Source organism: Eretmochelys imbricata, chromosome 13 (genome assembly GCF_965152235.1).
Source record: "Eretmochelys imbricata isolate rEreImb1 chromosome 13, rEreImb1.hap1, whole genome shotgun sequence".
NCBI lineage: Eukaryota > Metazoa > Chordata > Testudines > Cheloniidae > Eretmochelys > Eretmochelys imbricata.
In genome coordinates, this window is record NC_135584.1 from 20,776,596 (window position 1) to 20,848,034 (window position 71,439).

At 45.4% G+C, this 71,439-nt stretch overlaps 2 protein-coding genes across 5 annotated transcripts; one reads left to right on the forward strand and one right to left on the reverse strand.

Annotated features, from left to right (window-relative positions):
* The first annotated feature begins 217 nt into the window (after positions 1 to 217).
* Positions 218 to 7,887, forward strand: GHRH (growth hormone releasing hormone). The gene is made up of 5 exons (XM_077832463.1): positions 218 to 297; positions 3,798 to 3,935; positions 6,395 to 6,499; positions 7,274 to 7,408; positions 7,818 to 7,887. Exons 1-5 carry the CDS (start codon positions 218 to 220, stop codon positions 7,885 to 7,887), a joined length of 528 nt encoding a protein of 175 aa, XP_077688589.1.
* Positions 7,888 to 11,318: 3,431 nt separating this feature from the next.
* RPN2 (ribophorin II) lies at positions 11,319 to 43,734 on the reverse strand. Of its 4 annotated transcripts, XM_077832048.1 has the most exons (17): positions 43,618 to 43,734; positions 42,029 to 42,222; positions 39,236 to 39,331; positions 37,666 to 37,841; positions 35,836 to 35,911; positions 32,878 to 33,012; positions 28,816 to 28,992; positions 28,201 to 28,319; positions 27,109 to 27,214; positions 24,034 to 24,125; positions 22,862 to 22,976; positions 21,901 to 22,095; positions 21,218 to 21,304; positions 20,474 to 20,569; positions 18,598 to 18,673; positions 17,671 to 17,800; positions 11,529 to 11,671 (listed from the first exon to the last, which is right to left on the reverse strand). In XM_077832048.1, the coding sequence occupies exons 1-17, from the start codon at positions 43,628 to 43,630 to the stop codon at positions 11,662 to 11,664; spliced, it is 1,893 nt and encodes a 630-aa protein (XP_077688174.1). In that variant the 5' UTR covers positions 43,631 to 43,734; the 3' UTR covers positions 11,529 to 11,661. The 4 variants fall into 4 exon arrangements, with proteins under 4 accessions (XP_077688171.1, XP_077688173.1, XP_077688172.1 ...); XM_077832045.1 differs by lacking the exon at positions 17,671 to 17,800 and having other exon boundaries at positions 11,319 to 11,671; XM_077832047.1 differs by lacking the exons at positions 17,671 to 17,800; positions 43,618 to 43,734 and adding an exon at positions 43,486 to 43,576 and having other exon boundaries at positions 11,319 to 11,671.
* Positions 43,735 to 71,439: the final 27,705 nt, after the last annotated feature.

Here is a 71,439-nt window from a genome sequence, read left to right on the forward strand (position 1 = left end):
GATGCCGATGACACAGGGATGCAACAATTTGAGTCTAACTGAGAAAATGGAGATGTAGCTGAGAGCTCCCATGCACATTCAAGAAGCTTTCTCCCAACTCACTGGCAGTGGTGTGCTCAGAGCCCCCAAATGCTGTGTGCGAGGTCAGGAGACACTGGCTGTTACCATCACTGATTTGGATTTCTCTTGATTTCAGGTCACTCCAGAAGGGTGAAGGATGCTGCACAGGGCCATCTTCCTCCTGTTCCTCCATTTAGTCATGTGCTCCATCTCTTCTCCTCTCTATCCAGCTCTCAGGTAGGCTCAAGCCCCTTAACTTCCTGCCTGCCCAAAGATTTCCCCCCATCCCTCTGACTTCACTCCTATTCTCTGGCCTGGGCATTTTGTGGATTTTTGTACCAGGCTCATGACACTGCAGGCAGGATTTTCCAAGTCCCCCCTCCCCCAGCTCTGACAGCAAATTCCATACTGTCCGGCAAAGCTCTCTGCTTTTTCAGTCTCCCCACCACCACAAGCTGTGGCAGTTCTTAATCCTGACTAGCAACATCCTCTGCTATTTCAGTCCAGGGCTCCAGGGCCCCCAGGCAACTCTGTCAGCTCACCTCACTCCTGACCTGCGGCACCCAGTGCTATTTCTGTCCTGATCTCTGCCCCTTGCCTGTAGCCCTGTCAGCTCACCTCAGTCCTGACCCACACCTCCTCCTGCTGTTTCCATCTGGAGTGCCTCCCACACATGGCTCTGGCAGTTCAAGTCAGTCGTGACCTGCAGCCCCCCCTGCTATACCGGGGCTGAACGTCTTCTGTGCCAACCCTGCAGGTTGTGCCAAGTTGTCTTGTTTAAACATTACTTTATGCTTCAGTGAGAACAAGCTTTTCCTCCTCCGCATTCCTCTGGCTGGGACGAGAAAGCGGAGCCTGCAATGTCTCCATGAGCAGCTGTTTACATGGCTATTATGGGACCCACAGCTTTCTGATTCATCTGGGTCCTTGGCTCACTGAAGACGCATGGCACAATGTAGAGTCCAGTATTCACACCCTGCCCACGCTTTGTTGATGGGCGTGCAGTCAGGAGGTGGTATAATGGACCATACTGGTTTGCTGTCATTGTTAACATACCTTGTGTCTGACAACATGAAGTGTAAACATAAGGCTTTTGAGGAGAAAACTGGATGCAGTCAAAACAAGGGACAGCCAGGGTCAAACGCCCCAAACAGTTTTAAAGCTAAGTATGTAAGTTCAGGGCTGGTGATAGCAGCCAGGGAAGTAGCCCTGGAGCCTAAGTCCTCTGTTTACTCACAGAACAAGTACACGAACAACAGCACAAGCAGCTTACCCACTCACTGCCACAGCAACAGACCCCAGGTCGACCTAGAGTTCAGAGTTCAGGCTCCACTGAGATGGCCAACTGGGGAACCAATGGGGTAGCAATAGACACTTGCTTGTACGGTGCTCCGATACCACAGGGCTGGGTGCAGGATAAAAATCCAGATAGAGCCAGTGGACAATGCCTAGAATCACAAGCTCCTACATATGAGCCAAACTGTCATCAGATAGTAATTGTTTTTTGTTGCTACCAAGCCATGCTGGATTTGAACTGGTGACCTAGAGTGGACTATCTCTATAGTTCATTAGCAGTTCCCCAAGTCATCAGGCAACATCTCTCTCTCACTCCTCTGACATTATTAAGGTTGTGAAGTCAAGCACTCAAAAGTTAGGGTTGCCAGTGTAGCTTTAACTTGGCCCCACTGTGCGTATTCATTAAGTGCTCACAAACTATTTTTTCCATGTTAGCTTCCTCCTATGGGCTTGCTGTCCAAGTCTCGATTGCTGTTCCCCCTACTCCCAACCTCTTCCACTCCTCCCACCCGGTCCCTTTGCCCAGCCAGTCCAAGTTCTCCCCCACACCAAACTTCTTGTCAGGGCCATCTCTCCTACCCCTGTTGAGCCCCTACGCCGGTTCCTAGTCCCAGTCCAAAGCCAGTGCCAGACTTCATCCATCTAGTCTCAGTCCCTGCCCCCATGTCCTCCACTGGTTCCCAGTCTCAATCTCCTTGCCCAGCTAGTTCATTTGTCTCCCCTACTCTCTTGCCCCAATCTACTCCTTCCCCCACCCCCAGTCTGGCTTTTGTCCCTTCTGCATTTGAATTGGACAGCTTCTTCCTCTGTGCTGGCTGGATGCCAGCAGGGGGATCACTGAAAACACACGAGAGATGGACTCCCTGCTCTCAGTCCCAGTGCCTGGCTGCACCCCAGCACCTGGGAGCAGCCATTACAGGAAAGGGAAAGTCCTTCTGAGCCCCGCATAGCCCTGGGCTGAAACAGGCTCAGCGCTCGCCAACACTTAAAATGCTACAGGGCACAGTTGCGCCATTGCAGCTGATCTGCTGCAGTGCTTCAGTGTAGACACTTCCTACAGCGATGGGAGGGATTCTCCCATTGGCGCAGGCAACTCTTCTCCCTGTGAGGTGGTAGCTGGGTGGATGGAAGAATTCTTCCATCGACCTAGCACTGCCTACACAGGGACTTAGCTCAGCTTAACTATCCACTCAGGAGTGTGGATTTTTCACACCTCTGACTGATGTAGTTAAACCAACCTAATTTTCTAGTGTAGACCAGGCCTCAGTCACTCTGTGGGGATGGCACATGGGCAGTCTGGTCATACACAGGAGCAGCGAGGGGCTGGAGCGTGCTTAGCGAGGACAATCTTTGGTGATTTTAGTTGCTTAAATCAAAGAGGTCTCTGATCATTTCCAAACCCCTGTTTTTCAAATGCTTATAACTTGGCCAACTTTGAGTGGATTTTTATGGGAAGGCAAAAGACACATCCCTGACACAAAGGCCACCCCCTTGCCAAATTTTGAGTCCCTGTTCCAAAGTACAGGGGTGCTAGGACACTTTAAAGGAAAGGTCTCACAAATTTTTTTACACAGGAAAACCACATTTTGCCCTAGCCTCTTCCTTGGAAATAGCTGAATTATTCTGGTTAAATTTTTCAAAACAATTCAGCCTGGCAAGGAAAATTTCAGCCTAAATGGTTGAAGTTTGGCAAAATTATAAAAAATTGAAAACTGGGTCTTATAATGGGCGGTGTTGAGCAACCATAATAATATAGATGGCACAGCCAGACTTTCCTTTAATTAAAAAGTTGTAAGTAAGGTTAACTGTCTTTGCTTCTTCTGTATTATTGTCCACTTGCATTGAAGTGAGAGGTATAGGAGCTTTGGTATTATATGGATTGAAGGGATGTACTAAGGCCTCCCTGTAATTCATTTAAGTATCTCTCTGCCACCTGTTGAAATTATCTTATTTTTGTAAGTTCACAAATCAGTATATCTATGAAACTGAGTGCAGTTGGACTCCGGAGCAAACATTCACATTTTCCCCATGGAAAATGCTTTAGGCTTTGCTTTCAAAAACTGGCACAGGGAGAACCCAATTGGCTATGTTTTGCCTGGTTATGTTGGCATTTTGGAGAGGGGGAACTGTCTGCTGCTTTGTGCCTGGGACTTCTATGTTTCTAATCTCGAAAGGTGCCTAGCATATTGGTATAAGTAGCATCTAGGCAGCTTCCAGATCTGGAGGACAGTAATAGAAAGACAACCTGTGCCGTCTCCCTGAGACAGGGAAGGGAAGAAAAGAGAGAATACAAGCCATACCGAGGTGAACCCAGCAAGTGCTACTTAAGGACTGCTGGTGGTTGGCCCAGTGGAGAAGGCTATGGTGATGGGGGTGGGGGTGGGGGAGATGGTGAGGATTGCAGTTTGGCTGTGCTCAGTGCGGCTGGCTCATTCTTACAGGTACAATCCACTGCCCATCTCTAGCAAGGCAGTGAGCTTTCAGCTACAGGATGGCAGTCCTGTGCAGAGCAACAATCTCTCTGTGGAGGAGCAGCAGCAAGAGGAGGAGGGTTTTCTAGCCAACCCCGCTGAAAAGAGGTAGGTGCCTCATTCTACAATCCCAACACACAAAGGGAGCCTCAGTTAACTTCTTCCTACACTGCAGCCCATGAGGGAAACAGCAAGAGGATTTGAGGGCACTTGAGGGTATTTTGCAGAAATTACCAGTGAGGATTGGGTTCTAGGTCTGATAGAAGTTTCTCCAGCCAAATTGTTTTTTGATGGAAAATTGGGTTTTTGATTAAAGTAAGTTTTTTGCAAAAATTGTCTGCTTTCTGTAGGAGATATTAAAAACCCAAACATTTGAAAATTGAAAAGCTTTCACCTGAAAATGGAAAAGTTTCATAGATTCACAGATATTAAGGTCAGAAGGGACCATTATGATCATCTAGTCTGACCTCCTGCACAATGCAGGCCACAGAATCTCACCCACCCACTCCTGCAATAAACCTCTCACCTATGTCTGAGCTATTGAAATCCTCAAATCATGGTTTAAAGACTTCAAGGTGCAGAGAATCCTCCAGCAAGTGACCCATGCCCCATGCTATAGCGGAAGGCAAAAAAACCCCAGGGCCCCTTCCAATATCCCCTGGAGGAAAATTCCTTCCCGACCCCAAATATGGCGATCAGCTGAACTTTGAGCATGTGAGCAAAATTCACCAGCCAGATACCCAGGAAAGAATTCTCTGTAGTAACTCAGATCCCACCCTATCTAACATCCCATCACAGGCCATTAGGCCTATTTACCATGAATAGTTAAAGATCAATTAATTGCCAAAATCATGTTATTCCATTCAATTTGGAAAGGCAGCTAAGGTGCCTCCTGGGAGTTGTAGTAGGGCTGCCTCTTGGTCTCACTCTCTACTGGACAACATACATCTCCCATGATGCACTGTGGTGACTCAGCAAGAAAGGAGATCATGGTGCATTATGGGAGATTTAGCTCAGCCACCAAGACCTGCCCACAGAAAAGAAAGGGGGCATAACGCACCTAAACGACAACTCCCACGAGACACTGCAGCACCATTTCCATAGAAATGTCCAGTCACCTCCTTTTTTTTTTTTTTTTTGGCAGGGAGGGGGCGGTTTTGGCCAAGGTTTTTCAGGTTTTAATATTTTGCCAAAAAGTCTAACCATTTTCCAGCCACCTTCATTGATTTCTCTAGCGGTTTAAACACACAGGAATCAAACTGAAAACAGCCATGCTCTGTGGCTCCCTGGACGGTGGCAACTTAGGTCAGGAACAGAATAATTTTAAGTCCAATTGAGGGAAGGGTAGGTAGGAAGCGTGTAATCATGCACACAGGAATTTGATCAAGATGCTTGGAATTATCACCCCAACTCTTGCCAGAAGTCCTACAGCATTTTTACTGAGCTGATGTGAGCAACAGCACAGTTGCACATTCCTGCTGATAGACATCACCAGCGGCACAGAGCTTGCTCCCAGCACACTGCCTCACTGGTCCAGCGCTAATGCAGGCAGATCTGAAAGTGCCGGTATCTTCCTTAAAAGGTCTCCCCCGCCTGGTGCTGACTCAACAAAACCTTGCTGTAGTGGATGAAGTCTGTGCTCATAGCCAGACAATGTGTAGTCAGCGGGCTGTGTTTTCTCTCCACTCTTTTAAGGCTGTCTCCCTACACCTGAGTCAATCACCTGGGGAAGGGGTTAACTCTTCCAACCTTTCCAAAGAGACAGTTATTGACCGATAGCAAAATGAGGCAAGATCAATACTCCTTTCCTGCCCTATTTCATGCAAGCAGCAATTCTGCAGAGCTCCAGGCATCTCTGGGAATTGTAGCAGCATCTGTTCACCTCCAAAACATTCACAAATTTATCCTCACAGCACCCCCATCAGGCACGGAAGTATAGTTAGTCCTGTTTAAGCAAGTGGGGGAACTGAGGCAGACAAGAGCCATGGGGTTGGGTTGGTGGATTCATCCCTGTCCTGGTGCAGAGCCAGGATGTGGGGACTGAGGGGGAGGCTTGCACCTCCCCTCTCCTGAGACTTCCGGGACCCAGATCCCAGTGAACATTAGAGCACCTCTGAGGGCTTCTCTGAAACTCATGTCCCAGCTGCATTCACTCCTAACGGTCCCATGGCATTGCTGGGGAATAGCCAGGGCATAAGAACATCCTAGCCACCCCCCACTTCCCCAGCCCAGCCTCCTCCCTGCCCCTCCCCCCACAAACTTTTAGGCCCTTTACAACATTTTTTATTTAAATGTGAAGCCACTTTTCCCCAGCAGTTCCTGATTGGTTGGTAGATTTTTCCTGCTGTTTCCATGTCAGGACTTTTTAAAAAACAATTGCTTTACTGCTGGAGAAAAAAAAAAAGTCAGATACTGGGATTCTGGGATGGTTGTTTGGCCCTTAATCAGCTCCCCTCTCAGCACTATCAGATGTGAATTTTTTTTGGTATTTTTGAAGTTGATTTCTTACCAAAAGGGTGGATTATCCAGGGTGTTTTATGCATCCAGCATCTGTCTCTCATCTTTAGGATGCAGCGCCATGCTGATGCCATATTCACTGACCACTACCGAAAGGTCCTGGGGCAGATCTCTGCCCGGAAGATCTTACAAACCATTATAGGCAAACGGCTGGGGTAAGACCACTTTTCCTGTTTGTCTATTGTTACCGAGTTGGGACTTTGTGTGTCACACCAGGCAATTTCTTCCATGCACACGGCTCAAGTAGAAACCTTTCCATCCAGTCTGATGGAATCATCATCTCTCCTAGTCACATTAATTTCTCACTGTTTCACCAGTACAAGAACAAGCCTCTTCCCCTTTGGTCTAAGAGAGCCCTGCATCCCCATATTTTGTAATGATCCCCACAATCACAGTTTTCTTTGGGCATTGTATTTAATCCTTTCCTTCCCAACCTATTAGCTTCAGGGTTATTCTTAACCTCCACCGCCTTAGGAACCAGCTAGAACCTTTGTGTGAAACATTAACTGCTATTGCTCACTGAAAGAAAAACTTGGCTTCACCCTGCCCCAAAGCAGGGAGGTGCGGGAAATCAAAATCCACATTGCTGCTCCCCCAGCTTTGACCACATACACTAGTGTTGCTAAACAAGACAGGAGACCCTTGTCAACTGCAGCTCATCATTGGTCTCCCACTCGACCAACCCCATTCCTACTCAAGAGACTGAGCAATGAGCTCAGTTATTTCATCTTAGCAATGGATGGGCAAATGATTTGCAAATCAGAAGTAAGATGCTGCAACAACCTGATCCATCAGGCAATAGCTAAGCCATCCCTGCAAGTGCAGCAGGTTCCCCATCCTTCCAGCAAGAGATGGAGAAACTGTTTGTAAAAAACCTGTCTGCAGAGAGCCATTCTAGCAGCCCATTCTTGTTCTTTGCATAACCGAAGCAGCGAACGCAGCCCAGGAGAAGGGGAGCATGAATTTTTGACCAGACGTCAGTCTGAGAGCATCTTGATGGACAGCCGCTACCACCAGCAGATGGTATTAAGGAATTTCTTGGGAGCCATATTGCATAATCAAAGGTAGGTAGAAAGCTTTACCTTGAAATGTAGGGCCCTATAATCCTAACCCCATTTCAGTCAACAGGAGTTTTGCTGTACACTTCAATGGGAGTGGGAATAGGTCCTTATTCCTATCTGACTTATGCGGGTGAAAAGATGGCAGTAGGTAATATTCCTCCAGTATATTCCTGGTCAGAATAAAGCTTCTACTGTGCATCAAAGCCTGCATCTTTCTTTCCAAAAAGCATAGCACAGCTGCACTGGGGGAAACTTGGATGGAGCCTCCCCTCTACAGCATGGCTGATACTAGTCCCGTACCTCATCAACTTGTCTCTTCTCCCAACTCTATTTTCTGAGAGCAATCACAATAGTGAGTTGCTTTCCACACAGAATTATGTCAGAACCTACCCAGCTCTCTCCTCTTATTCAGGCCTCAGGATGTCAACAGTGAGCATGTAGAGGACTTTACCAACACCCTGGCCAAGCTCATGAAACTGTAAATCTCTCTCCTTTCTCCCCACTGTGCTCTGGTGAGTACCAATCCCTAGCTGCTGAGCTCTGTGCAACATCCTGCTTTTGCAGTGCTCTGTAGTGGAAAAAGAAAGGCTTAAGACAAGCGTTACTGTGCAGATAGATGATTAAGCTTCCATCTCACCATGGACAGTGCCCACTGAAGGCAATGAGTGGTGAGTTCTTGTGTACGAAAAACATGGATTTAGAGCCTAACTTTAGTTTGAAAATGATGGCCATGAAGACTGGTACTGTTTAGAAGAACTGTTTCAAAATCAACTGCTTCCATGAATGGAGGGCTATAGCAAACTTGGGCACCCTCCTTACCCACCTCGCTTCCCTTCAATTCTTTCGCCTGACTTACTTACGTCTGACTCTTGCAGCCAAGTGATGACAGCTCTGGCGAGCCTGTGGTTGACGTCTCACACATTTGTTATGTCTTTACTCACAAACAGCTGCCTCATAATTTTCTTTTTTTCCCTTCCGCACAGGAGTCATTCAGAGATCATGGACCCAGCTGTAGAGTAAACAACCAACAGCAGCAAAGAGAAGATCCTGGACATGAACAGCTGTAATTCATGCATATTCTTCTTGGAACCTAGAGACTTTTCCTAAAGGAATAAGATTGTTTTAAAAGTTACTATGCCCAGGTTAATTTCAATCAGTCCTTAAATTAATTTCTCCCTACTTCCCTTCAGGTGTACTTGACCAAACAGATCTCTCACTGTTGTCTGCTACTGGTCTGTACCCTGGATAGGGCTACTCAATCCTGTGCACACCTCGCCCAGGGTAGAGATTTGATTATCTACAATCGCAACATAAAATTTTTGAATCAAATGCTATCGAAAAATCTGCTGAGTTACCGCTCTGTCTGAAAGTTTGTTCACTCAATAAACATGCAGGCTACTAAAAACTACTTTCTGGTATCCACATAGATTTAGTCTATACATTGATTTGACTCTTCCCCCTTATGGATACACGTCCAATGGAGATCAGACCAAGCATTACATGACTGCACACTAATGAACAATTTATTTTTTCTTAAGAAAACATACACATACACAATGTACTGGAAACAGCACTGGCCTCAAACATGGCTATTTTGTCCTGTCCAGAACTCTTGCAGCAGGGTTGAACTTACCAGCAAGTCCAGCCTGGGGTTGGTTTGGTATAAATGAGACTCCTGTGCATCATCAGAGGGGAATTTCAGATTGTACTGGTCAATATATTTTAACTTTCATGATGGAGCATTATTAATTCTACTCCTAACTCCATTGCAACATTATTTCCCACATTTAGGGTGATGTCTGTAGTACTCCTCACTGCCCTTTAGAAGGGGAAATATTTTAGTATGTTCCCCAGTGCCACAAAACCCCTCTCTACAGTGTCCGAGAGGCAGAACAAGAACATTATTCTGCTTCCTACTCTGGCATCATGACACTCCTACTACTACTGAAGTTATGCCTTCAGATGATATGTAAATAATTCCGGGTGGGTTTCGCTTTTCCATCATCACAGCAGAAATAAAAGTTGTTCTGAATAAAGCTGTCCAACAGCAAGTCAAGATTTCTCCTTGTCTCTTGAGATGTGCCTGTTTCTTGGTCATGAGCTACATTTTCTGTCCAATGCCCATTAAGGACCAGTGTTTGCCAACTGGTTTTGCAGAGGCTAATTCTAACAGCTGTGCTAGACTGTTAAAAGAGCACATGGTGGTATCTGCACTTGCCAACTCTAGGCACAGGTATAATTTTGTACATACGAGTGGAGATGAGGTCTTTGTAGAGGTCTCATTATATTAGACCTTTACCGAGGTCAAATTTGGGTTGGAGAATCTTTTCTCTGCTTTTCTTCATGGCCCTCTGCTCAGCACAGTTCATGAGGTGACATATGAAAATGGGGTCCAGCCTACATGCCTGAAAGCGAATGTTTATATCACACATGGACACGAAGAGCTAAATATCTAAAACTGGCTTCAACTCGGCCTCTAGTTTTGTGGGAACAATTTTTCCCTTCCAACTAATAGCAGCCACATTCCACTGCGGGCATTAATGGCAGACAGCTAAATTATCACCCACATGTGCAATCAAGGAGGTAGGAAGCTAAAGCCTATCAATCATCTGTTCCCAGTTATGGATGTAACTGATGGTGGATGCAAGTTTACATGTCCCATCTATAAATGTAGACGAGGACCACCCTGATCCTTGGTGTAGTTCCATGTAAGTCAGTTGAGGTACTACGGAGTGTTTCCTTGAGCCACCCTGCCCTCTGGTAGCTGAGTGTCTCCTGGACCCTTGGTCCTACAGCTGCAGCAATAGGCGACAGCTGCAAGAAGGGAAACTGAAGAGTTCAGGCAGAGTACTAACATTAAACAAACCATATATATTTTCAAAACAGAAAAGGTGTCTCTAAAAAAAAAAATAAATAAAAAAAAGCAGGGTTCAATTTATTCCTATGCTAGGAGTTGTCGATTGAAGAGGAAGGATGGAGGTAAAACTCCACCCAAACCTGTTTTCCAATTCCATGTTCTCACAAAAAGGTGAAGATAATGGAGCTAAAAGATCAGTGTGATAAGTCACGATGGGGGTGTGGATTGCTACGGCACCACTCAGTTATTTAAAAGCTTCTAACCTTTGGCCTTCCAGTGCACTCAGACTGGGCTCCAATGGCCCAGGAATATATAGCCAGAGTGGCTTAGTGTTTAACCAGTCCTTCAGACTTCAAAACAAATCCATCAGACATCGCTGTGTAACAGCCAGCGAGCCCACTGCAGACTCCTGATATTCATTTAATTTATCAGAAAAACACTCTCTCTCTCTCTCTCTCACTCACACACACACAGAGAAATTAACCTACTATAAAAAGACACAAAACAAAGAAATGACCCTTGAAGTGGCAAGGTCTGTACCCAGTATTGGAATGGAAACAGAGCTAGGCTAACAAAACTGCTGATGGCAGAGCTTTAGGCTGAACATCCCTCCCTGGAGTTTCATTGATGCTGCATGGGACCCATTAAAAATAATAATTGAGAGTAAAAGGGAGGCTGCACTTTAGTCTTCATGTTTCAGCACCATGGACAGTTTCTTCCCCAGTTTAGGCACAGAACTGGCTCTTGACTCTTGGTTCTAGGATCAGGGAATCTAACATTAATACAAACAAACAGAGGCTCTGTCTACACAGCCTTCCAGTGCAAGCAGCAGGACACTGGAATAGAATGGGGCGAGGCCAAGGAAGGACCTGAAAGCAAGTGCCAGGCAAACTGCAGGAGCAGCATCATGAAAAGATGCTTCACACAACAGTATGCCTTGCCTAGAATAAAGACATTATGGGCTAAGCAAAGCTAGTGAAAACGTGTTTCACTCTCAAACGGAACCCAATGTTACATCACAGCCTCTGAAGCAGCTGGGAATAAAACACTGAACCCTTCTTTCCTCTCATCATCCTCTTTATTCCACAAGGGGGGAAAATGTCAGAATTACAAAATTTGCATTGTCAGAATTTAAACACTTGGATTGGGGATGGGGGTGGGAGAGGGAGGGAAGAAAAGACATGGGCTTTGCTGGTTTAATTCCAAAATTGCTCAAAACAGCCACTAAAAACAAATGAGGGTAAACATTAAAAAAAGAAAAAAGTATAACCACAATTCTCTTGACTTCATAAAAAAAATTCTTTTCTGCCTTCCAACTTCTGGCCTTTGGACTGTTTCTTGGCCACTTTTCTGTATAGATTTGAGTTTTTTCCCTCCTATTTCATCCATTCTTCCAGTACTAATGTGTCCTGAAAGGAAAGAGAAATCCGAACAAAATTAACATTTTCAATGCAAGGTTGAAATTCCTTGCTCATTAAGTTTCCCATGCTCTTTTGAAGGAAGATACGGGATTTCTTTTTACATGGCAAAGATGTAATAAACCGTATCATAACATAGCAAGGCGGGGACAAACAGAAGGAACAATGAAATGTCCAGAAAACGCAAAGGTGGATTACTGGCAAATGGCAGAGGTGACCAACCTTGCAAAACAAAAACTGAATTAAAAAATGGTGGCTGAGTGCAAAGCTTTCAACAGGCTTTGCCCAATTCTTAAACTTACCAAGAAACTGCTGGTTTATGCAATTAGAATGAGTGGGTTTGGCTCTTAAAAGGAAGAATTAAAATGTCTTCTCCAAATTAACACCCACCTCCATGTGAACTGAAGAGTAAAGCCTTAGCCAAGAGAAATCTAACACATACATGACAAACCCATGTCCTGGGAAGGGACAAGACCCAAGGTGCTGCACACCTGCAGGATTCACTGACTTCAATTAGAGCTTTGGGTGCTCAGCACTTTTGCACGTACACCGAACTCTGTTACAGGAAAGTGCAAACTGATGCATTCTTGGAGTATCAGAGCAACCCTGGCTGTGGTTTTTGAGGGGCTGCATTTAGCTCTGGCTAAGGGAGAAGTGTTCAAAGGGGACACAGTGCCATTCCTTGCCTACTACACACTGGGGCACCAAGAATTTAATGTTACGAACATTCACCAGCCAGACAAACTGACACTAAGCTCACATATGGTCATCAAGCCAATACCTCTCTAGTTATATCAGCTTTTTTGTATGTGCAGTCCAAGGTTCAAAAGCACCCACGAGGGAGTGGAGAGGTTGTGATTGGGGTGTCTTGAAAGGGTCTGAAAAGGGACATGAGGCCAAATCTTCAATGTTGTGGACACTAAATGTACTCACGCACATATAACTGCCCTCACAAAGCACACTTGATACAGATCGGGCAATTACAAACGTAAACAGGAATTTGTACTCACAAGTAACAGTGCTTTGGTTTAAGGATACAGTTACCTGTGCCCATACTTTTGCACATAAAATTTAGTCCCCTCTTTGAAAATTTGAATCCTGGGTCCTAGTTATGTGTGCCTAGAGCACTGGGTAGGTACAACTGTATATACTTCAAAACAATCAAATAGAAGCTTGAGAACAGTGTATTCAACTTTCAACAGTGTATTCTGCAAGGGTTTCAATTCTATCAGATAAATGGTATCACAGTCTGATTCTCTCTCTTTTCTCACTCTCAGCCAGGAAAGAATGCACAGTGTAGGAGAAATGAAGGATATCACACAGGCACAGAAACAAGAGACACGCAGAAAGACCGGCAGCATGCTGGGCAGTCTGACCCCCACAGGACTATTGCATGGTAAATCCAACATGGACATGGTAAATGAGAACCTTCCCCACTCCAAATTAACAGCAGAAATGAAGGGCTTTATACTGGGAAAGTGATGTGGGGGAGATCTGAAAATGATTTCATATACGGAAGGGACTGACCTCTGATGCAGAAAGCCAGGAAGGGATTTTCATAGTTTTCTGGGAGTTTTGTTTTTTAATTGTATCTCCTTCCTCAAGGATGGCCATAGCTGAAGGGGGGACAGCGGACATGGGGGCCAGGGCTCTGAGGTGGCATGGAACATTCTCTCTTGCAGGTGCCTGGCTGGCTGGCTTTGGCTCACATGCTCCAGGTCTAACTGCTCGCCATGTGGGGTCAGGAAGGAATTTGGGTTTTTTCCCCACCTTCCTCTGCAGTGTGGAGGGCAAGTCACTTGGAGGATTATCTGGCTGTATCTTATTTATTTTCCTACCATTACATAGGCCATGAGCACTGGTGCACCTTGGTCCTGCCTGTGGCACATAACAGTCTAGTCTCCTGTGGGCTGTAATGCTTTGGCCTAATTTGGGTTGTTGGGTTTAGTGTGTGGGTGCTGGGAGGTGTTGGTGGTTTGTGATATACAGGCAGTCAACTAGATGTAGCAGTCCCTTCTGGCCATAAACTCTATGATGCCACAGTGGGAGCCATCAAATCTAGTCTGATTTGATACTTGTATAAATCACGGCTTGGGTCACAAGTCAAAAGAGGTGGGTGGTTTGGCCTTGCTGCTACTGGATATCTGATTACCCACTCCTCAAAGCCACACCCAGTTCAGCCTGACTGGCAGTCTCTGGTAAAGATGCCCAGGAATGAAATAGCAGAAACAGTGCAGGTCAGGACCAGGGAAATGACAGATGTGTGAGAGAAGTTTGTACAGCGAACACTTTCACTACACTCACCTCTAGACGACATTCTCCATTCACTTAGAGGCATGATAACCCCGCCACGCCCCTCCCGCCCCCCCGGTTTCCATGGTTAATTTAGCTTTTGTTTCATTGTTGTATAGAATCCTTAGGCCCACAATAAAAAATGCACGTGTGTTTGTATATGTATGTGTCACATAAACTTGGGAGAATGAAGGCTTCACACAGAAGTCATTTTCTCTTAATGCACGTAGATAACAGAACATTTAAAGACAGCTGTAATACACCCCCACCCCAGATTCAAAGCCGTACGTGACAGGTTGGAAAGCGGCTTCAGCTAAGATTTCTTTTGGCTGAGGAGCAAGCGAGCGATGAGAATGAAATGAAGCAGCCAGAATGCCTGGGAAAGGCAAATTCCAGAAGAGCCCTTACTTCTAGGAAGAGCAACCCCCTTTTACCGCAGTGTTCTATACTTTGCCAACCTACTGCTCTGTTCTGCAGCAATCCTGCCGAAAGGAGAGAGGGAAAAGATTCAGAGGACAGTGAGGAGGAGAGCAGCCCGGCTCCAGGAACTGGAGCAGATGAAAGAAAATGCAAAAAGTAAAACCAGGGCTTCCAATACCTTCAATAAAGACACAGGGGTGGGCCAAACATTACTGTTGCTACCTCTCCTGCGCGGCCCACACCAGGAGAGTGGCTTTGACTCAAAGTCTGTGTCAGATAGCCTATGTCAGATACTCAGAGCAATGGCTAACAACAAGGGTTACACTGGGGTGGTAGTAAGCCAACAAAAGATGCATTTTAGCAGCTTATTCTCATATGAGAACCTGAAGAGAGGCCACCTCCACCGTTAGGTGGAAGTACTATTTTAAAGTTGGCATTTTGGTAAAAGCTCTTATTTGTCATAACCAATGAAACTATATGGCTCAACATGGAGAGGCTGTTGAGAGGGGTAGGGAGTAAGCCATCCCCCATTTATCTGCTAACAGAAGCCCTGGTAGAGCTGAAACAGTCAGATAAGCTTCAATGAATCTCCTTTCCCTGATTCTCAAGATTTCTTAATATAGACACCAACAATTTCTGGTTTTACTTTTACCATTTATATTTATCGTCTTAGCAAGATGCAAACTTCAGACTAACAACTGAAATACAGGAATGACAAAATACAGCTCCATCAGAAAAGAACTCTTGCTAGAGAACTCTATGCAAAGAAGGAGAGGGGAAATACCATATTGAGCATCCCGAGCATGGCTGGAAAATGCTGCTTTGAGAAGGGACTGAGCTCTGTTAATCTAGCTGATTATCTTTGCCCAGCTGCAGTATCTGAATACTGCTTATTTTTAAAGGCAATAAATCAGTATAAAGTTACTGAAAATACTCTTTTTCTCTCAGGTTTTATGGTTCAGATTGCTTTGTAAAAAATGTGTGAACATGCATGTGCAAACTCCTTCCAGGGGACTATCAAGGGCAAGGTAAGAAAAAGAGAACAAGTTTGACTAAAAACATGTCAAGGGGTAAGCCCAGCAGCCAGGCATTGCACTAGCAAGACAGGGATCAAAGCCTGACTCTTTAAATTAGACTCAAAGTGACAGCACTTGAGTCTGGCAATTGAGGGGACCTGAGGCTCTGAGAAAGAAAATGGCTGAGATTCAGTCTGTAGTGATGCTGGGGTCAGGGAGCAACAACCTGAAGGCAGCCTAAGTGCATGTGTGTTTGCAAGATGACTTTGCAGTAGTGAGGTATGTATGAGAAGGATCTACGGATACTCTGATTAGAGGGCCAAGGATACATCTACGGGGTCAGGACAACTAACTAAGCTTTAGATTTATGTTCTTATAAAGGTTTGCTTCCACTAGGAAGATTTGTGCAGATGGGTAAGCCACAGGGAAGAATGAAAGCAATTGTGCAGGCTAGGGACGGTCTTGCATAGGACATCAGGAATGTAGCTGGTTACATGCTCACATTCCCAACTTTCCTGGGAACTGTGGTCTTTATAATAGTGGGGAAGGGAGGGAAATTCCACATGCACAGCAAGTTAGAACAGTGGTCTCATGGCTGATGACTTTTAAAGGCCAATCCAACAGGAGTCTTTCCAGTGGCTTTAATGGGAATTGAATCAACCCTACACCAGTACAGGAAGTCAAAGCAACATCCCCTTCACCACAAAAGCATTTACCCAGTAAGTGGAGCTGTGGAAGGTTGAAACTTCAGAGTACCCTTACAATGAAAGTTACTGTAAATGTTTGATGTAAAGCATCCACAGAGTTTAATACACCATGGAGTGAACACTCTTCAGAGCATGTGCTTTGTTGTAAGTACAGTTTTTCCAAGGAAAGCGTTATGGCCGAGACTTTCAAACCTGGATACCTCAGATCTCTAGGCTCCCAACTCTGCATTTAGGCATCTAAATGAGCGGGCTGGCTCTCACAAGTGCTAAGCCACCAACAGCTTCAGTGAAATCCTTAGAATCATAGATGTATGGTGCCTAAAACAGTTCTCCAGCTGAGGTCTCACCAATGCTGAATAGAGCCATACAAATACCTCCCGTGTCTTACATACGACTCTCCTGTTAATACAATCCAGAAAGATATTAGCCTTTTTTGCAACTGCATTACACTGTTGGCTCACATTCAATGTCATCCACTATAACCCCCAAATCCTTTTCTGCAGTACTACCGCCTAGCCAGTTATTCCTCATTTTGTAGTTGTACATTTGATTTTTCCTTCCTAAATGAAGTATTCTGCACTTGTTTTACTGAATTTCATCTCGTTGATTTCACACCAATTCTCTAATTTGTCAAGGTCATTTTGAATTCTAATCCTGTCCTCCTAAGTGCTTGTGGCTTGGTGTCATTCACAAAATTTTCTACACATACTGTCCACTCCATTATCCAAGTGATTAATGAAAATATTGAATAGTACCAGACACGAGAGAGACCCACCATGTGGGGCCGCACTAGACGCGGCCTCCCAGTTTGACAGCGAACCTTTGATCACTACTCTTTGAGTAGTCTCTCAATTAGTTTTGCACCCACCTTATATTTCATCTACACCACACTTCCCTAGTTTGTGTATGAGAATGTCATGTGGGATTGTGTCAAAAGCAATACTAAAAATCAAGATATATCGCGTCTACTGCTCCCCCCATCCACCAGGCCGGTAACCCTGTCCAAGAAGGAAATTAGGTTGGTTTGGCATGATTTGTTCCAGACAAATCCATGCCGGCTATTCCTTATAACCCTACTATCCGCCATGCTTACTGCTGGCTGTTCTGCACTTCTGAGAAACAGCCCATTCATTTAGGTGCCTTAATTTAGGCCCCAAGTTGAAAAGTCTTGGCCTATGAGGAAAACCCATGTTCTGTCAATGCCAAAGGAAAAGCACAAACTCCGTCTCAAAATTCAAAGTATTTGATCAATTCATTGAGCTGCTTTATAATCCACTCTCCTCAAAACCCTACAGCTGGTAATTCTCCAGTGACAGCTACCCCCACTGCAAGCAGCTAGACTACTTGCTATTTAGCACTCCATCAGGTGTTTGTGCTGAAAATGGCCAGTGGAACATGGCAGAGCTGCCTGCTTCTAAATATGACAGGAACTGGAAACTAGTAACTTGGTGCTCAGCACTAGATCATCTGCTGATGTCCAACATGGCCATCTTCCTTCCCCTGGCTTTTTGGAAACCAGACCCTACACAGTTACAGCCACCTCCCTTCCTCTTACCTCTTTACTGCTTTCTGGGCCAACATTCTGTTGCCTGCCAGGAATGTGACACTGCCCAAGATGGCCAGGTACTTCAGAGTCTGGAACATGTTAAGTTGAGTCCAATAGACATACATGAGCCCCAACATGGCTATGAAGAGATAAGACAGGAAGTCTCATTTTAAAGCAAGACCCTAGTTAAAACTGCTCATGGCACTAGACTAGACAAATAACACACTGTGCTGCCACCCCTAAGCCTTGGATTCCAGTCTCTCCCTGGCACCTTGGCCCAGGAGAACCAGAGAGCCTCTGCAGTCAGTTCCATGGGAACAAGGGCCTTGTGCCATTGTGGGTGATGAAAGAGTAGCACTGGTGAGTTATGTCTAATTCTCTTCAAATGGAAGACTGGTGGATGCAATAAGAACATCTGAGTGTGTTAGAGGAGGAGGATCTTCCAGGGTTCTGTGAGGGACCAAAAAACAAATGAGAACTCGGAGCTCTCAGAGAAAACTAGGTCCCATCCATTCCTGACCAGGACAAGTTGGTCTACAGTGTGTGCGTGTGTGTATAAATAGACTCAGGAAGGAGTACAGGGAGATCCCATAGGCCTTCGTCCCCACTCCACTGCCACAAAAAAATTCCCCATCTACCAAAGGGTGAATACACAACAAAAATAGTGACCTCTGATATGAAGAGTGCTATTAAGTGTAGGTAAGTGGTGTGCAAGAGGAGCCCAGTATAATGACAGCTGTTATAAGCAGATGGACAAAACAAGTTTATCACCATATTAACAATTCTGAAAGGCAGAAAGAGGAAAACGAGAGAGAAATGTTATGCTATTAAGTCATTACAGTTAATAGGTTGTGAGTCCATTTATCATCAGAGTACTCATCTGTAAAGTCCATGTGGGAAGGAGGTCATACAAAGCAGAGAGCATCTGACACTTACCAGCATGTCCCAGGTGAAAGATAATGGTGCTGGGAGCAAAGCTGAAATTGGAGATGTTGGCACCAATCTTTATCCACTGAAAGAAAAAAATAAAACCCCAATCACAATGGCTTTATTAGACACTAGCTTTTATTTGTCATCAGTTAACCACAAAGTTCTTCAATATACCTTTTAAACTTGAGTTACTTCAAATGCATCAATTAAAATGGCCAAGACTGCAAAACCAACGTGTTTGTTACTGCTTGTCCACAGGAGGAAACAGCCTGGAGTAGTTGCTGTGGGAGAGCGACTGCAGAACCACTATTCCACAATAGCTCCCCACACCGCACTAACAGTGTCTTTGTGTGGTGTAGCTTTAATTCACACCTGAGTTTATTTCACAACAGCTTCCTCGTGTAGACAAGCCCTTAAACAGTGGTCAACCCAAGATACCATCTCGCTTCTGCCAAGCTGTTAAGGCAGAAGACACTGCTCCTAGTTGTAATAACGAATCTGTTTCTGATTTCATGAAAGCAACCAGTCAGTTAGTGTTTCTTTAAGAGTTAGATACCAGCTATCTTGGAGTCTGCAGGATCTCACAAGTATTTTGCTAAACAAAGCCTCCAAACCCATCCTTCTCTCAGAAAAATCTGATGTGCCTTGAATTCATATGAATAAAACTGGTAAAAGTGAACATGATGTTCTGTTACTGAACCCAGGATGAAACTAGCTACAGTTCTAGAAGAAATAAAAGGTTATGAATGACCATGTAATAATGTCAGTTTGAAGGGAGTAGAAGAGACGATGAAAAGGAGAATCATCGCTGAGGGGGCGTTGGGTAAGTCGTCAACAAGTGCACCATGGATTCTGAAGGTAACTGGACACGGCTCTATCTGATTGCCCCCCAGCCTTCAGAAGAGGAGAGGTTGCATTTGGAATACACTATGAGGTAAGGGTGAGGGTTCAAAGAGGAGCCATATGTTTTTCCCACCAAATCAGGTATAATTTAACTTGATGAGCAGAGAGATTGTAAAGTATACTAAGCAAGTTCTAAAGTGGTGTTTAATTGATGACAGGTGCTTGGCTGATGCTGTACATTTCAGCTCCAGCAATAGGGACTCAAATGCTGATTAGGTCCACAAGTGGGAATCAATCTGGTGGTCTCTCAGCCTCTTTTAGCATGTCCACATCACAAAAAATCGCCATGCAGTTTGGTATGACTGTCTTTGTTCTAGAAGAATCTAAACCTGGAACAGCAGGGGCAACTGAGGTCAGAACTGAGAATGTCAGCAGAGCCATGTGGGAGAAGCTTAAACTGCACAATGCCTCATCCTAATCAGTGCTATTAGTTTTCTAACTGGAGCATAAACAATTTAGGGACAGGGAGTTAGAAATGACAAGCTAGTCCAACCCTTTGCACATAGATTGGGACCAGAGTAGCTCCATTAATTTGCTTGTAACATCCCATTTCCATAATGCCCTGCCTTGTTAACATCAGGCTCCTCCTAAGGACTGGAGAGAAGCTATATCAGTCAACAAGTAATGCTAGTGAGTGAGGCAAGAATTCCTCTAGTCACCTGATAGCCTCTCACTTGATGCCTGGGAATCAAAACTGCACTTCTACCAAGGCCAAGGGACTTTATTACATTTTCTTTAACCTGTTCAGTGCCTTAAGATGATTTGCTGGGAGACCAGCATAGAATGAAACAGAACCAGAGAGTTATCTGAGTTAGAAGGGACCGCTAGAAAGACATTGTTCTTCCCTCTGTATCACAGCAAGACTGGCTTAATTACTCCTAACCAGAGAATAGGTAAGAGGTGTGGCTGAAGTTGTTTACTGTGCTAGTTTTGGGTTGTGGGCAGAAGAGAAATTCTATATGGAATCTATTCAACTTACCAGAATTAAGAGCAAAAACAGCGGGGAGAGGATCAAGGCTGTGAATGTGTTGGATACCACTGTAGGAGGCCTCTTTTCAGGTTCCCTGAACAGGTGCTGTAGAGAGAAGTCCTTTTAGAAGCACTTCACAAGAATAGCTTTCACCTCAACAGTTTCTGTCCTGCTCAAAGGTCCCACACACTAATTTTGAGTGGGGTGGCCCCTTTAAGTATCAAAGGCCCTCTCCATGTCTTTCTTGTGAAAGTGTCTCCCTCCTCCAAAACGTAATCCCTTGCTTTCTTGCGGTGTCAATTTTCCCTTGTAGTCTGTAAAACAGGGAATCTCCTTCTACTCAGCATGCATCATGGATGCTACTCCATGAGCTGACCTGAAGGGAGAGTGTGAGAGAGAGAGAGAGATCGATCTTTAGGAGCTGGAAGCTTTTGTTGGTCTCCATTTGATGAAGCATAGAAAGTGTGATCTCTAACAAAACTATGTGTTCCCATTGCTCAGATCTGGATCTCCTCAATGATGGCACAATATTTTGTTGCCACATCACTGGGACACAGAGCTTATTTCTGCCTACTGATAAGTAATGCAAGCCCCTATCCACCAAGAAGTTATTTTTGTTTTCCTCCAATGGGCATCACTAACATGGTGACGATGCTCTCATATGGAAGGCTACGTTTTAAGACTGTCACTGATAAGGGTAAAAGTGAAACTGGGTATCAAAAATAGAATTCATTCCCATCTTTTGAGCTGTACCTGGATTTCTGGCTTGGGAATGAAAAGCTTCTTTGATTGGACTGTGGATGGAGTCTCTTCCTCTGGGAATTTGATAACAACATCAGCCTGAAATGGAATTGAACAAACTTACAAAACCATGACCCTGGTGTATGATCTATAAAGGCTATTACACCCCCACTTCACACACACCCCCGAGACAGATTTCCCAACATAATGAAAGCATTAAAGACGACTAAGAAATTCAGCCACACTACAACGAACAACTTACCACACAGACCTACTGAATTGCATTTTAAACTGACATTTCCTTTTCTGAACAGGGAAGGGAATGCCCTTCATTTAGCACTATACAGCTGGATATGTTCAAATCCCAGCTGGTACACACAAGTTACTTCCAGGAAGGCTTGCCTCTGAGCCTATGCCCAGTCAGTACAAGACTGATCTCAGAGAGCCTGTTCCATGGCTGCTCAACCATGATACACAGAGCTGAAAAGTCATTCTAGTCTTGCTTTTGCACTGATTCAGTATGTATATATATTATATTTTTTAAAACCAAGAGTCTACATATGCCATCAAAGGACGCAAGATCAGCCACACAGAACTACAGCGTTTGTCTCTTTATTCTTCTAGGCATCTATTATTGCGTCTCGCTACACTGTCAGTGATCCCACAACCATGTCACTGCACAGTCGGCAACATACCACATTCCACAGGATTGGATTTTCCAGAGTGGCATCTCCAATTATCAAGTAAAGGGTGTAGGTACCAGAGGCAGAATCAAACTCTGTCTTTCTCTCAGCAGTGTCCAGTTCAAACTTGTACACATTCTTGCTGTCTGGTTCTGCGACAAACACCACCTCCTGCCCAGTCTTTGGGTTGTGAAGACGGACAAATGTCTGAGAAGGAAAGTGATAATGGCTTAATACTTAGAGAGAGATTTTCATCACAGGAAGAAATCTTGGTTTTGACACAAATGAGGCAGGCAAGTATTCATATTTTACAGATGGGGAAACTGAGGCACATGGTAGCAAGTGATTTGCCTAAAGTTAGTGACTCAGTGGCAGAGCTAGAAATAGAATTCAGGAGTCCTGACTACTGGGCACCTTACTGAATCGCTTCAGCACAATCCTTCCCAATGTAGCCACACTCTAATACAGGAACCAGAGCAGTCCACAAAGTCTCTTGGGTGCCAGGCATTTCCTGCTGTGGCTGCAATTAGCTCTACGTGCAATGTTTTACGATCGACACATGCCTGGTCTATGGACCACGAGGTTGCTACATCGAATGCAACCCTTAGGCATCAGAGTTTCAGGGAACATTCTGTGTCCAAGGTAGAAATGCACTTTTACAGCACAGGATGAAGCTTCCTCCTCTCTGTATTTGTTTCTCTAAATAAGCCATGAAGTAAAGCTTAGCAGAGGCTTATTTAAAATGAAACAAAATAAGAGAACTAGATTCACTCTGTTCAGATCCAATCTTATTTCCCTCCCTTTTGGGTGCACAAAGTATTTATCTACAATTTTCCCATCACAATTTGTTTCAAACACAGACAACAGGATGGTTTTCAAAGCCTAAGAAAGCTTTTCAAAGAGCAACTGCTGCCTAAGATGCCTCAAGAGGCAGCATCCAGATGACAGGATAACTACATAAATTCATTCTGACCTGGTGAGGGATGAGCTCAGCTCCACTGTTCACATCCACCAGCTGGAAGGACAAGGCAAAATTCTGATGGCTGTCAGCTGTGAATGATCCTTTGGCTTTGGCTGGATAAGCTACCCTAGGGAGGAGGCGGCGGAATAAAAAAAATGATTACAGATGGTTTTCCAACAGAGTGTTTGGAGTGACTGACATGCAAGTCTGGCTAACAGTGTCATGATTTACTCATGGGGGACTTACTGCAGATTACTTGATAAAACAGACCATCAGTTCAGAGAATTAAAATGGATCTCTGTTCCATCACTACCCTCCCACAAAACTGAGGGGGAAAAAGTAATGATTTAGCATGATTTATTTCTGCAAGCTATTTGTATAGCGTGTATTTTAAGGGGAAAAATATTGGATTTAAAGAAACCCCACAAAAAATGATTTACAGTTAGAGCTGTGCAAATAATGGATTTCTTGGTTTGCTGGCAGTTCAAAAAAACCAACAACCCTGAAAACTAAATTTCCAGAAAAGCGAAAAGTAAAAAAAAAATTTGGTTTGGGTCGAACGAAACTATTTGTTTGACCAGAAACAAAATGTTTTGTTTGCATTTTAAAAATATAAAATTGAAGAAAAATTCAAAATGAAAATTTACCACCCCCAACTCAATGTTTTGGAAATGACAAAACAAGAGGTTTTAACTTTCAGAATTTTTTGGCTGAAACAATTTGGCAAAACATTTCAGAGTCGCCGAATCTGCATTTTTCCCTGAAAATAAAGTTTCAGCTGACAAGTTTCACCCAGCTCTATTTGCAGTAGCATGACCCTACACCACACATTCGTCTCAGAGGTTCCTCTAGATGAAATCTGCCAATACCACGAGCACCTAAGCCATTATTTTAACTAGTTATATCTGCTAACTTGAGCATTGTCAATATGAAATAGCTGCATAGAAATAACTGAGGGCTTGTCTAGCTTCTGTCACCACTTTCTTCAGTTAAAAAAAGCCACTTCCCCCCAGTGAGCTCTCAAGGATTTGTGAGTTGAAAGGAGAAGGCACAGATACACTTCTGATGATGTTTAGAAACAAAAGACTACTTGAGCTTCCATAGCAGAAGATTAGGAGGTACTGAGCAGTGGCCTCGGCTCAATATTGTCATCTACCAGTGCATCTCACACACTATTGCCTTACCTTGTGGTTTTTGGTGCAATGCTTTGATCCTTATCCACAGTAGAAAGATCCACATTTGTAATGCCAACTTCTGTGGAGACCTTTACTTTCAACTGCAGCCAAGCATAATAGGGAAATTAACAGTACACGTACACAGACAGTTCATGCCAGCGTTTTCCTTTATAAGTCTAGAAATCCCCCTTACTCCCAGATGCCTAAGAGGTAATCAAAAACAGGTTTGAAATACCTCCTTTGCCAGAATTTTGGGGTGGGGTAGAGAGGAAAGAAGGGCAGAAACAAATCTGACCAGGACTGATCATTCATTAAGAATATACTCCCATACCAACCCCTGCACTCATGCGCCAACAATCCAGACCTCACACTGAGATCAGTAAATTACAGCTTGTCTGTTATGGTCAGGTGGTTACTTGACCCTTTTTAGATAACAGTACCCCTCTTCAAAGGGCAGGATAGGAAGATAGTTCAAGCAACTAGATCCCACTATAAGTTTTTTAAAATTAATGGAAACTATGCATGTTACTCTGCTCGCAGTTTTTAAAATACATTTCTACCTTTCTCAGTTCCTATTAATATCTAGCCAACAAGTCTGACAGTAACCTGCTATACTTTTCTTGCCTTAGACCTCTGGTAGGTCTTTCTGCACAATCTCTTACCACCAGGCAAAGCCAAAGGACTCAGAAATGCAACTGGCCTCTACTTCGATTTAGCAAATTCTCCTTTATGATTAAAGTCAAGTTATTATTTGTACTGCCGTGGTCCCAAGGAGCCCCAGTCACAGACCAGGACCCTGCTGTGCTAGGTGCTGTACAAATAGAACAGCCCCTGCCTCAAGAGTTGACAATCCAAGTAATCAAACAAATCAAGTGGGATTTACATCCAGCTTCCTTCCAATCATAAATAGTCGCTACAGAGTAGAGCTTTTAATTAGCACATTTGTTCTCCTCACATAAGAATGGCCACACTGGGTCAGAGCTCTGGTCCATCTAGCCCAGTATCCTGTCTTCCAACAGTGGCCAATACAAAGTGCTTCAGAAGGAATGATCAGAACAGGCAGTCATTGAGTGATCCATCCCCTGTCGTCCAGTCCTAGCTCCTGGCAGTCACAGGCTAGGGACACTCAGAGTGTGGAGTTGCATCCCTGATCACATTGGCTAATAGCCATTGATGGACCTATCCTCCAGGAACTTCTAGAATTCTTTTTTGAACCCTGTTATAATTTTGGCCTTCACATCATCTTATAAAAGCATTCCTTGGAGAGTTAAAAATCTGTTCATTGCCAAGATGATTTCCCATCATGTACTACGGTTTGTTACTGTACGGTTGCTCATGAGCGCCAGACCCTGCTACACAAGTGAATTTTTTTACATAAAGAACTTTATTTGCACTGTTCAAAGTGAAAAAAAGATTGGCTCTGCCAATCTTGACTGTTTCTTTACAGCTGAGAATTAGAGATTTCAATAGGGATGTTACCCATAAGATTTCTCCTTGTTAGTGGATCCTGCCCCAAACTAGCCAGAGAACAGAACTTCATATTGGTTCTAGGACAGGAACAAAGGAAGTGAGAATCCGATCCACTTCCAGTTTTAAAGGCAACTGAGAGCACCTCAGTGCTATTCTGTAAAGTTCCCTTTACTGACTATTACACACAAGCCCATCTCACAAATATTTTAATGCCAGGAAATGCAGTCTTTCCACATGGAGTAATAACCCTGCAGTTTAGCTCATTACAGTCAAAAACTACTGTGCATTAGGGACAATTAATGGTAATGACAGCCTCCGAACACACAGCTCCCCCGCAGCCCTCCCTGCTAACAATGAGTCTTATTATTAGGAGACAATCACACAAAGCCATGGGCATTAATGCATTCCCCCTGGCGCCACATGCCTCTAGAGAGTTTAAGCGAGACCATCAATCCCTTCCTGACACTCTAAGTGCGATTATTACTACAATTACAATGCCAATTTGATATGCATGGCAGAGGCCAGCACTTGTAAATAAGTGTCCTCCTCCCTGCCATTCTGTGCCGACTGAATGGTAAGATTTTAAATGCTAATTTTTTCATTAGCAGCAACTGAGGGCAAAAAGTTAACCCCCCAGAATACACATCATCACTTGAGGAGAGTGACAATTGTTCCCAACTGTCACCACTGCAGTGACTTTGTGAATGGAACGTTCTCCCTGGAGCAAATCTGGGGAAAAAGTAGAATCCCAAACATTTATTCACAACTACATTTCCTTGAACAACAGGTAGCGGGCGACTGTTTCTACTAGCAGAGGTGTGTTTGAACAAGCGCTTTTTAATTTGCACCCACAACTTGACTCTCTCAGTCTTGCTCTGACACGAACCAAACATCCATGTCTCCCTCTTTTCAGGATGAAAGGAACATAAGTTTGACTGTAGATGTAGAGTACATACAAAGACAAAAAAAGATCAACTACTTAATTTTCAAGTTATATAAGGAACTGTGTAACATGGCTCTTTAACCACATCCTGAAGTTTATGGGCTCAAATTCTGAACAGCTTGGAGAACCAACATTTCTAGTGAGTTTTTCCCTTATTTCATACTAATAGATGTTATGCAAACAGTTGCTTTACATCACCAACATTACTAATCTTTGCTCTGTATCTGATGTGCAAATATTACCTATTAAGTGATTAATAATCAGTGAAATAACTAATTGATCCCCTTCCTTGCCCCCTCCAGATCTAGTTTCTGATCCTGAGGCAAAGCCATAACAATAATAAATACCCAACTCTTAGACCGTACTTTGCATCAGTAGATTTCCAGGCTCTTTATGCCCATTTTACACAAAGGGAAACAAACAGGTGAAGCGACTTGCCCCAAGGTCACAGAGCAGGCCAGTGGCAGAGGAATTCACACCCCTCTGCCCCCAGTTTCCTGACTCTGAGCCCCATGCTCAACCCCCTTAGGCTAAATCAAAGTCTGTTGCTTTGCAGAAGATTGTGATGGCACACATTCAGTACAATGGGACAGATCTTCATATGGTCTAAATTAAAAGTAGTTCCATTGAATAAACACTTCACAATTAGACAGCAATCAAAACACACGCACCTCAACTTTGTTTGCAATTAATCGACTGTCACCATCAACGCTGATGGAGAAATCATAATATCCACTGGCAGGTTTGACATTCATGAAGTTCAGCTCAAAGATGTCTCTGTGACAACAAGAGCAGAGATATAAAGAACAGAAAACACATGCTCTACAATACCCATATGGGAAACTTGTGCAACTATACAGAAGTGAAAGACTCCAAAGAGCAAGGTATACTAGATTTTCCTCTACTACAGCTTACAAGTATCTGAGAGAAGCAGCATATAAAAATTGAAAAATATTAGCATGAAGACAGCATTTCTGGGTGAGAAGAGACTTTCACCCTTCCAAAAATAAAGATATCTTCTACATTTAAGTCTGATATTTTCTAGGTACACTACATTGTAGTTTTATTACAGCATTTTTTCTTGTAGGCAAAGACATACGAGATGCTCTATCTACAGCAACTGCAATGGTTAACAGTCATGAGCAGAGGAACAGTAAGTTTATAACAGAATGGATGTACACAGTAAAATGGAGGTCAGGAATGATCATTTCTTTTGAAGGTGGGGCAACTTCATCTCACTCTCACAAACCCTTGCTAGAGGAGTCTGAATGGATAGATTATGGCAGTAACCCCAAACGTGGTTGTTTAGAGCACCATATGTGGCTCTCATTAAGTCCACATCCCAGGTGCAAGTCTGGTGTCAGAGCAAACAGTTAGGATAAGCATAAACCACACTACCCAAAATAAGTAAGGCAGTCCTAAGCAGACAGCTCAGTACTGCCAAAATCATGCTTCATCCATCCAAGGAGTTAGGGAAAGAGGAGAAGCACCATATGTTCCCTCCCAGCAGTCAGAAATATTGTTGGGAGGGGAGAATTGCATCAGTGGGGAGATGACATGTGGCAATGATTCAGTATCATTACTAAAGAGCACTCTAAAAGTCACTACGCTCACCAATAAATCATTATTGTGTCTTGAGTATTCCATCATTTAAGAAGCATTTCTTTCTTCTGAGAGGCAGAGAAGAGGGGAAAAAAATCCACTATTATAATAACAGAGGTTGCTCCTTTATGTCAAACAGCAGAAACAGGTTTGTTCCTTACCCTGAAATGGCAAACGGCATCTGGTGAAGGACAGTGGCTTTGGTAGAAGCAGACTTGGCATGGTCTAGCTTCACAGCTGCTTGAGTCAGTGGCTGTGACATGACATTGGTCACTTGCAGCTAGAAAGAGAAAACGTGATTAGTAAGAGTACAATTCACATTTCTGGGAAGGCTACCCCTCAGGGAGCTAATTCTTGGAAGACAGAGAAGCATCCAAAGACAACTCACTTGTAGGAATCCCCTGCCCTCTACTACTATTCCCCATGATTTGATTGACAAACATGTCAAGTTTGAAACACAGCATCCTCAGTCTACCTAGTTCCTTATGATGCCTTCATATCATGATCAGAAACATTATTAATTCTCCTAATAAAAGCAATTACACGGAACACTGTGGTGCTTTTTGTGGTAGTGTCTCTGCTTAATCCCCAGTACACAGGGGTCCATAAGACTCATTTCACATAGGTACTAAATGTGGGTTTTAGGAATTAAGTACGCACTTGAGCCCTGGTGCCAGAAGTGAAAGGAGTTATCCAATGCACTAAGGCTTCCCATCCCTGTAACACTGCAGACTGAGCCAAGAAGATTATGGACAAATGCAAGTCTAGGAGCTCACCCTGAGAATGGGTTGATGATGAGACACAGCTGCTGGCCCATCAGGGACGACGATGATGGGCAAGTGGTAGCGGTTCTGGGATAAAGAACCTGCAGCACAAGCCACGCTGAAGGCCTCAGAGAGTGTCTCAAAGTTCTTCTTGCTAAAAATTGCATTCATCAACTGGATTATCTGATCCTGAAACAAAGAGGAACCAATCATGTCAGCCAAACATGGGGGGGTGGCGGGTAAGGAAGGAGAGAGAGGGCCACTTTCCCCAACATTTGAGAAGGGCCCAGCCTAACAAAGTGCTAAAAACCTCCTTGTGCAGGAATAGAAGCTTTGACTTATACGCCGGTGATTTTACCTTAGATCTCTCTGCAGATATGATTGGCAAAAGAGTCTCATACAAATACAAATATAGTACCCAACAGCCACAAGATGGATGTTTCTTTTATTTTAAATTCATTTTGTTTAAACTATTATTAGGTCAGCCCTGTAACAATGGAAGGTTAGTTACCTATACTTCGACTGGGTTGAACCTTAGAATCATAGAATATCAGGGTTGGAAGGGACCTCAGGAGGTCATCTAGTCCAACCCCCTGCTCAAAGCAGGACCAATCCCCAATTAAATCATCCCAGCCAGGGCTTTGTCAAGCCTGACCTTAAAAACTTCTAAGGAAGGAGATTCTACCACCTCCCTAGGTAACGCATTCCAGTGTTTCACCACCCTCATAGTGAAAAAGTTTTTCCTAATATCCAATCTAAACCTCCCCCACTGCAACTTGAGACCATTACTCCTTGTCCTGTCCTCTTCTACCACTGAGAATAGTCTAGAACCATCCTCTCTGGAACCACCTCTCAGGTAGTTGAAAGCAGCTATCAAATCCCCCCTCATTCTTCTCTTCTGCAGACTAAAGATTCTTAGACTAAAGACTTAGGATTCTTGTTCTTGGGTCTAGAGTTCCCAGCACAAGACACGAGGGTGAAGCCTGAATAAATAAAGAATCTTTAGAATTCCTATTTGTTTCAAAATATAAGGCTACCCCTTGATATAAGCACAGGCATTGGGGCCAACTTTGGATATGAAAATGGCATTGTACTCAAAGCCAATAAGAGGCCTGTATATACACCTCACGTCCCAGAGTGTCCGCCCAATATCCGAGGAACGTATACAGTTTGTTTATCATTACAAAACCGGACCAAAACCACCCGCCACAGTCACCTCCTAAACAATCTCCTTTTAGTTTTCTCAAACACATTTAAAGTTCCTCTAGTTGCTCAGTTTCCACTGTGTTCATATCTACTGATGTCTCATTTTTCTCATGTTTGCACCTACTGATGGTCAGTGGACATGAGACCCCAACTGAAGGCACCCAGATGGAAGCATCAGATCCTCTATTACGTGCCAATCTCACCAAGTGCTCTTCTCCAGAACAGAGCATCTTGAGGGATCGGGGACTTAATCGTCAACAGATACACTGGTTTAACACCATGAAAACGGTAAGGGGAGTTGTTTTAATTATAAACCCGCTAAACTTTAAAATAACTTGGGTGGCTTTCTGAAAAAGAGGTATTTTCCCCATTCAGTTAAAGTCATCCAACAAAAGAGCTCCTGACAGTCTGATTTAGAATCAAAGCTAAACAATTTTCTCTAATTGGACCAATTTATTTTTTTCTGTCTTGGGACTCTGACAGTCTGAAATGTGCGACTGTGTTCACCAGAACCTCGGTGTCAAAAGCGACATCCAAATTACTCCAGCATCAAGTCTGCTTGGCAGCAGCATGAAAAAGGGCCAAGAATGAACTCAGATTCCGTACACAGGCGTCATGCTCAACCCCCTCCATTGCTGCTATTACCTGAATGATGCACCAAGTGGCTCGGCATAGCTTCTTTTTTGAGGTCCTTACATAAAGCAGGTTATAATAGTACATTGAGGTTCAGTGAACTGTACCCTAAAAGACACTAAGTAAATGATCCTGCAGAGGGCTCGCAATAATGATTTCTATTAGGGCTGTCGATTAATTGCAGTTAACTCACGCGATTAACTAAAAAAAAAATTAATCGCGATGAATTGCACTGTTAAACAACAGAATTCCAACTGAAATTTATTAACTATTTTTGGATGTTTTTCTACATTTTCAAATATATTGACTTCAATTACAACACAGAATACAAAGTGTACAGTGATCATTTTATATTATTTTTTATTACAAATATTTGCACTGTAAAAATGATAAACAAAATAAACAGTATTTTTCAATTCACCTCATACAAGTGCTGTAGTGCAATCTCTATCGTGAAAGTGTAACTTACAAATGTAGATTTTTTTTGTTACATAACTGCACTCAAAAACAAAACCCTTTTACACTTTAGAGCCTACAAGTCCACTCAGTCCTTCTTCTTGTTCAGCCAACTGCTAATACAAACAAGTTTGTTTACATTTACAGGAGATAATGCTGCCGGCTTCTTATTTACAATGTCTCCTGCAAGTGAGAACAGACGTTCGGAAGGCACTTTTGTAGCCGGCATTGCAAGGTATGTACGTGCCAGATATGCTAAACATTTGTATGCACCCTCATGCTTTGGCCACCATTCCAGAGGACATGCATGCTTCCATGCTGATGACGTTCATTCTGCCATCTATTTCTTTTTATAGCAGTCTCGGATGATGACCCAGCACACGTATATTTTAAGAACACTTTCACTGCAGATCTGACAAAATGCAAAGAAGGTACCAATGTGAGATTTCTAAGGATATATACAACACTCGACCCTGGGTTTAAGAACCTGAAGTGCCTTCCAAAACCTGAGAGGGATGAGATGTGGAGCATGCTTTCAGATGTCTTAAAAGAGCAACACTCTGAGGCGGAAACTACAGAATCCGAATCACCAAAAAAGAAAATCAATCTTCTGCTGGTGGCACCTGACTCAGAAGATGAAAATGAACATGTGTCAGTCTGCACCATTGTGAATCGTTATAGAGCAGAACCTGTCATCAGCATGGACGCACGTCCTCTGGAATGGTGGTTGAAACATGAAGTGACGTATGAATCTTTAGCACATCTGGCATGTAAATATCTTGCACCGCCACCTATGACAGTGCCATGCAAACGCCTATTCTCACTTTCAGGTGACATTGTAAATAAGAAGCGGGCAGCATTATCTCCTGCAAATGTAAACAAACTTGTTTGTCTTAGTGATTGGCTGAACAAGAAGTAGGATTGAGTGGACTTGTAGGCGCTAAAGTTTCAGATTGTTTTGTTTTTGAATGCAGGTTTTTTTGTACATAATTCTATACTTGTAAGTTCAACTTTCATGATAGAGATTGCATTACAGTACTTGTAATGGGGGAACTGAAAAATACTATTTCTTTTGTTTTTTTATAGAGCAAATATTTGTAATGAAAAATAAATATGAAGTGAGTACTGTACACTTTGTATTCGGTGCTGTAATTGAAATCAATATATTTGAAAATGTAGAAAACATTTTTTAATCGCAATTAATTTTTTTTAATCACTTGACAGCCCTAATTTCTATCTACTCTGGCTATGTACATATTTCTGTTCTGCCTACTGATGCTCATAGTGTCGGAGAACCAAACTTTTGTGCTTAGATTCATGTCCTAAGAGTACATTATTGGAAGACTACTTTCCTCCCGGGTATATTTCTCTGTAGAAATCAGGTAGACCTCTCCATTTAAGGAGTCACAAACTAAGGTGTTTGGTTTCAGAGTGCTATATGAAATGTGAAATATAGGAAACAGCCGCCAAAACACTGGGTTCTTTTTTCAATCTATTTCAACAAATTCCCTCAATAAACAGAAAATCTAGGATGCAACTGCATTTTCCTTTGGTAAATTTGAGAAGAATTCTTTATATCTGTGGTACTTAAGACCAACTTTCCTCCTGGCTGGTAGTTAAATAATGGGCGCTTGCATAGTTCCCTTTTACCAGCTTCCTATGGGTCAAATTCTGATCTTACACCTTTTAATGATCTCCAGATACAATAATTAATGTTCTTTCACAAGTGGTTTTTTTACCAGCTACTACACCCTCTGGACCATAGGATCTGGTACATACCTCCTTCATCGCTGGCTCTGTACCCACATGGTCTGACAGTCCATAAGTAGCAGCAACAAATAATGCAGTAGCCTCAAGTCCTTCTTCAAACTGCAGATATACCCCACCTAGGTCATCCAAGCGGGCAACAAGGTCCTGGCAGCAACAAGAGAGAAAAACTGTATGAAAAGTAAAGACAAGTACCACTGACAGCAGAACTACTGAGATTAATTCCATCTATTACGCATACATTCATGGAGTATTTGTATTGGGATCACTATGAGAATTTTTTCTACTGTAATCTGAACAACCTTTATAGCTATGAAAATATCCAAAACACAAGACCTGGTAGTAATGAGGGACTTTAACTACCCAGATATCTGTTGGAAAACTAGTATGGCAAAATAAAGGATGTCCAGTAAGTGACTGGAATGTACTGAGGATAACTTGTCATTTCTGAAGGTAGAGGAAGTAACTAGAGGGACAGTCATTTTAGACATGATTGTGACTAACATGGAGGAATTGGTTGTAAATCTGAAGGTTGAAGGTATTTTGGGTGAAAACAATCATGAAGTGAGATTTCAAGATTTTAAGAAAAGAAAGGAGTGAGAGCAGCAGAACAAGGCCAAAGCAGACTTTAAACTCAGACCTGTTAGGTAAGGTCTCCTGGGAAGAAAATCTAAGGGAAAGGAGAGCTGACAGTTTCTCAGAGAGACAATATTAAAAGGCACAACAGCAAACTATCTCAATGAGAAGAAAAGACAGGAATGGTAAGAGGTCAATATAGCTCCATTAGGAGCTCTTTAATAACCTGAATATTAAAAGGATTCCTACAAAAAATAGAAACATGGACAAATTGCTAAGGGTGAACATATAAAAGAATAGCAAAAACGTCTATAGACAAAATTAGAAAGGCTAAGATATAAAAGGCAATAAGAAGAGGTTCTTTAAATACATTAGGCACAAAAGAAAGACAAAGGGAAGTGTAGGTCCTCTACTTAGCAGGGAAGGAGAGCTAATAATGGACAACATCAAGTAGTCATTTAATGCCTATTTTGGATAACTCTTCACTAAAAGGTAAACTGTGACTAGATACTCAATATAAGTACTATTAACAACAAGGGGGAGAAGGAACACAAGCCAAAATAGGAAAAACAGGGTTAAAGAATATTTAGATAAGTTAGATGTATTCAAGTTGGCAGGGCCTGATGAAATTAATCCTTTGGCACTTACAGAAGTAGCTGAAACAATCTTGGAATGATTGCAATTATCTTTGAGAACTCATGGTGGACAGGTGAGGTCTCAGGGGACTGGAGAAAGACAAACACAGTACCTCTCTTTAAAAAGGGGAACAAAGAGGACCCAAAGAAATACAGATCAGTCAGCCTAACTTTGATACCTGAAAAGATACTGGAACATATTATTAAGCAATCAGTTTGTATGCACCAAGAGGATAATAGGGTTATAAGTCAGAGCCAACATAGATTTGTCAAGAACAAATCATGCCAAACCAACTTAATTTCTTTCTTTGACAGGGTTACTGGCCTGGTGGATGGGGTAGAGAGAGAAACAGAGACAGAACATATCTTGATTTTAATAAGGCTTTTGACACAGTCATACATGATCTTCTCATAAGCATTCTAGGGAAATATGATCTAGATTAAATAGCTATAAGGTGAGTCACAACTGGTTGAAAGACCATACTCAAAGAGTAATTATTCATGGTTTGCTGTCAAACTTGGGGGATGTATCTAGTGGTGTTTTGCAGAGCTCAGCTTTTCATTAATGACTTGGATGATGGGAGTGCAGGGTACTCTTATAAAATCTGCACATCACACCAAGCTCGGAGAAGTTGCAAGCACTTTGGAGGACAGGACTAGAATTCAAAACAAGGTTGACAAACTGGAGAATTGGTCTGAAATCAACAAGATGAAATTAAATAAAGACAAGTGCAAAGTACTACACTTAGGAAAGAAAAATCAAATGCACATCCCCAAAATGAGGAATAATTGGCTAGGCAGTAGTACTGTAGAAAAGGGGGTTATAGTGGATGACAAACTGAATATGAGCCAACAATGTAATGCAGTTGCAAAAAAGGCTAATATCATTCTGGGTTGTATTAACAGGAGTGTCGTATGTAAGACACAGGAGGTATTTGTATGGCTCTATTGGACATTGGTGAGGCCCCAGCTGGAGTACTGTGTGTCAAATGCTGGGCACCATACTATAAGAAAGAGGTGGACAAATTGGAGAGAGTGCAGAGGAGAGCAACAAATGTGATAAAAAGTTTAGAAAACCTAATCTATGAGGAAATGTTGAAAATGGGGCTTGATAACAGTCTTCAAATATGTTAAGGGCTATTAGAAGCAGCACAGTGATCAATTGTTCTCCATGTCCACTGAAGGTAGGACAAGTAGTAATGGGCTTAATCTGCAGCAAGGGAGATTTAGCTTAGATACCAGAAAAAACTCTCTTATTATAGGGATAGGTAAGCAGTGGAATAGGTATCCAAGGCAGGCTGGGGAATCCCCGACATTGGAGGTTTTCAAAGAAGAGTTAGAGAAATACTCGTTAGGGATGGTCTAATATACTTGGTCCAGCCTCAACATAGGGAGCTGGACAAGATGATGTCTTAATATCCCTTCCAGTCCTACATTATTAGGACCGTGTGAAAATATTCTTGCATCGTTTTGAGAAAAAAAAACAGAAGTAGTAAATAAAGGCATTAATTGGCTTGAACCACCCTAGTAATTTTCTGGGTTTAATATGAATTTAAGGTCACTTTTGTTAGAGCTAGAGTCCACATACTTGTTCAACCTTATTCACAGGGAAGAATTCTGCTTTGAAAGGAGTTTTCGAACAAACTCCAGCACTGCAGGGTAGGAGGGAGTTGGCCAATGCTGCATTCTAAAACAATCTTTCAGAGCTGCAGATTTCTAAAGACTGCCTCAGCAATTTAAGAATAAAGCAAGTTCCTACCTCTATCTCCTCCACAATGCCACTCAGGTCTGCCTGCTGGGACAAGTAAGATGCTGTCTGTAATGCCTGAATGGTTCTGGAACAATGAAAATCAAAGCAGGGATGAGCAAGTAGTGTGTGATTTTACCGTTTAAAAGCATAATATTGTTAAAACCAAAGCAATTACACAGTTTGAATTACAGTTGAAATGGAAAACACAGGCAGATAGTACATTCCGTCAGTCGATTTGGGAATGTGGGGGGGGGGGGGCGCGCTCAGGGGGCAATAGAAACCTGAAGACGTACACGGGAAACTGAATATTTAATTTCAGCTATGTCAAGTAAAGGGACACTTTTGGGTTAAGGAAAATGCATGTATAAAAAAATACTGTACTTGCATTACTGATAAATCCTTAAGTCAATTTTTTTGCATTTCAGTGCTTAAGGATTTCCAGAGACTATAAGAATCCAAAAGTCCCAGAGACGATAAGAATCCAGAAGTTTGGACGGGCACAACTGCTATCAACACTTGTGAAAATGAGAACACCTGTATAAGTCCCTAAATATGGATTTGGGGCCTGACATTAGGAACTTACGTTTGAAAGTCTTGGCCCTACCATTATTCAAAGTAAATTACAGTGTTAAAATTACAGTGTTAAATTACAGTGATCACTCTCGGGGTGTAACAGTTTTCACAAACCCCCTCTTCCCCTTTTTAAAGATGGATGTTCAGGTCTCTACTTTCTTGCTACCACTTATCTGTACTACACAAAATTACTCAGCATATTTTTAAAAATGAGCAGAAAATTGCTTAGAGCTGGGTGTGGGAAAAGGAATGGGTGTAATTACAAGCAAAGTATACAAAGATTGGGTCAAGACTCTCAATCAAATGTACTTTTCTGACAGGATGTTTAATAGTAAATGTCCATTTTGGTCATGATTCGCAAGTTATTCACTGGCAAAGTGAGTGCTTATTACACATAGGATCTGGTTTTCTTGAGTACATTTCCTGCCTAATAAGCAAACTAAAACACTGATTGACATGAGTGTCAAACAAACTGCATTGACGTTATAATACTGGCAGGACAGAGCTTCTTATTTAGAGCCTCAGTTGGATGCTCAAAACACAGAAATTGCTCTTGTGGAGCACACCTTGTGAGATAATATTGCCAAATCACCGCCAATCAGTGGAGGAAACTTCAGAGGTCTGAGCCATCAACGGTCCCAATACTACAATCTGCTGACGTGCTGATCTCCCGTTGTCTGTCAGTGGGAGTTGAGGGTCTTAGCACCTATAAAGCTTTCTCTCTTCTTCCCCACCTTCTTAGGAACAGCTGCATTCTCTTTCCAAGCTCATCAACTCGAATAAAGCTATTAAATTCTTCTGATGCTAAATATCACAATGCTTGTGTCACCAGACAAAGGATTCCCCCCCACCCCCCATTAGCTCTCTCTTGACCTGTGAGCAGATTGAGGCAGAACAAGCCAGATTCTACAGAGATCAAAACAAATGAACTTTTATTTTTTTTTTAAAAAGCCAGTCAGTTTCTTCTAAGTTCATTGTTCTTAAACTAAAATGAAAATATTAAAAACTGGTTTGCAAAACCTGAAGGTGAACAATTAAGGGAAGAGAGCATATTTTCACCCGCTCATTCACAAGCATTTTATTCTCCCAAGCAATAGACACTGGAGTGGATAGACGTCACCGCTGGAAATACAGTGTCTAATTCACTAAATCTGCATTATAAAAAAACCCCATACATGTGCAAGTGCCCTTCACTTTAAAAGAAGCCATCTTTACAAAGGATGAATATGCAGCTGAGTGAATTGTTTTATTTTGTGCAAAACTTACGCCAGGACGTTCTCTTCCTTGCTAAGACGAGAAGTGAGGGCACTAAGTGCTTCCTGGGATGCTAGAGGAAGCCCAAAGCCACTCAGGGCTCCGACGGCATGGAAGATCTGGTTGACTGAGGAATCCTCACTGACAGCTGCAAGAAGCAGCTCTCCGGTCTCATTTGAAATGGCAACCTGAGACAGAACACACAGAAAATGTAAGACCATGTTTAAATTAATCTGTCCTCAAGAATGAAGGGGTGCTCCACATTTGACCTAAGAATGGGCAGAATTTGGTAGGGGGAAAAGGTCCTCTGTCATTCATCATCTTTTAGGTTAAATAATAAAAATCATATTTGTATTGCAATGGCATCCAGGAGCACCAGTCACAGACCAGGCCACGCTGTGGTAGGTGCTGTACACAGAACAAAAATATGGTCCTTGTCCCTAAGTGCTTATAAAGTATAATGTGACCAGTTTTAGTGATTCCTATCAAAAAGATAGTGGCTCCTTTTTTGGCTATGCAATAACTCACCAAGAGGAGCCCAAACAACATGAGGACTACCCCCCACCCCAAAAGAGGCTGGCTCTGCTTCAGATACCATATCCGCTATCTGTTCATGCATGCAGTTTGCTTGGTCAAGGCATTAGGGGTGGAGGGTCAGGCAGCAACCTTCACAACCCTGAGATCCTCTGACATCAGGAATGATGTGGAGGGGAATTTGCGTTGATAAAAGGGGGTGACCATCCAGGGGCAGAAGGGATATCTGCAGGATGACCACCAGTGTTGCCACGTGGCAAAAAGATACAGAGTAACTTGATGGTGAGGACTGTATAGCAATGGGGGCAGGTATAGTCAGGTTTGGGTTGTATGTGAATTTTGAACATATTAAAGAACATTTTGTAACAAGACACATACCTAACTTAGCAATCAAGTGGTCTTATGCATGCATGAGTATTGTGACACAGTCTTTAATTATATGACCACATAATACTTTTCTACAGGGCCCGCTGCTGCATTCAGTACACAGGATGGACACACAAGGGGGCAGAATTAAGGTTGCACTGGTCACTCTAAATCTGGCATTTTCTAACTTTAAGTTGCAAAATCAAGCATGCAATGTTATGTTAATGTAGTTTTTGAATGTACAAATTATAAGGCCCTCAAAGCTATGCCCCTGCATGAAAATGCTGATGGTGCTGAGGTAAAAAAAAGCCATATTGCTCTCTACCTCATTAAAACTCAAGGTGAGGTGAAGAAAGTAAATTTTTGTCCAAATGTTCAGAATTGTTCAGGATCAAAATACTTGTTTATATATCAACTTCTACTTCCCCCTGCTGTTAGTATCCTGCAAGGTGGCTGTGTTTTTGTTGTATTTTATATGTATGATTTATTAAATGACTGGGGATCCTCTAGGAAAAGGTGATTTTATATCATAGTCTTGATCCTAGAGGATCCCAAAATACTTTGTAAACCATAAAATAAAACACAACCACTTTACAGCATGCTAACACAAGATGAAGAAGTCGTTTTGGCCAAGAACAAGAGCAAATGTTGAAACTACTATAATATAGGGGCTTGAACTCACCTCACATCCAGACAGAGCCTGACTGGCTTGTGCAGCATAGAAAAGGGAATCGACACTATTGGGATCCATGTTAGACTTGATGAAGTTACATGCAGCCTGTGCAGAAAGAGAAGTCAATTTATGATTTGAGTCACGCCTGTTGCCACTAAAAATGGAGTTCAGTGACACTCTAAGAAGACCTTAAACACTCTTTGCAAAGGAGACAACTACATGCAATTCACTTCATTCCTGTATTGACCAAAAACCCAAAGTAGGAAAACACACTCTAGAAAGCCCAGTGATGAAATCATTTGCATGTTGTCTGCAATGCAAATGAATGCTGAATTAAAACTGTGTCCAATTTTACTACCCATATTGGACTTAAAATGTATTTAGCAGAGCCACCCCTTCAAGGACAGAGGAAATCCATGTGAATGGTGATTTTACAGATTAAAACACAGCTGATCAGTAAATTTAACATGAAATGGTTAACAGATGACAATCCAGACTTCCAAAAATAAACAGGAAGGAAATCAGCTCAACAAATACAAACTTGAAGTTAAGCAATATGAATTTTTCTCTGCATCCTATGACAAGTTTCTCACTGACAGACTAAAGGGATAAGCAGAGGTCAGATCATTACGATAAGGCACATAAGTTAAAAATAGGAGAGAGTTTTCAACCATTTGTAGATGTTATATGAATAGCTGCTCCTTGAATAACTGGAGAGAAAGTCTGTACCACAGGGTTTGGATACATTTATTCTACTGGATGAAGCTAAACACTACATAGTATTTTTGAGTATCAAAATATTATGACTATTCGGCTAGCATTTTGTTACTACTTGTATAACTGGTTAAACAAAAAATTAGGTAAGTTCACGGAGGACAGGTCCACCAATGGCTTTTAGCCAAACTGGTCAGGGATGCAACCCCATGCTCTGGGTGTCCCTAAATCTCTGTCAGAAGCTGGGACTGGACAATTTGGGTTGGCTCATTTGACAATTGCCTTGTTCCTATTGTCTCTGAAGCGTCTGCAACCAGGCTCTGTTTTAAGGGGTCCTCCAAGCAGGGCTGGCATTAGACTTGCTGGGGCCCAGGGCAGAAAGCCAAAGCCTCACTGCCTTAGCAACCTAGTTTCACAGGGCCCCCCGAGCAACTGCCCTGCTTGCTACCCCCAACCCTGGCCCTTATATGCAGAAAAACAGTTGTGGCCCAGGTGGGCTGTGGAGTTTTTATAGCATGCTAGGGAGGCCTCAAAAAGAAAAAGGCTGAGAACCCCTGGGCTACATGGACCATTAGTCTGGCCCAGTATGACCGTTCTTATCACTCTTAACCATGAAAAAGACCTAGAAAAAATAAGCAGAAAAATCACACATACTGAACACATATTGACAGTAAGCAAATGCTACGCTACTGCTGACAAAATGGAGAGAGTTCAGAGAACAGCAACACTATCATTAATGGGCTAGAGGAACTATTTATGAGGAAGGATTGAAATAGATAACTATGTATAGCTTAACTAGGTGACATCTGAGTAGGGTGATATGATATCTACTCGTGTTTAAAAGATGTAAACGCTAAAGATATCGAGGAATTATTCGTAGTAGGAAAAGAGCGTAAAGATGCTAGGAGCTTAGGACATATTCGTGATACACGCTCTAGAAATATATCTGTATTATAGCCAAGGGCAACAGGAGAAAATTATGTGGGAGTTTTTCCACTATACTCGCTAAAAAAAACAACTAGAAATGGGACAGGAGCACAGTGCAAATTCCAACTTAACAACTGCAAAGTGGTCATCTGATTTCAATGAAAGTGAAACATTTTGAGTAAACCAGCATGACAAAAAGCCATTCCCCACAGTTGAGAAGCAATGACAAAGTGAGTTGAAAGGTATGCTAATACAATTGCAAGCTAATGTAGTAAAATGAATGGTCTTGTCAGTATTGACATTTTATGAGTAGTAACTACAGTATTAGCTTATTAGCAACACCTCAGTTGTAAGCAAAACATTGCTATTATCCAGCAGTTGCCAATAAGCAGAAGACAGGTTTGCAAGGCTGCAGCCAGGGAAGAAAGTGCTGGGATGGTGCCTCTCCTGGCTACATCCCTGCAAAATTGCGTGGAGAGCACAGTAAGAGGTACCACGCAGCATGAGCATTCAAGCTGCAGCTCTTCTCCCTTTTACTGCCCTGCCACTTGCTCCCCTCGCAGCCTACAGACCCTTACCTCTTGTGAGGTCCTTGTGTGCTTGCATGCCTGTTGCCAGTACCAAACCCCATTAAGAATAAAGTAAATGGCATGGGACCGATTCCCAGCAGTGTTGCTATTAACCAGAATCTGTTAATATCTGGGTTGTTATTAAGCATGATCTACTGTAGAGGAAAATGTAGCTGTGCGTTTTCCCGAATAAAATGCAATATAGTAATATGGTATGGTAGGGGTAAAATTCACAGTAATCAGTGTTACTGATCACAGATCAACAAAATGCTGCACTTCTTGTATTATATTTTTTTCTACAGTACAACACAATAGCTCAAGAAATGCCAAGAAAAATCAGATACTAGCTTGAAAGAAGACCAATAACTAATATTAGTAAGTTATTTCAGGCACCGTTCTAATGTTACTGCTTTTGGAAACACTTAGTGCAACAGGAAGTACCTAACCAAGTTACTCATATGCAGAAATGCTTCCAACTGGTCTCCAAACCTAGGATTTGACAACATATGAAAAAGATCTCATGACAAAAAAGGGTGAGAGGGAGAGAAGTGAATTTTTTTTGACTATACAATTTATTGCAGCATCTCCTCACTTGTTCATCAGATACTTGCACTCCTAGCTTGCTGAGTCCTACAATGGCGTAAAAAGCAGCTTCTAAATCATTGAATGGGCGGTCCAAGGAAGCTTTCAGTCTCTCCACATCACGCCTTGTGAGATAATGGGTAGGTGTCAGGGCTCGGATGCTGGCCACAACCATTAAAACCAAGAGGAAGAGGGTGTGTGAACCTGAAAAAAGAAAGATGCTATTGAGCAGAGTGCATTTTGTTTCATTAACAGAGGGCATGTTTGGCATTAGTGAATAGTTGGCATTGCTGGACTAGCAATGTGGTCCACCCAACTTGAAAACACTTCAAATGGAAATACCTATTCTGGCCCATCAACTCCACAGAACTGAGCAGGAGAACTTAGTTTGAAGGCCACTTTTGGTCTCTCACTCTTCTGGATGGCACAGGCTAGGAGCACTGCAGAGGTGATACTCTCTCAGATCCCTAGCGACAACCCACAGCAGCCTCTGAATAGTTCTGACACTCTGAATAGTGACCAGTAAAACTGTTCAAGTCAGAAGTGGTGACATAAGGCTTTGCAAGAATATTATAGACACATGAAAGACAATACTTAAGGTGCAGGATCACCCAGGAGTCCCCTGTGAGCAATTTAGGGAGCTAAAGACTTGACTTGGTTCCTACGTAACCAAAAGGGCTCCCAAGGGGGGAGAGCTGGTCAGAGGGCAGCTGGGGAAACTAAGTGCAGGAAAGATTTCAGTGTGGGATTGCACCCCGACTGCACAATTGTGCTCTGCTGACCTGTATTTTCCACTGCCAGATGGGAAAATCGCTAAGGGCACTACTAGAAATAGACAGTGCTAGACAGTCCAATTCTGGCAGCCCTGTGGGAAAAGGCAAGGGGAAAAGAATGACAAGGGGTGGGACGACTGCATAAAAAGAGAGAACAGAAGAACAGAGAAAGAGGATCAGGTCGGGCTCACGGCTTTTGACCTAATTTTCAAAACAACCAATGGATCAAGCCCCAAAGCCATTAAAGACCAATTTCAATCTATGAGCCAGTGTGACTGCCCTGCTCGCCTGGGACAGCGCAGGTCACCGAGCCCTGGGTAAGGGCGGGACCTAAAGCAAGCTCGGTGGAAGGGAGCCGCCCAGGGAACGAACTGCCAGAGGAGCCCGAGCAAGTCCCGAGCCTGACCATCCGCAGGGAACCCGCCACGCCTCCCTCCTCCAGCACCACGACACAACCGACACCCGGAACCCCTCGTGGCTAGGTCAGCCCCGGCCGCTTGAAGGGGGGCCACAAAAACTCCCCGGGCCCGGAGATAACGGATCCCCCAAGCCCGCCCCATTCCGGGCCCCTAGGGCTGGGGCTCCCACACGCCCCCTGCACCGGGCGGACCAGCCGCCCTAGGGCCGGGGCACGGAGGGGCCCGGGCCGCTTCCCTGGGCGGCCACACAGCGCTCTGGCGGGGCTGCCGCGTACCGGCCCGGGAGCGCTCCTCCCCGGAGCGTGTGGCCCGGGCCCCCCTGAGGGAGCGGGATCACCCCGGACAGGCGGAACCATCTCGCTCTGCAGGGGCAGCTGCCCTGAGGGGAGGGGGAGGCTGCTCCTTACCCGGGGCCGCCATTCTCCCCCTGGCCGCCTCACCAAGGGAAGGAGAAACGTGTCTGCTTCCGCCCAGGGCGCCGCCCGTACCACCCGGCTCCGCAGGGAGGGGGGAGCGTAGAAGGGACGCGGAAGGAGTCAAACGGCAATGAGCGCTAGTGCATTAACCCGTCTCGTCCCTTCCGAACGGGGAACAAGCACAACCCGCCCTGGGGGTGGGCGCGGAGCTGAGACAATTCCAAAGTATCCCCCCGGTGAGGCCGCGTGGTTCACTCCTCCCGGTTCGCTTGGGATGGGGGCGGGGCTCTGGCTGGGATGTGTATTTCGCTGATTGGTTGAATGCCCAGCCACTCAAATTAAGGGAGGCAGGTTTAAAGGGGCAGTTGGAGGAAAAATTTAAACTCGCGGAGAGCAATCGTTAGAGCAGGGGTGGGGAAACTACGGCCCGGGGACCACATCCAGCCCTCCAGATGTTTTATTCTGGCCCTCAAGCTCTCGCCGCGAAGCGGGGTCTGGGGCTTGCCCTGTTCCAGCCAGGGAGCGGGGTCAGGGGCTTGCCCCACTCTGCGCAGCTCCTGGAAGCAGAGGCATGTCCCCTCTCCGGCTCCTATGCTTAGGGGCAGCCAGGGGGCTCCGCACACTGCCCCGCCACAAGTGCTGCCCCCGCCGCTCCCATTGGCCATGAACTGCGGCCAATGGGAGATGAAGGGCAGCGCCTGCAGACAGGGCAGTGCACAGAGTCGCCTGGCTGTGCCTCTGCATAGGAGCCAGAGGGGGGTCATGGCGTTGCTTTTGGGAGCTGCTTGAGGTAAGCGCTACATGGAGCCTGCACCTCTGACTCCCCCCCCCCCCACCGCAACCCCAGCCCTGATTCCCCTCCCACCCTGAAAAGTCCTCAGTCCCAGCCCGGAGCACCCTCTTGCACCCCCAACCCCTCATCCCCAGCACCACCCCAGAGCCCGCAGCCGGATCCCTTACCCCCACCCCGGCACCCCAACCCCCTGCCCCAGTCCGAAACCCCCTCCTACACCCTGAACTCTTCATTTCTGGCCCCAGCCCAGCTGAAGCCTTCATCCCCTCCCGCACCCCAACCCCCAATGTCTTGAGCATTCATGGCCCACCACACAATTTCCATACCCAGATGTGGCCCTCAGGCCAAAAAGTTTGCCCACCCCTGGGCTAGAGCTTTCCCTGCTGCCCCCAGGACCAGGCCTGCTGGGGATTCCTGTCCAAAGAGGATCTAGCCAAGTCCCGACACTGGGGCTGCCCATGGCAGCAGGTGGCTCTTTGCCCCAGGCAGGGGTGCTAGGCTGAGCTGTGCAGCATGGTGGAGGTGGCTGCTGAGTCCTCGGTGAAACTGAGCCTGCAGGGGCTGCTCTCGATGATGCAGCCATTCCCGGGCTAAAAGTTCAAACTAGCATGTGTTAACAAATGGAGTTAAAGCAAAACCTCACCCTCAATAGGCTGCTGCGGCTCTCGCTGGCACTCCTCCCAGCATAACCCTGGGGGTTAGGAATCACAAGCCTTAAATGCACAAAAATCATGAGCCAGACCCCTTCCCCAAGTTCTGGATTTTGCTGAGAAATCACAAGCTTTATAAAAATAATAAATGATGGGTTCTTTCTGTTTGCCTTCTGGTTTCTGAGCACTCTGGGTGCCCTTGCTTCACGTCTTCTGGCCTTTTTCTGCAGCACCCGAGGGTTAGAAACTTGCTTAAAAAAAAAAAAAAAAGGCAAAGCTGTTATTTTCATGCATTCTCTTGCTTCCAGCAACAAGGACTTTAAAAAAAATCCTCAAATATCATGAGGCTCATCATAAAGTTGTGAGAGGGGGTGAAGACTGCCTCAGCATGTGGGGGACATGGAGGGCTAGATTCAGAGACAGTTGCAGCAGAGAGATGGAGCGGAGGGTAAAGGGGGTTCAGGGACCATAGCATTGGAAAGAGCTGAGGACTGCTGAAGGGAGATGAAGTTTCTTGGCAGGGGCCTGCAGCATCATAGATCTGGCAGCAATGAGATGGGGACAGAGAAAGGTCAAGAACCACCAAAAGGTAGTGTGGGAATGCAGAGATTGTTGGGATGAGGACTACTGCAGGGACCACTGCATGGATCAGCATCGTCAGAGCCGTCCCTTGGGTTGGGTGAATTGGGGCGACCACTCTGGGCCCCCTGCTTTGAGGGACCCCATAGGCCAGTGCAATTGGCTGGCCCGGTCGGTCCCGGAAGACGAATCCGTCACTTCCGCCCCGGGCCCTGCACCCCACTAGGGACAACCCTGAACATCATACATCGGTGAAATAATTAATGGCATAGAGAAGGGAGATTTCTCTTCAACTTCTCTCATAGTACAAGAACACCGGGACATTAAATGAAACTGAAAGGAGGAAAATCTAAGCTGATGAAAGGAAATACTTTTGCATGCGGGGATGCTGGAACTAGGGGTGCTGGGTGTACAGCTGCACCCCCTGATTGAAGTGGTTTCCACTATATACAGGGATTAGAGTTTTGTTCAATGGCTCTCAGCACCCCCTCTATAAAAATTGTTCCAATGCCCCTGTTTGCGCGACTAGTTTGTGGAACTCATTGTCACAAGATATGATTGAGGACAAGAGCTTAGTATGGATCAAAGAGGGACCAGCCATTTATATGGATAAAAGGAATATCCAGCATTAGAATAACAACGATTAAAACCAGAGTAGTTTGGGAAGGCGTATAACCCCCATGCTTGAGGCATAAGCCAGCCTCTAACTGTGGAGAGCTAGGAGGAAACTGCCTCTGGAAGTAGATTAGTCCATCAGTGCTTACGGCAGAATTTCTCACCCCTTCCTCTGACACCGCTGGTCCTGGCCGCTGTGGTGACATGATACTGGACCAGACAGACCACTGGTTTGATCCTGTACGGTGTGTTCCCTTCACCTGTCGGAGTGGTCTCTCCAGGTCACGCTAGAGGCTCGTTGCTGGGACGGTGGGGGGCAGTGGCACTGCTGCTACTCTAGCACATTTTTCTGCCAATAAAAACAGGAGGCTTTTGGGGCTGTCAAGCCAACTAATTACAGCACTTAAAAGTCATTTGGCACCTTAGAGACTAACAAATTATGCTCAAATAAATGGGTTAGGCTCTAAGGTGCCACAAGTCCTCCTTTTCTTTTTGCAGATACAGACTAACACAGCTGCTACTCTGAAACCTGTCATGAAAAGTAATTGTTTGACTGGCAAAGAAAGAAAGTTTGATTCTTCATCTGCCCTGCAGAGGGTGCTGGAATCTTATATTTTGTTGTTGTTTCCCAAGCTATTCACAGACCTGCTGTTCAAAATCCAGTTTCACATGTTCCTTCAACTTAGGAGGCATCTACACTGAAACAATCAGATTCCAGAGGCTATTACTCTCTCTACTGCAGATGATGATTTTGCTCATTTAGAAAACAACAGCCCTGAAGTTATTCAGGTGTGAAAAACAGCCACTGGGAAGGCAGTGCCCTTCTTTTCATAACTTTTTTCTGATCTACTTTTCTTCTGCCTCACATATTGTTCACACTATTGGACTGAGTTGAGAGACTGGCTTCCTGAAGGGTTCTCACCAGCCACTGGGATGTAATGCCCTTTTCTTGACTTTGGTGTGTTAAGAATATGCAGTATAATTAAGATGTCAGTGGAAGAACTGACATGATTCCTCTCTCACCAAATCAGGCCCAAAGTTCCTGGGGAAGCTGACACAATCTGGGAATGTCAGCTGTTCTTGGTGCAACTCTCTGCTAACTGGTCCCCTGCAATTAATCTACCATTAGACCAGGCTATAACCTCTTAACTTAAATTGAGTCCATCAGCCCTTAAGCTCTAGGGCTTTCAATGTCCTTTGGTCTCCTGCCTGTTGCCTCTCTACCATCCCAAGCCTTTCTGCCTCCCTTTTCCCTTGCTGTTCTCCCCCTCTTTATAGCTGGGCTTGTTTTCCTTATTGATCCCAGCTGTGGGTGCATGTCTCCACACTTGGCAGTTCTGGGGGGGTGGTAGTGCAGGGTGATCAGCCTGGTTGCCTGTAAACAGGGAAGACTCTCCACTCCCTTCTGTCCTTGCCCAGTATGGGGCTTGTAAACCCCATTGCAGGGGGTTATACTTAGAAAAAGGGACATTGTCAAATTCCATATTTATTCCCTCTTGGCTACAGTACACAACCTTGCCCAGTAGAAGCTGAGCGTTTCCAGCATCCTACATTCCTGGGATTTGAGAAGTAAGCTGTGTTCTTTCCACTTTTACTGAATCAGTTTTAGGTCTTTTCAAAGTGCCTGTCATGGTGCTATCTAAGCATTGATGGTAATAAAGATGACTCTGTGGTTAGGCACCAGCTGAGAAAGTGCAAAATCTCAACTTTGAGATGGAGTCATTTTTAATAAAGCCCATTATGGCAACTTGATAGCTTGATAGGGAATGGGATATAAAACATTTTTATCTCTATGTCGCTGGTTCAACCCCCCACTAAGTCAGTAGATATCCAGATTTAGCATCTGCTGGTTGCTCACTAGACTGTGTGAAATGTGGTGGCTGTCTCAGCTCCATTTTTAATGATAGGTGTCCACAATTACAAAATTTACTCACTGAGCAACAGCCTTGCTGGTAGTCTCAGCACTCAGGGCACAGACTGGATGGCCATGCAGACAGATCTACCTTCTTGCACTGGGAGTTGGTTGCTCCAGATGAGGGTTGAGACCCATTAGCAGGGGGTAGAATAGGTACATCTGCAGTGTGTCTGCCTCCTTTGTGGCTGCACAGAGAACTTCAGTCTGTTTCACCAACTACACTTACCCACACACATTTGTTAAAAATATGAACCCCCGCAAAGTTTGCCAGAGCTCAGATCCTGTGCTGGTCCCAGGTGGTTAGAAAATCTTCGATGGAACCATTTTCCGTCAGAAAATGCAGCTCCACTGAAATCAAAACGCTGACAGAAATTGGACCAATTTTGCCAAAATTTTGCTTCAGAGGAAAAAAAAAAACCTCAGGGAAAAAAAGGTTCCTATGATGTGGAAACATCCAACTTTGTTAGAACAAAACATTGTGATTTCTAACTTAGAAATGACTTTTTGTTCTGAAGTTTTTGAATTTTGTATTTATATTATAATATACAATTTTAAAAACTCCAGTGAACTATTGTGATTTTGTCAAAACTAATGTTCTAATCTATCCAAACAAATTTCATTTAAAAAAAAATTCTTTTTTTAATGGAGAATTTAGAAATGTTCAGGTTTCATTCCGAATTGCATCAAAACCAAATTTCGAAATCTCGAAAGCCTTTGTGAAATGGAATTTCCACTCTCCCCACAGCTCTAAGTAGATGTGCAAAGAGCTTGGAGTCTAATTATAGCCCCAAGTGGACATTTGTCCAAATCACAAAACTACCATAAAAATTCACAATGAATGACAGCCTCTCCTTTCTTTGAGCCCACATCTGGACCAGCAGTAATGCCACAAGTTGCAGGAGATATGGGGATTCATTGGTAGGATTGTGCAATGAGCCCAAAATATCACAGGTAAAGTCTGAGGTGCATTGGCAGATAGCGCCTGTGTGAAGCTTGCAGAGTGCCTCTTTGTACCCTGCCTGATGCTATCCAGTGCTGTTGTGTGCATGGAAATTAATTCAACATTTCCCCAAAGCTTCTGAGGTCATTTGAAAGCTTCAGGCTGCAACACTCACTACCTATCCTCAGCCAGGCCTCTGAGTTTGATGAGACTTGAGCTTTGAAACCAGCAGTAGCACCAGGAGGAAGACATCAATGTCTCCTTGAAACCCATTTCCTATTCTTGCAGTCCAGCAACATCTCTTCTCTGGGCAAAAATGCCAAATGTGCTTATGGCCCATGCATGTGAGGGGATAAAAAAATTCCACAGTTGAGTTCTTCCACCCGTCACAAATCGAAAGGAGCCTTTTATGAGATGAGAGAGAAAAAACCAAAGGCCACTTGTGCAATTAAGTGCCTTAAATGCAGCTTTTATTTCTATTTAATGGGATGGCTATTGCATATAAAATAAGTGCCAGATGATTGTTAAAACTTTATTTACTAAGTTTTAATAACTGTGCACTTGATCTGTATCCTATTACAGAGCTGCTAAACCTCATTATGGAATAGCTGCAGAGCCCTGCACACAAATTAAGCTTTCAATTTGGTCCTTGATGAGGTCATACCCATGTCAATAATGCCCAGTAAGCGCATTGGGTCTCAGTGTGTATAAATTCCACTTCATAATAGCAATGAAACTCCCTGCATGGTGCATATGGAGGGTATTATTGTTCTGTTTGGGTAGTTAAAGTCATTCTGCCTCATGCTTTATGCCATCACCCAAGGTCTTCTTCTTTCGCATGGCTTGGGTAGGTAGCAACAGCTACAAATTTTTATCAAAGTTTGATAGCCAGCACATTGCCACATGTCATGGCCACTTTGTGCTGACTAAACCAGCATGTCAACCCCCAGGGGAATACCTCTGATGCAGGAGGCACTCTGTGGGAGCTTCAGACATGTAAAGGGTCTATAGCTCATCTTCCTCAGAGGGCCCCATCTAAGCGGGTATTCTAGTGCAAGCATGAGCATGGATGGGGTAGTCCTGTCCCCTGGCAATTCTGCACAGCTACATTGAACCTTAGGAGCCATTGACCCCCAGGGCTCAAGTTAGAGCAGCCCTCTGGGCTGTTCAAATGCATGACAGAGACTGACTTTGCCCCCAGCAGCCCCTGAACACGGGAGGTGCAAGCCTTTGGTCCCTGCACTGGCCCTAGCACCAGTTCAGGGATGAATCTGCCCCACTTACTTCACTGGGAGATTTGCCTGAGTAATGATTGCAGGACTGGTCCCCAAATCTTTTGGAATGTGTCATTTTATAGCCCCTCTCCCCTTTCTCTGGCAGTGGGTCAGGCAGCAAGCAGTCCATGTTTGGTAAAAGCCACTAACAATTCCTCTTTTAGGCTCAATAATTCAAGTCCTGTGAAAGAATGTCAGCCTGCTTCCCCCCCTTCACCCAGCGCCCCTTCCGGCATTAAAGGCGCTATGACGGCACAAAGAGCATGCAGCTGACATTGCTGCTGAGGCCAGTGAGCTTCCACAGGACAGGCTCCTTTAAATGCTAAAGTACCTTCTCAGCCTGCCAGCAAATGGCATTTTCCAGGGTGCTATTGCCTGTGAAATTCACCAGACCGATTCTGGACTGGCCTTCCTCAGTGGGTTTTCAGTACCAGAAGCAGTTGCCCTAAAGCGGTGGGGAGTGCAGGGGTGTAGAAAGAGAGGAAAAAAACCCTTTTCTCCCCCCTTTGCAATGTAAAGGGTTATGAAAGACACCTTTTGTTCCAATGCAGCCCTAATGATCGGCTGATATAGTTCATGTTACTAAACCTATTTTCCTGGGGAGTGTACCTTTTTCTAGGCCAACAAGAGTTTTATTGCACTGGCCTGAATCTGCTTTCCTTATTATGACACTGGGAAAGCTCTCCATGATGAATCCCAGCTGGGGATTTTTTTTTTTAATTAAATTGTTCTGTTTTTTTTAAATTCTGTTTGGCCCCCTGGACTGTATAGGGAGAATCGAATCCGCTAACAACACAAGGATCCCTGCACCCGATGCCTCCATCACCGATTCCCTTACTTGTGCTGGAAACTAAGTGCCTTGTGTGAGCGTCAGACATGCAAGGATGCTCAGAGGGGGAGGAGCCAGTGCCACGTGCTACAGTGATCCCTGTTGGAAGAGAAGTAACTGTGAGGCCTTTCAGAACAAGAGCTCCTACAGCAATTTTGTATAATGACCCATGCTGAGCCGCTGAGAGTTACTCTAGTCAATCCAGCACTCTACTCCTAGAACTCTCCTTAAAGTGACTCCTGCCGGGAGAAGCTAGAACTGGAAAAGATTGGAAACCTTTGCTGCTTAGTGCTTCCAGCACACACCCTACCCTCCCTTATAGCCAGCTAGTACTTCTATGCTGCCCTCTACGGGAATCCCCATGAGATACATTGGGACTGGATTAGCTGTGAGCTCCTTGCAGCCAGTGCTCTCATACCATTAGCTTGAGTGATGTAATGAGTTCTTGGTCTGATCCCACCCAGCAGGAGCTCTTTGCATTTCCCGGAAAGATCACTACAGCAGGCTATGGGAAAGGAGCTGTGATCTTATCCAACCTTCCCTGTGTTCAGGACGATAAATGAGGAGTTGGAAGCGGGGACAGGAAGTCATTCAGAGACTCGAACAGATGGGATGTGTTTGCTCTGTTCCCATCGCACGTGTTGAAACTCGCCGCTCAGGCTGATGTCAGATGCAGGACGCTGGCTCAAAGTGCTTCACTAATTTGATTCTTTTTTCTGATGGAGGGTACAGAGGGAGAGTGGGGAGGAGAATGGAAAGAGAATCAGATGCACACTGGATACAGCAACTTTGAGGGCTCCTTCCCAGATCCCTCCCTCTCTCTTCTACTAATGAATTAACCTGGTCTCATTCTTTTTCTGGCACCCGCTTGCTGGTCTTGTGAGCTGTGGCAGCTTGGCCTGGTATTGCTATTATTTCCCAGTGCAGGATCATGCCAGCTGGTACTTCCATTCACTGCAAGGGCTGGCAAGGTGGTGGTAGCACCAAGGTGGTGAGTTTAATAACCATTGAGGGTTTTCCAGCCTGCCATGTAGAACATGTGCACGAGTGTCTCCTGATGACTCACTGCCTACTGATTAAGTGTTAAGTTATTTTCCTGGCCACGACACTTCCACAGTTAGAATTAGCTCTGTCTGTAAGCGGCAAAATTACTGCCTAAGATGGCTGCTGTTCTACTCACACTCCAGAACTATAGCAAGGTTGCTGTCACTTCTTATTAGCCCCGGTGGGAACCTTTCAGCCTTACAAGGGGTTAAGGAAATCAGATGTGTGTGTGCACAAGTGCATTTCGTACTTGCATTTGCCCTGGGAAGGTTGCTGAAGTTGAAACATTAAGCCCAGTGCCAGAGAGAAGCCTGTGTCAACACAGCCAGTGTGCAATCCATGCCAGACAAAGACTTGGGCCAACTCAGCCATTAAGCAGCCAATGCTCGGGAGTAGCCTGTGCCAGAGCCCCTTGACATTCAGAGCCAAATGGAAACTAATTCCTCTGCACCAACTGTCCAGCCGGAGCCAAGGTGATGTGCCATCACACGTCTGGCAGGAGCAGCTGCCAACACAGCTCTCATGCAGTAAGAGCCAGGCAGAAACCGGTGCAGCCCCTCTGCTTTTGTTATCAAGTGGAGGATACTCTAAAGCAGCCACTCTGCACCCACTGTCAAGCAGAAGCTGCTACCCATGCTCAATGCAAAGATTTACTTTAGCCACCAAGCGAGCCATTCCTCCCTCCCAGATGCAGGCCTGCCGCCCACCGTCATAAAAGGGAGCCGTGTCTCCGACTCTGATGCCCGTTGCTTGTCTTTCCAAGCAGGGTCCTGGAGGGTGGAACGAGGCAGGAATGAGATCAGAAAGCGCCAGGGCCCTTGTGATTCCTCTGTGACAGGGTCCACTTCTCTTCAAGGGTGGTGCTGCTGAGGGGTCACCAGGGTGAGGGGGGCTGGAATCCCAGAAATGCAGAAGGCCAGAATGGCTTTCAGATCGGATAATAGGAAGAAAGGATTTATTGTTTCCATGGCCTGTAACCTGTCTGGAGGCACGAGCCTCTCTCACAGAGAGGCCTAGAACAGAGAGGGCTGGGATAAAACTCACAGCAGCAGACTACATCCTCAGCTGGTGTAAGTCAGCATAGCCCTGTGGCTTCCATGGAGCTGAGCTGATGTACAGTAGCCAAGGAGGATCTGGCTCAGTTTCTTATGTTGAGGAAAGCTAAAGGCAATACCAATGGCCTCCGTGGCTCACCAGCAGGTGTGTACCAGCCCATGCTCTTTAGCTTTAGGCAGGAGTTCTGCAGGGGTCTGAAAATTTCCCCCATTGCAGAGGTTTTATTTTATGGTGGGGGGCAGGAGAGGGCAGGGAGATTAAGGGATAGGACAATAACATGAAGAGTTACTTTAAAACAGAGCCCCCACTGGGGCAGGGGAAGCTACATGCAGAGCACTGTCAGCAGTTCTGAGTCTCCCTGTAATGGGGACCTTACCTTCTCCCGTGTAAATTCAGCTGGTGCCTCCATTTCCTCTGGCTGATCGGGTAGTGCAGCTCTCTTGCTAAACTGTCTCTTCTTTTGGGAAGAAAACTTTAAACACAGACCAATGGCATAAAGTGGGAAGGAAAGTCCATCCTGCTCTGGCCACCAGCTGTTTCCCAAGGGCCCAGGCACTTCTACCCCTCCACCCAGGGTAGTGTAGGGGAGCATCCTCGCACCCTGTGATACAAGCTCTGGCCCCCAGCAAAGGGAGGAAACATCTGGTCTTGTTCTCCAAGCCCCTCCTCTTCTATTTGCCCCTCCTCCTCCACTTGGTCCTAGAGCACCACCCTTTCTAGTATCCACGCATCAGCAGTTTCACAATCCAGAAACTTCCCCTCCTCCATCCAACCAGCACTTAATCCATCCCCTTCTCCAGCCACCCAGGATCAGGAAAGACCCACAACCTCTAGCCTCCTAAGGTCCCTCGATACTGAGGAAAAGGATCTGACAGACAATAGGCCCCCTTCCCAGCAATCCTTGCCAGCCTCTGACTCCCTCTGGACTATGAGGTCACATAAGTTCGCTGTTCTGGGTGGAAGCCAGCAGCCTGGCAAAGCTAGGCCTGGAGCCTATTTAGAAGGTCACCATGCCCTGTGACAATCTTTAATAAAAAGTTAGTAGCTATAAAGTACCAGGTGGAATGTAACAGGTGTTAAGACCCTGCCGCCTTGCTGAAAAGCAGTGTCACTTCCCACTGTAGTTACCCAAAAATAGCTTCTACCAGCTGACACTAAAGCCCTTGGGTACAGTTGTCCACAGGGCAACTGTACCCAAGTCAGGGGCCCGTGTTGTAGCATGGCTGTTCTGTGACCTGGTTAAAAACATACTGTAGATAGAACCAACTGTGACTGAGTTAAAGTGTCAGATTATTCAAATGATAGGCAAAGTCCCAAGACTGACCAAAGTTTTAGTTTAGGGGACATGGTTAGGTCCGGATTACACTGCACTCTTAGCCATATCTCCTGACATGGACCCCTGAATTATAAGTACATTTATCCCCCTACTCTCTAGGCTGGCTTTGGGGGAATCCATCCAGAATAAGTAATACTATACCTAGCTCTTAAAGAGCGGTAAATCGCAAAACACTTCACAAAGGAGGCCAGTATCATTATACCTTTTTTACAGATGGGGAAATTGGGGCACAGAGAAATGAAATGACTTGCCCAAGGTCACTCAGCAGTCTAGTGGCAGATCCAAGAAGAGAAGCCAGATCTCGAGTCCCAAGTGCCCAGTGCGCTACCCCCTACACCACACTGCCTCCAAGGTGGCCCCCACTGGGAGCCTCCCTCAAAGGAGTGGGATGAAACACCTCAAACTTGGACCATGGCTGAAATTAGCCCAGAGCCACCAACATCTCCTTTTTCCATGGTGAGTGTTTGCCCAGCCCTGTTTACTGCAAGCAAGGGGGTGGGGGAAGAGACAGAACGTAGCTCCCTAGGAGGCACCTCAAAGAAGATTCCCATTCAGAGGGTCACATCCTGACCTCAGTTACACAAGTGTAACCTTGTTGGACCTCAGTTGCATTTGGGCAGCCCCATGAAAAGTAACAATTTGCACCAAAGTAACTGCAAGCAAATGTGGCTCAAAGGGGCTGAGTACGTAGCCTGTATTTCTGTTGGTGAAGCTGACTTTACTGGGACTGCTCATCGGAGTCAGTGCTCAACAACTCAAGCAAGCTTTGTGTAATCGGGGCCCTGGTTGATTGGCTGCACGTTTCTGGGTGAATTCCCTGCTTTGAGCACACCGCAAATGGGCCAACGTTCAACCCTCCATTCATCAGCCCCCCGCTTCTAAAGCTTTCCCCTTTGTTCAAAGACATCAGCCTCCCTGCTAGTAACCGTTGCCCTGAGCATTGCACATCAGTGCTGTCTTCCAGATAACCTGCTAACATCTGCTGTACATCTGCACCACTGACTAATGAAATGTGGCACAGCAGAGAGGGAGGAGGGACTTTTGTTGTCCCTCCACCCCCTCCTTTCCCCACTGCATGTAAACATCACACTCATGCTGATGCTCAGACCTTGCTACAGGCCCATTACCCTTGCCAGGAGCTTTATGTGGCAGCCTGTTTTTGGCATTCCCAGCTCACCTCCCGAGAGGAGAGGGGCCATGCAGACAGGTAGACGGCCTTTGGCTTCAGCCACTAGGCAAGAGGCTCCTGTTTTGAGCCAGAATGCCAAGTCGGATGTGCTTTGGCAGCCTCCCCTCCTGGACGCTTGTGAAAGAATCTGACAGAGGGGCGGATGATTGAAAAAATAAATAAAGGTTTGGAGTGATCAAAGGGAAACCAACTCCATTCCCATCTGGAGGAATTCTGGAGAGGGTGGGTATTGGAGAAAGGAACTTGCTGGTAGAATCAGATGCTTTCCTGCATGCACACTACAAGCTGTTTTTGCTGAAATCCTGCCTCCGACCACCGTGGCCTGGCTCCATGAGGCCAAATTTTGGGTTGGTCCCTGATTTTGAACATCCCCTTTTTGCCCACCTAAACGGGACACCTGCCCAAGTGGATGTGCACTTCTTTAGTGTGTGCAGGCCCTGTATCTGCACACACTAAAGGTATTAGTACCCATTGTAGTAGGGCATGGCGGGGGTAAAAGACATTATACTGGTGTATTGACTGCATCTCTGCTCATTACATAACAATCCAGAGCAGGTGGAGAACCAGGGGTCCAGGTTGCTCCGTTTGTCCAGTTTTGAGGGGATAGAAAACATTGCCTCTCTTGAAAAAACTCTTCCCAGCTATTTTTCAGCTTCCTGCCTCCTTAATTTTCTCACATCCCTCTCTCTCTAGTTCTCCATCCTCCCAGATGTGAGGTGTGTATGGTTCTGAATATCCTCCCGCCCTAGCTCAGTGTAACAACCTATGAGCTGCATGTGGCTCTCAAGGGTTCTAGGAAGCCTCCTCCTCCCATTGTCCATCCATGCTGGCAATTTGAGACCCAGGCTTGGGCTTGCACCAGCTTTTGCTCAGCCTGCAGGCTCATAGAGGAGCTGAAGAGCACAGGCAGAGATGCTAAAGGCTCCCATGACATCTTGAAAAGAGCCATTGTGCAAATACAAGGAAAACAAACTCGTGAAGACTAAAACCCAAACCAGCAGGGAGTTGCCCTTCTGACATTAGACCCCACAAGCCACCCTTTCAGTCCTGGCCTTCAGATTTGCACACCCAATTTCACTTGCACAAGGGTGAGCACTCAACCTGTATACATCCTATGTGCACATGAGCCTCCATTCCACACTTTTGTGACCAACTACCCAATCAGGGTAACTAAGTGTGCAAATCAGGCACATAAGTTTGCATGCACAGTTGAGGAGAATAGGCCCTGAAGCACACAGGGCCTCAGTTTCCCCTTTCTTGGGGGGTAATAACACTCATCAGGTTGCTGTGAGCCTTAATTCACAGACATTTGCAAATGCTTCAAGAGCTTCAGCCTGAAGGGGCTTTGGGTTTGCAAAGTGGCATTGTGTTTTGGTTATTAAAATAGGCAGGCAAGGGGAATGTGCCTGGGAGGGTGTGATCCTGGCTTTGCAGATCCTTGTGTGCATCATCCGTGGCATGCATGCGGATCAGGGAACACCAAGGAGGGAGGGACATTGCCCTCTTTCCTGCCGATTCTCAAACCCAGCCTGTGACATGGATGACTTCTTTTCCATCAGAAAGGAATTCTTGCTCTGCCCCATTCATCAGAGATCAGCTGGCGGCTCAGCAGGAGCGGCGAAATTGAAACCAGTTTTTTGCAGCCTTTGCCCAGCATCTCTTCTCTTTAGCTTGCAGAGTGCAGGCCTCTGGGAGATGGATTTGCTATCTGGAGGCAGCAGCTCCACAGAGCCTGGCTGGCTATGAGAGCAGCAGCATGAAACAGGGAGAGCTCAAGTGTGCCCTGGGTATGTGTGTCCATGTACAATGTCTGTGGGTGCACAGGGGTTTTGCTCATATACTGTAGAGTATGTGGGCCTTGTTTGTTCTCATTTCCCCTGGGTATTCTCATTTCCGCGCAGTATCAGGGAGGCATCTCTCTGTTCACCTCCCATACAGAGGGCCAAGGCCCATGAGTGCAAATGAGAATCAGCCCTGTATATTGGAGTGTGCTGGGGCCCATCTGTGGTGTCTGAGGCAAAGGTATCACCACAGGGAGGTATGGATCTGTAGAATGATCGCTCAGACTTGTAGGACCTAACCTTAAGCTCTCTTCTGGCCCCATGTAAGATGGGACCTGTTTCGATCATGGCTGCCTGAGCGCAACTTGTCCAGGACAGAGGCAGTTGTTGAAAGCTTGACTTTTTTTTTTTTAAATCTAAGCAGAGCCCAGCAAAGGAAGTGGCAGATTGCAGTTCTGGAGACTCACTTCCTCCTGTTCTAGCCAAAGATGATCTTCAGTGTCATAACAGACTGAGCAGACTGTTATGAGAAAAGCAATGTGATTGCCCTCCCTTCTGAGGGGAGCAGACAAGGGCTAACCAGAAAAGAGAGGGCCTCAGAACTCACTCCCACCTGTTTGGTTCTGTGCGACAGGTAGAGAGCACTACAGGTCTCCATAGTTCTCCAGCGCAGTGGTTCTTAGCTGAAGAATCACTACTCTGATGCACAACATGAAGCCAGATGACAGAGGCTGAGAAGTTCTCTGCAGAGTTTAAAAACTTTCATTAAAGAATAGAAAGGATTCTCTGAGGGTGCTTTAGGCCTGCATTCTGACTCTTGGTCTCAGCTTCCTAGCAGGAGACAGACTGGAATTCCTCTAGCTCTCAGAGATTTGTGGCCTTTCTGGGTATGAGGAGTTCAGATCCATTCAGAGACCCAAGGGTAAGAGTCTAGTCAAACGATATCTTCAGCAAAGCAAATTACTGAGGAGTAAGTGTCTCCTGTAGACTTCCCTGGAGGCTGCAAAGAAAATGTTCTGTATGTAAACAACTGCAGTAATCAGATTAATTGACTATATAGCTAGAGGGAAATGTGTAATTCCAGAAGGAACATATATACATTCTTAAATGCATCAAGATCCTGTTTTTCAAACAGTGGTGGATGTGCTTTTGAAAATGTTCAGATACCATCCTACTTTGCACATACATCAGTGCATATGCAGGCACAAATCCCTAATCTGCACATGCATCTTGGCACACAAATCCCCAGTTAGTACATGCCCACACAGTTGATCATGCACAAAGCAAATGTGCATTTATGTACTCACAAACACCAATCAGCTGACTTTGGATCAGGCCCTGAATGTATCTTTTGGTAAAAAAAATAAAAAAAAATCTGAATTACACCACTTTGGATTGGCAGAAAGAGTGTAAAGCCCCATTCTGGGATGGAACATAAAGGATTCTGGAATATGGGCCAGGGGAAGAATAAATGGAATGGTTTGGGGACTGGTAGATGGGAAAAGGTTCTCTTAGCATATGCGCAATGTGCCTCAGATGGCCCGCTGGTTGGGTCATTAGCTTCCCTGGCCCAGACGAAGTACTGAGGGGAGTGTGACATGAACACTGATTCATGTCCCCCCTCCCACCGGGAAAAGGCTGCTCTGGTGTGGGTGTGTGTGGGGGGGGGTGTCAGGGGCCCAGACATTGGAAAAGTTAGGATTCCCCTGGCGTCTAGTAGAAAAGAGTGAAGCACATCCTCACTTGGAGACAATGTGCTCTTTGCAATGGCCCTATTCCCCCACTGGGTCTCCTCCCCTACCCTCACCACACAGCCAAGTCATGTGGCCTGTTTGCGGACATCCTCCTCTCCGAATATTAAAATTCCAAGTGATGTCAGCAGCAGCAGGTTCAGGCAGGCTCATGAATGCTTTCAAGAGCTGTCCCAGTCTCCAACAAAATGCTAAACAGACGTGCTGGAAATCAGAGGGATTTAGAGCCAGAAAACCAAGAAAGGAATGAGTTCGGGATTTGTGCTAGATCCACTAAAACTCAGTATCCAACAGTGGCTGAAATCCTCTAGCCCCAATGGCCTGGGACTCCCAAACATAACATCTTAGCACAGCTGCTCGAGAAAGTACTTACAACCTTGCCCTGCTAGGGATTGTGGGTAATTTGGTACAGAGCCTTTTCTTGGCTTGGGTGAGCAAGAGTTACTGTACTTTGTTGCCTCAGACTTGCTAAAGACAAGGAGTGTTAATAAATACTCCCTGCACCTTCAGTACCCCAGGAGTCACTCAAAGATCAGAGGAGATGCACTGCAAGAGCCAGCAAATGATGTTAACTTAGAACAATATCGTTCTACAGACTGAGGAGGTGGCTGTTCTGTACTGCTCGGAGTTCCCATTTGCAGGCCTTGTGGACAAAGTGTTTTCAGGAAGGATCTGAGTGAAGAAGGTGGGAGGGTGACAAACAGGCAGGGGGAGGAGGCTGCAAGCATGGAAGCTGCTAAAATGAGATTCAGAGACTAGAGCAGAGAGGCATCCATTGGTGGAGCGAAGGGAAGTGAGCAGGAACAGGAGCAGAGCTGTTCAAAGCCAAGAGTCCTATGCTTGGTTCACTAGGCAAAGGGGCAGTAGGTGTAAGGGATTTGCACAGGGAGTGGTGTGGTCCAGGCCAAATAGCAGGGAATGCAGGTGATTCTGGCTGCTACTTTGTGGAAGGTGAGTGAGATGGGAAACAAGGAGGATGTTGCAGTTGCCAAGGTAGGAGACAGCCACGACATGGACAGATATTTTAGCTGAAGGGATGGATTTTTTATATGCTCATCCAAGGATGTCAAGGCATTGACCCATTGATTCATGAAACCTCAGACAATTCTCACCATTGTGCAGACAGGTAAACTGAGGCAAAGATTAAGTGGCTTGCCCAAGGTTGCACAGTGAGGTGGAAGCCAAGCCAGGAATAAAACATGTCTGCTGACTCCCAAATCTTCTCTCTAGCCACTACACCACTCTGCCTCTCACAAGGTTATTTACTGAGTAGTTGGTCCCATGCAGGCATGGGGTGTCACTGAGCAAATATCCCCCTGAGGTTGAGTGGGTCTCTTATGGAGCTCTCCAAGGCCCAGGAGGCAGGAGCCCCACACAACCCAGGAGCCAAACTTTGGTTTCTCAAATGGTAGCACGAAGGGGCACAGCTAGGCCACTGGACGAGCCCAGCCCATAAATCTGATTGCTAATAAGAACATTCCCAACATTAGCCTAGACAGCCTATATAATGAGGGACTGCATCAGTGAGTCAGAAATAGGATGTGACACCTTTCACCACCCCCTTTCACCATGAGCCCTCTGGCCAAGTCACACAGTCAAAACAAATGGACCCCTTCAGGGGTAGCAATGAGTTCAGTAAACGCTGTGCCCTCACCAGGGTCTTCAGCCCCTTCTCTGGGCCCTTTAAATCAAGCCCTTCACTTGTCCCCTTCTCAGAGTTAGGTCACTTCACCAGCCCCCCTACTACTCTAGGTCCAGCCCAGGGACCCTATAAACAGCAGCCTCGTGCTGCTGCTTCCCTGGGCCTGTTCCCACCCTGTCCCTTTACCCATTACCTTAGGGCTAGTCTCATGGCCTCTCTCTCCCAGGGTAAATAAATGCTGTCCTTTGAGCTCCTGTTACCAGCAAGAAGCACCCTTCCTCAGCCAGGAACTACCCTACTCAGCCCCTGCAGCTCCTTTTATCTGAGCCTTCTGGGCTCCGATTGGCTGCCTCCATGGGAGGCCCCACCTTTGCTGCTCCTTTCCTGGGGTAGGGTGTAGTAGGACTGCAAGGCCTCCAGGAGGAGGCCACGAAGGGCTGGTGCATCCCATCACACCATCTCACAGCTTTCTGTGCCCTCTGTGCAGTGAGTTGGTGGGTCCTAATTCAGTGCCTAGTGCAGTGGTCCCCAAACTGTGGGGTGTGCCCCCTCAGGGGGCACAGAGGAACATTCAGGGCATGGCAGGGACTGGTCCAGCCCACATAGGGGGTGGGGAGGGAGGGCCAGCCAGTCCCGCTCTGTCCCCAGCTGCAGCCATGGCCTTGGCCCCTGGCTCCTGGCCCAGCCACGGCCCCAGCTACCGGTCTCGACTGTGGTCAGCCCCCTGGCCTCTGCCCCCAGCTGTGGCCTCAGCCCCGCCCCCAGCCTTGGCTCCCAGCCCCGACTACAGCCCTGCTCCCAGCCATGACTCCAGCCTTGACTGTGGCAAGGTAAAAAGTTTGGGGACCACCAGCCTAGTGGATTGGTATCTATGTCCCAGAGCCCCCTGCCATTATTGGTACTGATTCTGGCAGTCGAGAGGCCAAGGAGTGAGTAGACTATGGAGACTGAACTCCCTTCTTGCTGCTGATGGTCCTTCCATGGTAGTGCTGTGGCCGTGGCCTGTGCCATACTTGGGGGTCTGTGAACAGCAGGGCTGACCAAGTACAACAGATAAGACTTTTTCCTGGTTGTGTCCCTAGCCCCAGTGCAGCAAAGCCACGTGCTTAAATCCCCGTGGCTCCACGGAGATTTAAAGCCGTGCTGAATCAGTGCCTCTCTTAAGAGCCATAGTGCTCCTACCCAATGACTATTTCCTAAGAAGTCTCTTCACAGTTCCCAACCTTGCCCATTGCCCCCACACTATTACCAACGGAATGGAAACTGGCACGGAAAAACATTAATAACAATGGTGAGTGAGGATAGAGTGAGCGCGCATATGCGGGGAACCCGACATAAAACTGTTGCAGGTGGTAAAAATCCCTGCCTGGCTTGTAATATTTCCCTTCTGCTCAGGCTTTGCTAAAGTCCATAAACAAGGGAAAGGTCCCTAGGGAGCCCTTACAGAAACTATGAAAAATAATTAAAATAAAATAAAATAAATAAATGTGAGGAGATTGAAAAAATAAACTCCGTCTGCATGAGCTTTGGCTGCCTCCCCCATGGGGCAGCCCCAGAATTAGAAACAAAAGATGCTTTGCTGAAGGAGAATAGAGACTCCCAACCTAGTGAGCAGGAAGGTTTCCAGCCACAGCAGCTGTATTCAGCCCCCAACACACTTTTTCCTGGCTGGGACTCTGGGGCAGCCCAATCCAGTTCATGGTTCCTGCATATAGAATCATAGAATATCAGGTTTGGAAGGGACCTCAGGAGGTCATCTAGTCCAACCCCCTGCTCAAAGCAGGACCAATCCCCAACTAAATCATCCCAGTCAGGGCTTTATCTGGCCTGACCTTAAAAATATCTAAGGAAGGAGATTCCACTACCTCCCTAGGTAACACATTCCAGTGTTTTACCACCCTCCTATTGAAAAAGTTTTTCCTAATATCCAACCTAAACCTCCCCCACTGCAACTTGAGACCATTACTCCTTGTCCTGTCCTCTTCTACCACTGAGAATAGTCTAGAACCATCCTCTTTGGAACCACCTCTCAGGTAGTTGAAAGCAGCTATCAAATCCTCCCTCATTCTTCTCTTCCGAAGACTAAACAATCCCAGGTCCCTCAGCCTCTCCTCATAAGTCATGTGTTCCAGTCCCCTAATCATTTTTGTTGCTCTCCGCTGGACATTTTCCAATTTTTCCACATCCTTCTTGTAGTGTGGGGCCCAAAACTGGACACAGTACTCCAGATGAAGCCTCACCAATGTTGAATAGAGGGGAATGATCACGTCCCTCGATCTGCTGGCAATGCCCCTACGTATACATCCCAAAATGCCATTGGCCTTCTTGGCAACAAGGGCACACTGTTGACTCATATCCAGCTTCTCGTCTGCTGTAACCCCTAGGTCCTTTTCTGCAGAACTGCTGCCGAGCCATTCGGTCCCTAGTCTGCAGCGGTGCATGGGATTCTTCCATCCTAAGTGCAGGACTCTGCACTTGTCCTTATTGAATCTCATCAGATTTCTTTTGGCCCAATCCTCTAATTTGTCTAGGGCCCTCTGTATCCCATTCTTACTCTCCAGCGTATCTACCTCTCCTCCCAGTTTAGTGTCATCTGCAAACTTGCTGAGGGTGCAATCCACACCATCCTCCAGATCATTTATGAAGATATTGAACAAAACCGGTCCGAGGACCGACCCTTGGGGCACTCCACTTGATACCGGCTGCCAACTAGACATGGAGCCATTGATCACTACCCGTTGAGCCCGACAATCTAGCCAACTTTCTATCCATCTTATAGTCCATTCATCCAGCCCATACTTCCTTAACTTGCTGGCAAGACTACTGTGGGAGACTGTCAAAAGCTTTGCTAAAGTCAAGGAACAATACGTCCACCGCTTTCCCCTTATCCACAGAGCCATATCCCTTGCATGCCTTTGTATCTCCCAAGTGAGCTGTAGCTCACGAAAGCTCATGCTCAAATAAATTTGTTAGTCTCTAAGGTGCCACAAGTACTCCTTTTCTTTTTGCTTTTACATGGTATAACCCATTCTGTATTTGCACGGACATGGCCAAAGATACTGTCATGGCATGACAAATACAACATAGACCTGTGGTATGTCTTTATTCAGCTCTGGCTACCTCCGAGGACATGGATATCCCACTAGTGGAAAGTCCACCTTCAGGGAGTTTGCAGTGGCACAAAGCACCTGCAAACTCTACTCGGCTAAGGGGCACAGCGATTGCCATCAGAGCCTCTCAAATGGGCAATCCGTGCCAGGAAAAGGGCATGGTCCAGGTGCCCATGCAATGCACTGGGTTTAGTGCATCTGATAGGCCATCTACCTCTGCCAGCAGGACTCCAGGTGCAGCTTGAAGCAGCTTTCCCCTGCTGGAGTTCCCTAGGGGAGGGGAGTGATGCAAGTGCTGCCTGGCTTTCCTTGGAGGGTGAATCCCTTGCGGAGCAGAAGCCACCACTGGTGCAGAGGGAGGAGAGTGTAGTTGCAACCTCCTAAGCCAGTGGGGATGAATCAAACCCAAAGGGCCAAATTCAGGTACAGCTCCACCAACTCCAGGAGTAAGAGCTTCTATTTAAATAGTGCCAATGGGTCTAGATCATTCCTACATGGAGAAAAAGAGCCAAGAAATCAGGACACTCCAGGACTTTCATCTGGTGGAGTTTCTGCCTAATCACTCCATTGCCAACCCCTCATCCCCATGGAGCAGGCAAGGGTTCATGCCAGCCCTCCTCCCTTGTAGGTGATCCAAGGTCTGCACAGCTCTCAGGAGACCAGCACCTCTGCACAATTCCCCACAGCATCATGGCTCCGTCCTGTGATGCACTCACCAGTCACTGCGCCTGAGCATCCCTTCCGGGAGGGAGTCATTGAGCAGAAGTGCCACCAGCACAGGGAAATGCTGGCAGAGTCACATTATCTTACGTGTCCCAGTCTCTCATGTCTGAGGAGGATGGTGTGGAGGAAAATGGCCCATCCCCAGGCTGCTGCACTGAGAACCCTGACCCCACAGTGCACCTGTAGAGCGGGATTTTGTGGGGTGGGAGAAAGGGAAACAATGCAGCTGAGCCACTGAACTCCCCTCCCCACCCTAGGGACGTCAATTCTAGTTTCCTCCTGTGCATGGTAGCAGGTCAGACCCATGGCATTTGCCTGAGAAATATTCTGTAGAGCCATGCCATGCTAGCAAAGGATCTGGTACTGCTCCTGCTGACATCTACAGAAAAGCTCCCATTAATTTCAGTGATAGATGGTACTCCTCTGTCTGAATCAACACCGAACTGCGCGATGAGAAGGAAAACTTGGGGGTCATTAAGGATCCCAAGCACTCATCGCAGGAGTGGGGTGTTAAGTAGTGATAAAATACGGCATTCTCCCTTCGTTCCGTTATTAATGGAATAAAATGGCATGAGATCAACTTTTTGCTATGAATAAATTCATGTTCCTCCCAGCTATTGAATAATCTGCTACCCTGGGAGGGTCCATAAAGGCATCTTTCCATTCTCAGAGACGTTGGGGTATATCCACAGCAGAAGCAACTGGCTCTAAGTGTCAGTCTCACAAATGTAGTTAGAGCTGTTCCAGCCTCATTCCCTGGCTCCAACAAAATGCTGAAGAGGCACTGTGGAAATTTCAGGGACTGGGAGCCAAGCACTGACCAGGAAGGAAAATTATGGGGGGGATTCATGCAAATTCACCTAAGGCTCAGTAACCAACAGCTGCAGAGCTCCCCAAACCACCAGTGATTTGAAGACTCCAACAAAACACTTTATCACAGCTGCTTTGTTCCAGAACTTTCTGGTTGTAAATTAGAGGTAAGAGCCTAATATTACACTTGGATTTTCCAAAGACCCTGGAGAAGGCAGAAGTGTGTGATCTTCCAGGAGACCCCGAAGAAGAAGGTAGGATTGATTGGAGTCATAGGGCCAGATCCTCAACTGGTGTAAATCAGCATTGCTCCAGTGTAATCAATGGAACTACATCAGTTTACACCAGTGAAAGAACCAGCCCACATAAAATGGGTTGCAAAAGACCTATTGATTATTTGGTCACCCTTGTCTCCTTACTACCCCATCGGTGTGAGATCACTTCTACCCGACGGCTGGTCAAATAGGAAAAAAAAGTGATTTGGTTAATATTAGTGAATAAAAGTCTCAAATTCAGTTTCTTTTGATTCTAGGAGTTTGATCTGCAATTTTTATTCATGAATATTCCACCAGCAGCTGTTCACAGAAGTGTCTGTGAATCGCAAAAGTTTTATAAATTTTACATGAACAATGCTTGTGGAAACTGGAACTGGAAACTGGGTTACTCACTAATCATTATTCTTTTGTTTAATAACGTTTGTCATCCAAACAGGGAGCAAAAATGTGACTTATGGGACCAATCACACAACGTGAACAACAAATGTCAGAGAGAAAATGGAGTGAACAGCTTATAAACAACCCCTATGCTGAAAATTGTTCACCCAGCAAATACATGCAAATAAACACATTCAAGGAAAATCAGGACCAGTTCATGAAAAATTCACTCATCATAAAAGGGGCTACATTGTTAGGGCCAGATAGTGATCATGTTACTCCAACTGATGAACAGTTATTCACATGAGGAGTCCCACTGAAGTCAATGGAGTCAATTATGTAAGTAACTGCTCACCGGTGTGAATAAAGGATTCATAATTTGGCCCCCATTGTATATTACTCTTAACTAATAGTTCAAAGAGCTCCATTTTTGAATGTTTGCCCAATGCCATTTTCAGTGTCTCAAAAGTAGTGCATCTCAAGAGAGTATCCAACAGCCTCATAGATATTACCGTTAGTAATTTTTTTTTCTGTAAATAAGCCTCTCTCCCTCCCCCACCCCCCGCCTTTCCCCCTCTATCAGGTAGAGATGCACAAACAGGCCTGGCCCTTGCAAAATGAATTTAATAAATCACACACACACATACATGCACACATGTTACCTGACAGTCTGAGAGGTTATTGTGTAAATCCATGAGGCTGCATTTCCAGAGCTCACCAGGCATATGCTGCTACACAGGTATGCGAGTGCCATCTTGCTCTGGTACAGTATCCCAGTCCACAGCAGCTGCCTGCCTACCTGCTCCATTAAAAGGCCCAGGACAAGTCCGCCTGAGGAGTTATAGGCCGCATACCTGTGTGTATGAACTCAGGTTCCCATTTTAGGCAATGGTATCAGTATCTGGGGATAGAGCCAGACTGTGCGGGTCGGAGAGCATCATTGCAGCTGTGTAGTGCCTAGTGTGACAGCACTGAGAAACGCCCCCATTGCTGTGTGCGGTGAGGGGAACGATATGGTGTCATTAAAATTAGCATCAGGTGACGGCTTCATGACTGTCAAGTCTTCACCCAAATACAGCAGTTGGGTTTGTCATGAGTGTGAGGTGTTTGTTTTGCAGCACAACAGGAGAATAAATCAAACGTGGAGCTCCTCTGCTTGTCCTTAGTTTCTCCTATGGCTTCTGCTCCATTCATAAATAAAAATGATACAGCAATTTCCATCAGTAGATCTCAAAGTGCTTTACAAAGGAGGTCAGTGTGAGTATTTTGCAGATTGGGAAGCTGAGGCACAGAGGGGCAGTGACTTGCCCAAGGTCACCCAGGTGGCCAGGGGCCAATCTGGGACTAGAACGCAGGCCTTCTGCGGTTCAGTCCATTGCTCTATGCCTAGATAACTTGGTCTCTCCCAATCAGCTTCCATGCACTCCCACAAACCCTTTAAGGCAGCTCATTTAGGAGATCACATCTCCTGTAAAACTTTTATTTTCTAAGATACAAAAGAAAACAGAGCCAGTGATTCATACTATTGGGCATGGAGGTTAAGGGAGAAGTGAGGTTGACAAGGTATCAGAACTGTGCCATCAGGTTTCTCGAGGTCTATACCACGCTGTGCAGCACAGAAGAGACCTGCTCTGCCCAATTGAACTCTCAGGGCTAGCAGAAACCTCCAGGCCTCTTCAAACATGCTGAGGAGAATGTGGCTTGTTCTCACCTCTTCTTGCTCATGGCTTTGAGAATCCAACTCAGGCATCGTCACCATTTCACTAGCATTAGAAGAGAAACTGGTCCGCTATAAAGTTCTGGAAGACACACACACACAATTATCTCTTATGCAGAAATTTTCAATGTATCCTCCTCTATTGTCTATTGTTACCCCCAAATCTATTCCCATTCAGCCCAAAAATCCACTCCACATTCTTCTCCTTCTTATTCCAAGTGAATGAACAGACTGCTGGAGCCCTTTACCTCTCTGACCCTAAGGCCCATTTCATTTTCTCCTGGGATGGATAATGACAAGCAAATGCCGGCCTGGATTTCTGCATACACCAGGTACTTCTCGGAGGCTGCTGCTTCTTCATTCGCTGCCCTCCCGCCGCCCCCCACCCCGAGGCCAGTCCCACTTTTAAAAGAGACATATCTTCTGCAAAATATTCATCCCCTCTTGTGTGTGTTTGTATAAGAGGGGACTGTATCTGACATCTCAGCACCTAGCTGTTAGGATGACAAGAGCTGTATAAATATAGAAGAGATAGAAATTCAGCCCAGACAGAAAACTTTAAGAACTACCCACAAATTACCTATGATATCTTAGGGTTTTACACTATCACTCGTCACTGTAGTGTCTGGGCTTATTTCCACGGCTGCAACTCAACTGGAGTCACTCGGTGTGACTGATCCGAGAATTTGGTCTTGTGACTGTATACTTGTTGTTGAAGTTTTCAAGCACAACAGGGAAGGGTCCCGCAAAGCGTGACCTTCCTATTACGTCTGCACATGATTTCTTCCCTTCCCCGGCCTGGATTTGAAATACACCCCTGAAAGCCTGCAAAGCTGAATGCGCAGGGCCAGTTTTTGAGCTCAGTCATGCCAGAGAAGCTCCACTGAAGTGTAACTGAGATCAGACTCTGGCCCACTCTCCCTAACAGGAACCCGCAGGGAGGTGTCACAAGCCGCTTAGTTGCAATTTGGCAGATCTCAGGATAACCCCACCTGCTTGTCTTCTGCATAGGTCATGGCCCAGCGATAGTAAAGGTTGGGAAGGTAGGGACTTTCCCACACACTGTTGTGCTAATGTATTGTACCACAGCCATCTCAGAGATGAGGGGAGGGAGGGAGAGGCGACTCTGAGATGCACATTATCTCCAGGCCCAGCTTCAATCATATTTCTCCATCAAAGTATTTCAACCTTTCTAAGCGGGGGGTGGTGGAGGGGAGGGAGAGGGAGAGGCAGAGGGGGACAGACAGAGAGGCTGACTCCTAGAATTAGCAGGGAGGTTGTGCATGAACTTTCAGACAGGCTGGGGTTTCCCCTTCCCTCCTAATGCAACTCAACCTTGACCTGGAAGGACCTTCTGCACAGGGGAGAGATGACATTAATCTCAATGCTCAGTCAACCTTGAGCTCTCTTTTAAGTGCCCGGTGTGACACAGGCTGCTTCCCAGGGCTGGAGTCCTGTTCACGGTGGGTTGTGCTTTGAGCATTCCCGCTTTTACACTCTCCAGTTTTATTTTGCTTGTAACCTGCCCAGCAGAAAAATGTGGAACCCCACCGGGTTCCTGTCCCCACCATCACCACCCCCAAGCAGAAATGCACAGCAAAGGAATCGCAAGCAAAACCACTGCACTGAGGCTGCCCAGGAAAAAAGGTGTTTGGGGTTTCAACTGGATCATGTAATGAGAAATCAGAGTGGGAAAAGCACTATCAGGTCATCTAGATTACTCCCTCCCCTGCCACCCCACAGTGCTCCTTCCACTACATTCTCTCGTCCCGTTTTCAATGGCCCAAGCAATGCAGCGCCCATCACTTCCCTTGGGAAGTTGTGCACAGCTGGACAGATCTCACTGTTAGGGAATGTTTTCTGATATTCACCCTAAATTGCTGCATTCTTAATTTCATCCCATTACCCCTTGTGTCATACCTGTTTCCAGCATCCCATTGGTAGCCCCCTAGAAATGTGTCATATGTGCCATATGCTAGGGGTTGTGGAAGTGGGGCGGGGGTTGGGGGGGAAATTGAGGCATCAGGAGAGCTGCAGAGTTGTGCAAATATTTGCTTTGGTTTTGGTTCATGTGGAATCACAACCCCGAGTTCAGGGTTGAGTCTGAATCCTAAAACTCCAAGCATAACTCAAGCAAAACCACAGAGAGTCACCTGCTTTTGAATTGAAACTTTTGCAAAACTGCAATCCGCCCTCCATTATAAACAGGATCCAGGTTCAACTGAAAAGGTGGTGGGACTCAGAGAAGCTTTGGATGAACCTGGGCTGGTTTTGGACTTCCGAGGAACTGGCTTGCATAGCAAGAGTCTTCGCATTGGTAGGAACTTGTGAGTCCTCTCCCACCACAGTAGCAGGAGATAGCAGGGAAAATAGATCTGGGTTCAACCAAATCCCAGGATTTAACCCTTCCAATATGGATCCGAACACTCCCAGAACAGACCCCTACCCCAACATGTATCTGAACACTCCTGGATCAGATTCAGAACCCCTCTCACTGTGGATCCAAAATTTGCTCTTCCCCCTTCTGAACCAAAACCACCCTCTGATTTGAATCGCCTTCATTCTGCAGCTTGGACTCCTTTAGGGAGGAAAGCAGAAAGCAGCAAGCTTGAACTCCCTTTCCCTGCTTCGGGATATAAACTTGGTTTCACAACTTGCATTCTCGGAACAGAGAGCTGTTGTGAAGATAAATAATCTGTTCTCCTTGTGGGCTGACACTGATAATAAACCGTGTGTGGAACACATGGGCCAGCAGAGACACGTGCTTAGAACTACACAACCAAAACTCTCTTTTTGCAGAAGATGTAATTCTTTCTTTCTGGGATATTTGGCACTGGCAGAGAAATTGATCTACGGATACCACTGCAGGACTGCCCGCTCCCCACAGCTCTTTTGAACCATCCACCTGTAGCACAGGAAGCTGGATGCTGTGCCTGGATTCTCTCTGCAGGCTCCAAGAATGTACCTACCCCGGGACCCCTGCATGCACTCTTGCTGGTATGCAAGAGGAATTCAGGCTCAATGCTGATTTCAACTAAGGCATTGAACCCAGATCTTCTGAGGCAGAAAGCTGCAGTGTTAACCCGCTGAAATCTCTTCTGTTCTGCTCCTTAAATGGTGGTTTACAGGGAATGTCACCAAGGTGCCTGATCCCCACCATCATGGGCTGAAATGGAACTGCCCAGGGATTGCTAGTAGGGGTCACTCACCACCTGTCAGGGCTTTCAAGGGCAGGCACAAGGCAGGGTTAGTGCTGGAATGAAGGCGACATTTGTCAGATGGGTTTTTCTTTAGCAACTTACAATTGTAGCCTTTAAAACTCTCTCTGTGCTGCTGTTCCCATTGGGTGTCCATGGGTTGGGCTGCCTCTGCTCCATGGCCCTCTCCCTACTCTCCTGCTCCATTG

Bases quoted from the DNA above. Each gene is read 5' to 3' on its own strand.
- GHRH (XM_077832463.1), top strand. From the start codon at position 218: ATGCTGCACAGGGCCATCTTCCTCCTGTTCCTCCATTTAGTCATGTGC. The intron at 3,936-6,394 runs GTAGGTGCCTCA...TCTCATCTTTAG, and splicing joins GCCAACCCCGCTGAAAAGAG to GATGCAGCGCCATGCTGATG. The intron at 7,409-7,817 runs GTAGGTAGAAAG...CCTCTTATTCAG, and splicing joins GCCATATTGCATAATCAAAG to GCCTCAGGATGTCAACAGTG.
- RPN2 (XM_077832045.1), bottom strand. The intron at 22,977-24,033 runs GTAAGGCAATAG...CCTCCTCCCTAG, and splicing joins ATTGCACCAAAAACCACAAG to GGTAGCTTATCCAGCCAAAG. The intron at 18,674-20,473 runs GTAAGTTGAATA...TTTTTCTTTCAG, and splicing joins TGTTTTTGCTCTTAATTCTG to TGGATAAAGATTGGTGCCAA.